At 33.0% G+C, this 72,089-nt stretch overlaps 4 protein-coding genes across 5 annotated transcripts; 3 read left to right on the top strand and 1 right to left on the bottom strand.

Moving 5' to 3' along the window:
- Nucleotides 1–29,591: 29,591 nt before the first annotated feature.
- On the bottom strand, nucleotides 29,592–46,394 carry LOC132745335 (transmembrane protein 241-like). 2 transcript variants are annotated; one of them, XM_060734228.1, is made up of 14 exons: nucleotides 46,262–46,394; nucleotides 43,676–43,807; nucleotides 41,350–41,396; nucleotides 40,959–41,042; nucleotides 39,731–39,812; nucleotides 39,086–39,163; nucleotides 38,284–38,410; nucleotides 37,625–37,673; nucleotides 36,723–36,758; nucleotides 35,916–35,950; nucleotides 34,876–34,945; nucleotides 34,439–34,535; nucleotides 32,754–32,818; nucleotides 29,592–32,120 (listed from the first exon to the last, which is right to left on the bottom strand). In XM_060734228.1, exons 2-14 carry the CDS (start codon nucleotides 43,742–43,744, stop codon nucleotides 31,958–31,960), a joined length of 1,002 nt encoding a protein of 333 aa, XP_060590211.1. In that variant the 5' UTR covers nucleotides 43,745–43,807; nucleotides 46,262–46,394; the 3' UTR covers nucleotides 29,592–31,957. The 2 variants fall into 2 exon arrangements, with proteins under 2 accessions (XP_060590211.1, XP_060590212.1); XM_060734229.1 differs by having other exon boundaries at nucleotides 46,213–46,365.
- On the top strand, nucleotides 41,500–43,326 carry LOC132745339 (uncharacterized). The gene is made up of 4 exons (XM_060734234.1): nucleotides 41,500–41,503; nucleotides 41,844–42,022; nucleotides 42,518–42,979; nucleotides 43,300–43,326. The coding sequence occupies exons 1-4, from the start codon at nucleotides 41,500–41,502 to the stop codon at nucleotides 43,324–43,326; spliced, it is 672 nt and encodes a 223-aa protein (XP_060590217.1).
- A 115-nt stretch (nucleotides 46,395–46,509) lies between the features above and the next one.
- Nucleotides 46,510–52,378, top strand: LOC132745336 (cytochrome b-c1 complex subunit Rieske, mitochondrial-like). The gene is made up of 4 exons (XM_060734230.1): nucleotides 46,510–46,743; nucleotides 49,133–49,273; nucleotides 50,638–50,940; nucleotides 52,191–52,378. Exons 1-4 carry the CDS (start codon nucleotides 46,566–46,568, stop codon nucleotides 52,349–52,351), a joined length of 783 nt encoding a protein of 260 aa, XP_060590213.1. The 5' UTR covers nucleotides 46,510–46,565; the 3' UTR covers nucleotides 52,352–52,378.
- Nucleotides 52,379–63,486: 11,108 nt separating this feature from the next.
- LOC132745340 (uncharacterized protein CXorf38-like) lies at nucleotides 63,487–72,081 on the top strand (the record flags this gene model as incomplete). The annotated part of the gene is made up of 4 exons (XM_060734235.1): nucleotides 63,487–64,118; nucleotides 65,615–65,773; nucleotides 70,998–71,216; nucleotides 72,033–72,081. Coding segments are annotated over exons 1-4 (991 nt in total), but the record flags the coding sequence as incomplete, so codon positions are not given.
- Nucleotides 72,082–72,089: the final 8 nt, after the last annotated feature.

Raw genomic sequence — 72,089 nt, 5'->3', positions numbered from 1 at the left:
TCCTGAATGTTGGAAAAATTTTGAACTTTCAGTTTCAGCACTCATACTTTTGTGGAAATGTATATAGCCATTATGTTGGCTACAAATATGCAATATGCTATTTTTAAAAGGTTAAGACTGAATAATTTCAGTGCCTTGAACATTGTATAAAAATGGTTAAGACTGAATAATTTCAGTGCCTTGAACATTGTATAAAAATGGTTTGTGTTAACATTGAAAAGTTTTAAGGGCTTTGAACTTAGAATGAAAAAAATAATTTGTGCAAACAAATTTGGAACTAAATATTATAACATTTGAAATTTTGGCTGCATGCGGGGGCATCCGTGGCATGATGACACATTTCTAGTTTAAGAATAACGTTATTATAATATGTGCCATTCTTGACATCTTGAACATGACCATGATGACTAAACACCATTTTACCAATATGCTAAATCATGATTGTGATGAGTGATTGATTTCCTGATTTAAAATGAGAAATGATTGTAGCAATTACCATTATAAGCCATGTAGCTTAGGGGTTGCTTTCAAGGGTTGAGGCATATAAACCATTTATCTCTCCGTGATCGTAAGAGACAGCTTCTAACTCCAGTAGGTGAGGTGGTTTTGACATCTAGTGTTGTTTTGAAGTTTTGAAGATTGATAATTATCATTTTCTGTTGTAGAACTGTACCACACTTACCCAAGCAAATGCTAACTGAAGTTTTTATGTGATGCCAAACTGATATTAGATTAAATACATCTTATTTCCACCCAATAAAATACGTCTTATATTTTCACAGAATAAAACTCCAATACTGACAATATTTTAACATTATATTATCATTTCTTTAAATCATTTATTTCATAATTTATTTATTACAAAACTTATCTAGTAACAACTCACATGACTTTAATCCCAAATTTAATGTTTTGTGTAACAATCTTTTCTCACTCTACTTCTAACAAACAAATACCATCTTTTATATATGCAAGATATGCAGTGCTCTTGTAATTCTTTAAAAATTCATTTTTATTATTATGATATGTAAAATAGAATATAATTGGGAATTTCTGAGATGGCCTGTCTTCTCCCACACTCAGAAAGAGTTCTCTCTGTTGATGCAACTTTTAGTCATTGACTTTGATGAATGCCTAGCACTGTGTCGACAGTTCCTCCAGACTTGTCTTTTGTTACTTTTTACTACCTCCTGATACAGTTGTTTGTATCTTTTCAACTATCCTCTTGTCCTTTATAAAGTCTGAAGTAAAATAATGTATACACATCAAGCCATATGTTTTGTGGGTCCACAACAATTTTATGGGCTCACAAAAATTTATGGGCAAGCTGTTTGATGTTGAAAATAGCTTGTAATTTTCAAGTTTATCAAGTACAACTGGTTCTAATTCCTCTTTAGTGTATAAAATGGCTAATGCAGCTTTTATCCAGTTAAAGAATTTTGAATTTGAAAATTGTGTCTGCACCGTTGGTGTTTCGTGCTTCCATTACTGATGTATAATTCATGGTCACATAATCTTGTTCTTAAAATCAAGTGTTGAGAGTGTCATTGTGAATTGTGTATGTTATCAAGCAGACTCTAGAAGCGTTGAGGCATTTATGTCAAATAATGCACATATTTATGCTTAAAATTTCTTACAGGTCTGTTATGTTGTCATCCTTTCACTGTCTTGCAAATACTTGAATGTAGCCCATTTTTCAAACATTTTACAAAATATCATGAAACTTGGAATACTTGCTTATCATGATAACATGCAGTTGTAAGACAAGGGACATAATTCTGAATGCTTTATTTTTTGGAGTTATGCGCCTTTTTAATGTAGAATTTTTTTTTCAAAATTGGCTTTGACTCTCATTTCCTTTATCAGATGAGTGTTAACAGAGCATGCAGTGCTCTTGAAATTCTTTAAAATAAATCAATTTCATTATTATGATTATTGATAAGTAATTTATTTTCAAATGTAAATTTATAATAGTAAAATAAAATAATTGAGAATTTCTGAGATGTCCACTAAAGAACTGTTAAAAACATGTTGAATGTAATCAAAACATCCTTTAAGGGATACTTAGAATAAGTCCTGTCTTCTCCAGCGCTCAGAAAGAATTCTCTCTATTGATGCAACTTTTAGTCATTTACTTTGATGAATGCCTAGCACTATGTCTACAGTTCCTCTAGACTTATCTTTTGTTACTACCTCCTGATACAGTTGTTTGTATCTTTTCAACTATTCTCTTGTCCTTTATAAAGTCTAAAGTAAAATAATGTATACACATCAAGCCATATGTTTTGTGGGTCCACAACAGTTTTATGGGCTCACAAAAATTTATGGTTTAGCTGTTTGATGTTGAAAATAGCTTGTAATTTTCAAGTTTATCAAGTACAACTGGTTCTAATTCCTCTTTAGTGTATAAAATGGCTAATGTAGCTTTTATCCAGTTAAAGAATTTTGAATTTGAAAATTGTGTCTGCACTGTTGGTGTTTCGTACTTCCATTACAGATGGTTAATTCATAGTCACATAATCTTCTTCTTAAAATCAAGTGTTGAGTGTCATTGTGAATTATGTATGTTATCAAGCAGACTCTAGAAGCATTGAGGCATATATGTCAAATAATTCACATATTTATGCTTAAAATTTCTTACAGGTCTGTGCTGTTGTCATCCTTTCACTGTCTTGCAAATACTTGAATGTAGCTCATTTTTCAAACATTTTACAATATATCATGAAACTTGTAATGCTTGCTTGTCATGATAACATGCAGTTGTAAGACAAGGGACATAATTCTGAATGCTATATTTTTGGAGTTATGCGCCTTTTTAACATAGAATTTTTTTTCAAAATTGGCTTTGACAGTCATTTCCCTAATCAGATGAGTGTTAACATAGCATGCAGTGCTCTTGTAATTCTTTAAAATAAATCAATTTCATTATTATTAAAAGTAATTTATTTTCAGATGTAAATTTATAATAGTAAAATAAAATAATTGAGAATTTCTGAGATGTCCACTAAAGAACTGTTAAAAACATGTTGAATGTAATTAAAACATCCTTTAAGGGATACTCAGAAGAAGTCCTGTCTTTTCCTGCACTCAGAAAGAGTTCTCTTTATTGATGCAACTTTTAGTCATTTACTTTGATGAATGCCTAGCACTGTGTCTACAGTTCCTCTAAACTTATCTTTTGTTACTTGTTACTACCTCCTGATACAGATATTTCTATCTTTTCAACTATCCTCTTGTCCTTTATAAAGTATGCAGAAAAATAATGTATACACATCAAGCCATATGTTTTGTGGTTTAGCTGTTTTATATTGAAAATAGCTTGAGATTAATTTTCAAGTTCATCGAGCACAATCTCAAATGTTTATAACCTCGAGGCCTGGTTCTAATTCCTCTTTAGTGTAAAAAATAGCTATTGTAGCTTTTATCCAGTTAAAGAATTTAGAATATGATAAATGTGTCTGCACTGTCGGTGTTTTGTGCTTCCATTACTGATGGTTAATTCATGGTCACATAATCTTGTTCTTAAAATCAAGTGTTGAGAGTGTCATTGTGAATTGTGTATGTTATCAAGCAGACTCTAGAAGCGTTGAGGCATTTATGTCAAATAATGCACATATTTATGCTTAAAATTTCTTACAGGTCTGTGCTGTTGTCATCCTTTCACTGTCCTGCAAATTCTTTATGTAGCCCATTTTTCAAACATTTTACAATATATCATGAAACTTGGAATACTTACTTATCATGATAAAATGCAGTTGTAAGACAAGGGACATAATTGTGAATGCTTTATTTTTTGGAGTTATGAGCTTTTTTTAATGTAGATTTTTTTTTTAAAAAATTGGCTTTGACCGTCATTTCCTTTATCAGATGAGTGTTAACAGAGCATGCAGTGCTCTTGAAATTCTTTAAACTAAATCAATTTCATTATTATGATCATTGATAAGTAATTTATTTTCAAATGTAAATTTATAATAGTAAAATAAAATAATTGAGAATTTCTGAGATGTCCACCAAAGAACTGTTTAAAACTTGTTAAGAGTAATCAAAACATCCTTTAAGGGATACTTAGAATAAGTCCCGTCTTCTCCAGCGCTCAGAAAGAATTCTCTCTATTGATGCAACTTTTAGTCATTTACAGTGATGAATGCCTAGCACTATGTCTACAGTTCCTCTAGACTTATCTTTTGTTACTACCTCCTGATACAGTTGTTTGTATCTTTTCAACTATTCTCTTGTCCTTTATAAAGTCTGAAGTAAAATAATGTATACACATCAAGCCATATGTTTTGTGGGTCCACAACAATTTTATGGGCTCACAAAAATTTATGGGCAAGCTGTTTGATGTTGAAAAAAGCTTGTAATTTTCAAGTTTATCAAGTACAACTGGTTCTAATTCCTCTTTAGTGTATAAAATAGCTAATGCAGCTTTTATCCAGTTAAAGAATTTTGAATTTGAAAATTGTGTCTGCACCGTTGGTGTTTCGTGCTTCCATTACTGATGTATAATTCATGGTCACATAATCTTGTTCTTAAAATCAAGTGTTGAGAGTGTCATTGTGAATTATGTATGTTATCAAGCAGACTCTAGAAGCGTTGAGGCATTTATGTCAAATAATGCACACATTTATGCTTAAAATTTCTTACAGGTCTGTGCTGTTGTCATCCTTTCACTGTCTTGCAAATACTTGAATGTAGCCCATTTTTCAAACATTTTACAAAATATCATGAAACTGAATACTTGCTTATCATGATAACATGCAGTTGTAAGACAAGGGACATAATTCTGAATGCTATATTTTTGGAGTTATGCGCCTTTTTGACATAGAATCTTTTTTCAAAATTGGCTTTGACAGTCATTTCCTTAATCAGATGAGTGTTAACAGAGCATGCAGTGCTCTTGTAATTCTTTAGAATAAATCAATTTCATTATTATTATAAGTAATTTATTTTCAGATGTAAATTTATAATAGTAAAATAAAATAATTGAGAATTTCTGAGATGTCCACCAAAGAACTGTTTAAAACTTGTTAAAAGTAATGAAAACATCCTTTAAGGGATACTTAGAATAAGTCCTGTCTTTTCCTGCACTCAGAAATAGTTCTCTCTCTTGATGTGACTTTTAATCATTTACTTTGATGAATGCCTAGCACTATGTCTACAGTTCCTCTAGACTTATCTTTTGTTACTTGTTACTACCTCCTGATACAGATATTTCTATCCTTTCAACTATCCTCTTGTCCTTTATAAAGTATGCAGAAAAATAATGTAAACACATTAAGCCATATGTTTTGTGGTTTAGCTGTTTTATATTGAAAATAGCTTGAGATTAATTCTCAAGTTCACCAAGTACAACTGGTTCTATTTCCTCTTTAGTGTATAAAATAGCTATTGTAGCTTTTATCCAGTTAAAGAATTTAGAATTTGAAAAATGAGTCGGCACAGTCGGTGTTTCGTGCTTCCATTATTGATGGTTAATTCATGGTCACATAATCTTGTTCTTAAAATCAAGTGTTGAGTGTCATTGGGAAATATGTATGTTATCAAGCAGACTCTAGAAGTGTTGAGGCATATATGTCAAATAATTCACACCAACAATTTTTACAGGTCTGCTGCTTTGTTGTCAGCTTTGTCACTGTCTTACAAAAAGTTTATTGTAGCCCACTTTTTAGCACACCTGTCACATGTGAGCTTTTGTGATCGCTTTTGTGTCTGTCATCCGTCCGTAAACTTTTGCTTTAAACGACATCTTTCCATAAACCACTAAGCCAAACTTCACTGGAATATCTTTTGGTGGTCACCTTTAAAAATTGTTCAAAGAATTTAATTCCATGCAGAACTCTGGTTGCCATGGCAACCAAAAGAAAAAACTTAAAATATCTTCTTTGAAAAAACCCAAAGAGCTGGAGCTAAGATATTTGGTATGAAAGATCTTCTAGTGAGTGTCTATCAAGTTTGTTCCTATCAAATCCTTTGGGTCAAAATTGGCCCCACCCCGCGGGGTCATTGATTTTCCTTATATGTATATATAGTAAAAACTTTTAAAAATCTTCTTTTAAAAAACCCAAAGAACATGAGCTTAGATATTAAGCATGAAACATCTTCAAATGAGTATATACAAAGTTTGTACAAATAAAAGCCCTAGAGTCAAAATAAGCCCCACCCCCAAGGGGTCATTGATTTTCCTAATATATACATGTATATAGTTAAAACTTAAAAACTCTTCTTGTGAAAATCCAAAAGAACTAGGGCTTGGATATTTGGCATAATACATCTTCTTGCGGATGGCTACCAAGTTTGTTCAAATGAAAGCCCTCAGGTCAAAATTGGCCTCTCCCAGGGGTCATTAATTTTCCTTATACGTATATAGTAAAAACTCTAAAAATCTCTTGTGAAAATCCAAAAGAGGTAGAGCTTAGATATTTGGCATGAAACATCTTCTAGTGAATGTGTACCATGTTTTTTTTTTAAATAAACCCCTAGGGTTAAAATTGGCCCGACCCCAGGAGGTCATTCATTTTCCTTATATGTACTGTAAATCCTGTATTTTTAGCAATGTTTTAATTTTCGCTATTCTTGGGTGAAAGGGGCTAAACATTTTGACCTATTTCTCAGGTGAGCAATCCAGGGCCCTCTGGGCCCTCTTGTTAAATATTTTACAAGTTATCGTGAAACTTGGAATACTTGCTTATCATAATAACATGCAGAAAACTGTTGTAAGACAAAGTGTATAATTCTGAATGCTAAATTTATAATAGTAAAATAGACACTTACTAGAAGATTTTTAGTGCCAAATATCTAAGCTCTAGCTTTTGGGTTTTTTAAAAGAAGATTTTTAAGTTTTTAAGTTCTGCATGGAATTAAATGCTTTGAACAATTTTTAAAGGTGATCACCAAAGGAACATTCCTGTGTTTGGCTGAATTTGGCTTAGCTGTTTATGAGGAGATGAAAGATTACGGATGGACGCTGGAAGAAAAGTGATCACAAAAAATCACCTTGTCACTTTGTGACAGGTGAGCTAAAAAAAAGGAAATAATAGCATCTTCCTCAATGGAATAAGCATAATCACAAAAGCCTATGGTTAATCTGGACAGTAGTTTTCATACTGAATATGTATGCTAGGACAATATGTAATAAAGAAATTAAATTGTCAATATAAAATATATCCTATGGGTACCTGTATATACAGCTGCATTTCGAAACTGTTGTCTTCCATCTAAAAGAATAAATTCTTTAAAAGTTTTTTTTTATTCAATAATAATTTGCATTTAAGTGAATCATTCACCACATTGCATCAAATTGTGCACACATTTCATTTCAGTCCAAAAACTTTAAATGGAAAACAAGTATTCAAATGTAAGTGAGAAGTACACACTTAAAGCTTTAAGCATTTTTTCTATAATCAAGCCAATTTTATCACACCTGTTGGTCAGCGGTCAATCTACATTAATTTAAAGGGAAAAGTTATAATAGTCATTCTCATTGTATTACAATCCAGTAAGTCTTAACAAACAACAGCAATTAATGATGGGCGTCATAGCGATATTTGTTTTGTCACATTTTGTTTCATGTAAACAAGGTGATGCTGATCATTGTTTGGGTTAAACCTGGCCACAGGGAAGTCCTATTGTTGTGGCTGATGGCCATGGAGTCAGCAACTGATTGCTATTTGCAGTAATTCATATAGGGAATGTCTCCGAGAAAACCAACATGACAAAGTGATTGGCAAATGACTGTTGGCTCAAGTTAGACTGTAGTGCAATTTTTTTACTACTCTATTGTTTGTATAAAAAACAAACAACCCTCTATATAACAATTATCTACCTCATCATCCTGATCTTCTACAGTGTCCACTTCTGCCTCCAAATCTTCTTCATCCTCACCAATGTTTTCCCGCCTCCTCTATAATAAGGTTAAATCAAGTAAAATTCCTAAAAATATATCCCCCTTATTTTCATACACAAATGACTTGACTGAAGCTTCTTAGTATTGTGATATTAAGATAATTATGATACAAAGAGCACAATATTGAATCATTAAGAATTTTCATATTACAAGTTCAATTTTAAAACTAAATCTTAACAAAAATGTAAGAGTATGTACTAGCATTATAAAAGTAAACATATTTAGTAACAAAATGCAAAAGCTTGTCCCAATATCACTGTTTCAAGGGTGTGCGATCGGGGTTGCCTAGGGGCTGGGCTGGCTGCTGCTACAATGTGTTGGGGCTGCGGCGGCCCTGACTGCATGTCACAACTTCTCCACTAATAACAGCAACACTGTATGGGAAACTAGACTTCCGGTAGAGCTATGCGGTACAGGTTGTTTAAGCTGTGGGAAATTTGCCGAGGTCTAAGTTGAGTTCCGACACAAAATATTAAGTGACCACCCCAAGCAGTCGGTCACGTAGTTTACTCTACTATTAGTATGTAGAGTGTGATAGGCTCAATAATTGAGAATTTTTGAGATGTCCATTACAACACTGTTATTGTTAGTGTAATGAAAACATCCTTTAAATAAATCAATTTCATTATTATGATAAGTAATTTATTTTCAAATGTAAATTTATAATAGTAAAATTTATGTGCATCTGTTGGCCGATAAGCAGGAAAAACTGTGTACTAGTATGGGGAGATCAATAAAAAAACAACTACAGTATATGAAGTTGAATAAAGGGCAAAATTTATTATGCCATTAGAACAAATATCTATTAAGCAAAAGATATCCCCATATCTGGCTGAAAAAATTCCGCCGGGCAAAATTTATTATGCCATTAGAACAAATATCTATTAAGCAAAAGATATCCCCATATCTGGCTGAAAAAATTCCGCCATTACAATAACAATATGAAATACAAAATAAAAGACAAATAGAAAAAACAATAAAAAGGTTTAAAATAATAGCCAAACAGAAACATGTGATACAATAAAATAACTAGGAGGTGGAAGGGGAGGTGGTGGATGAAAAATAAGTCAAAAAGCAGGAATAAGTTTAACAATATGAAACACGCAAGAACGTTCTGAAAATTTTCTTTGTTATGAAGAAGCTGCACGTTGTTTGGACGGTAATGATCACGTGTAAGCAGGACACTTTCTGATTGGCTATTAAACTACATAATAAATTAACAAAAGCAAAGTGGCGTTTAATTACCTAAATGATAACTTGCGTTTAAGAAATGAAATTAGCCACAATGACATAAAAGATTTTATCTGGCTATAAAATATATTTATGTGCATCTGTTGGCCGATAAGCAGGAAAAACTGTGTACTAGTATGGGGAGATCAATAAAAAAAACAACTACAGTATATGAAGTTGAAAAAAGGGCAAAATTTATTATGCCATTAGAACAAATATCTATTAAGCAAAAGATATCCCCATATCTGGCTGAAAAAATTCCGCCAAAAGACCAGATTATGACATAATCTGGGATGACCGCCAGATACACTAGAGAAGTTTGACATGGTTGGTTGAGTAGTGGCCATTACCCAGAATTCTGTGTGTAGTGTATCCCAGGGGATGATGGCGTGCTCCCTAGACATCCGAAATTGGCTGTCGTAGAATGACCAGACCATGCCTGGACGACGGTGTGCCAAATCCCTAACTATTTCCCCATATTTCATGAGTTGGGGAGTTTCGTGTGGGTAGTAGCCAGAGTATATGGCTACGAACCTTAAAAAGGCGGAAGTCCAGGAATCAATGGTATAAATTTTCTTAGAATTGTTTGAGGGCGCTAAACTGAGTTGATCCTTAGAGTTAATAGTTAGTGCGAAACTGGGTGTTTGGTAACCTGTTGTCTGAGGTAGGAGATGAGCAAAATCTATAAATTTGTTGTATTTGATTTTTTTGGCTATTGATTTGGAAACAGAATAAGAAATCGGTGTTGACACCGGCTCCGAAAACCTAAAGGTGTTTGTACCTGTCACCAGGCGTGAGTGATTGTTTAATATATCTGCCATTGGATCAATGTAATCGCTGTCGGAATCCGATGAATCAATTTCAACTGGGCTCTGGTTCGACACCGAGTCCATGTCACTCTCTGAACTGTCTTCCCCCTCCATGTGTGTTGTGCTTGGCCTGTGAAGGGGTGTAGACATAATTGCATTTCTTGACGATCCTTTCTTTTGAGCAGAAGATCGGTCTGCAGAAGATTGTTTAACACCAGCGTTATCAAGGCTTGATTTACCAAGATCTGTTTTTTGTGTTTTCCCCTTCTTTGTTTTCTTTGTTGATGTTGTTTGAGTTGTGCAGCAAGGCATAGCACAAGCACTTACTGTAGCGGAGCGCTTATGTCGCTTCATCTGAAAAACATGGATAAAGCATAAATGAAACCAATCATATGTTAAACAGAGTGTAAAAAATTAATTGTTCGACAAAAATTATCAAAACTTTGTCGACCCAAATTGAACATCCGAGCCTTGTCCTGTACTGAAGAAGAGAATTGCATTTATATGTATAACAACAAAGGCTTGAAAATGTTCAGTTCATCTGTGAAAGGACAGTGAAAACTAAATTGTAGAAAAACATCAGATATATATCTGGCCTTGGAAATCATCGTATTGAATACTGGAACAAAACATAATAAACATACATTGTAAATTCAAATCTGCATCAGAGCTATGTCTGGAAAAACAACAGAACTGAGTCTGGATAAATAATTAGATCCTAGAATGGAAAGAAAAAACCAAACAAACAAAGGACATCAGAACAAAGTTTGCAAAAAAAATCAAACATCAGAACTATGTCTGGAAAAATCATCAGAACTATGTCTGGAAAATCATCAGAACTATGTCTGGAAAAACATCAGAACTATGTCTGGAAAAAACATCAGAACTATGTCTGGAAAAACCATCAGAACTTTGTCTGGAAAAAAAAAATCAGAACTATGTCTGGAAAAAACATCAGAACTATGTCTGGAAAATCATCAGAACTCTGTCTGGAAAAAAAACATCAGAACTATGTCTGGAAAAAAAACATCAGAACTATGTCTGGAAAAAAAACATCAGAACTATGTCTGGAAAATCATCAGAACTATGTCTGGAAAAAAAACATCAGAACTATGTCTGGAAAAAAAACATCAGAACTATGTCTGGAAAAAACATCAGAACTCTGTCTGGAAAAAAAACATCAGAACTATTTCTGGAAAATCATCAGAACTCTGTCTGGAAAAAAAAACATCAGAACTCTGTCTGGAAAAAAAACATCAGAACTATGTCTGGAAAATCATCAGAACTCTGTCTGGAAAAAAAACATCAGAACTATGTCTGGAAAAAAAACATCAGAACTATGTCTGGAAAAAAAACATCAGAACTATGTCTGGAAAAAAAACATCAGAACTATGTCTGGAAAAAAAACATCAGAACTATGTCTGGAAAAAAAACATCAGAACTATGTCTGGAAAAAAACATCAGAACTATGTCTGGAAAATCATCAGAACTCTGTCTGGAAAAAAAACATCAGAACTATGTCTGGAAAAAAAACATCAAAGAACTCTGTCTGAAAAAAAAACATCAGAACTATGTCTGGAAAATCATCAGAACTCTGTCTGGAAAAAAAACATCAGAACTATGTCTGGAAAAAAAACATCAGAAACTCTGTCTGGAAAAAAAAACATCAGAACTCTGTCTGGAAAAAAAACATCAGAACTATGTCTGGAAAAAAAACATCAGAACTATGTCTGGAAAAACCATCAGAACTTTGTCTGGAAAAAAAAATCAGAACTATGTCTGGAAAAAACATCAGAACTATGTCTGGAAAATCATCAGAACTCTGTCTGGAAAAAACATCAGAACTATGTCTGGAGAAAACATCAGAACTATGTCTGGAAAAAAAACATCAGAACTCTGTCTGGAAAAAAAACATCAGAACTCTGTCTGGAAAAAAAACATCAGAACTATGTCTGGAAAAAACATCAGAACTATGTCTGGAAAAAAAACATCAGAACTCTGTCTGGAAAAAACATCAGAACTATGTCTGGAGAAAACATCAGAACTATGTCTGGAAAAAACATCAGAACTATGTCTGGAAAAACATCAGAACTATGTCTGGAAAAAAAACCATCAGAACTATGTCTGGAAAATCATCAGAACTACGTATGGAAAATCATCAGAACTAAAATAAATCAGTAAAACTAGTCTCGTAAATTGAAAACAAAAACAAAATCCGGCATTATGTCCGGATGAAGATAAGACATAGCAAAAATTTGCCGGAATTCTTTTGGTTCCGAAGTAAATATGTGGTTGGGAAGAAAAGAAAATATTGCGTGAAATACTGGTTTTCTAACTAATGGAATAGGCATTTACATAAAAAGTATAAGAAACTATGTGTGAATATTCTTACGCATGTATGACACCGGCATATTATTCTTAGATCATAAAGATCATAAAACCGCTTTTCAGCAATTTACATAAATTAGCTGTAACTAATCTTATAACCTGAATTGTTCTTTAAAGAAACAGAATCTATATAAAGCCTGTGCTAAACTAGGAAATATTTGACTGAGCAAAAAGACAATCTATATCATATACATATCTTTAATATCTGTTTAATGTTGTAAACTCCTGTTCATGACGGACACCACTGCAGCACGGATGTTGTGGTAAAGTTTTTTATGACCCACAGTAGACAGATGTACCCCATCTTCAACAAAGGCTTCCTGTTGTGCAGGACCTGACCAAAATCCTTTAAGACGCCAGAAAGTGGCACGGTTGTGTGGCAGCTGTTGTAACTTCGATGATAACAGTAAATTTGTGTCATCTACTCGTGAATTGAACCACTCGGTGTCAACTTTGTATCGGCCCTTACAAGCTGGTTGTCTATGGAGAATTTGCATGACTATCACAAATTGTACATGTTCCATGAAAAGCAACCTATCAACCAGATCCAATATGCTCATCGTTACAGAAATTGGATCTGTGTCCACTGAATACAGATCGTTTGTGCCTATAATTAACACTGCTATATCGGGGTTAAAATCCGTAACGTCTGATAAATTGTCCCGTAGAGTGTGTACATTTGCCCCCGAAAAGCCAGAATATTGAACAAGAGGGTTACTTGACAAATTCAAATTAAATTTGAAACTAGGATTATCCCTAATAAATCGCTTCAGCCGAGTCACAAATGAATGTCCGATAATCTGGATAGTTGACGCCATTTTGTGTCCAGAATTGTACGTAACCGAGCCGCAAAGCACCAAAATTAAGAACTTTATCACATCCGTGATGCAGTGATCTCAAGTTAATTTAAGACAGTAGTAACTGTTTAAACGTTTACCATATAAATCCAAATGGAAAACGGATGAAAAATAAGTCAAAAAGCAGGAATAAGTTTAACCCTTTACCACATATATACGCGAAACAACGCACTTTCGACCCCCCCCCCCCCTTTTTTAGGCCTCAAATAGTGAAAAAATGTCGTATTTGGGCCCCAAACATAAGTTTTCGTTTGAGAAATGTTGCTTAAAAAATTGAGCACTTTTTCGGCGCCGCCCCCCATCCAAAAGATACATCAGGGGGTTGCCAGAAGGGGGATGTACCCCCTTCTGTTAGGGGGGTTTGAAGGGGGACGGAGTCCCCCTCATCGCCAAGAAAATTTTGGACTTGTGAGAGGCTTAAAATGACCCCAGGTCGATCATAATGTAACGTTTAACCAACGCTGAAAAGCCTTTGACTCTATCTCAATCCCTTGAGTAGTTGCTGCACTTTGAAATAAATTTTGATGGAAAAAATCGAGGCAAAATAGTGATTTTTGGCAATTTTGAGATGTCCCCTCGTTGCCATGGTAACAGGAAATTTAAGACTGAGCATGTCGTTACAAAGGCAATGGTCCAGTCAACATGTGTGCCAAGTTTGATTAGTATTGGAGCATTTTTCATAGTTTCATAGCAGTTTGAACTTGTAACTGGAGGCTTTTCAATGAAAACGGCCATTTTTCACAATATGCTCATGGGGGAAAGGGTTAACAATATGAAACACGCAAGAACGTTCTGAAAATTTTCTTTGTTATGAAGAAGCTGCACGTTGATTGGACGGTAATGATCACGTGTAAGCAGGACACTTTCTGATTGGCTATTAAACTACATAATAAATTAACAGAAAAGCAAAGTGGCGTTTAATTACCGAAATGATAACTTGCGTTTAAGAAATGAAATTAGCCACAATGACATAAAAGATTTTATCTGGCTATAAAATATATAAAGTAATTGAGAATTTCTGAGATGTCCACTAAAGAACTGTTAAAAACATGTTGAATGTAATCAAAACATCCTTTAAGGGATACTTAGAATAAGTCCCGTCTTCTCCAGCGCTCAGAAAGAATTCTCTCTATTGTTGCAACTTTTAGTCATTTACTTTGATGAATGCCTAGCACTATGTCTACAGTTCCCTTAGACTTTTCTTTTGTTACTTTTTACTACCTCCTGATACAGATATTTCTATCCTTTCAACTATCCTCTTGTCCTTTATAAAGTTAAAATAATGTATACACATCAAGCCATATGTTTTGTGGGTCCACATCAATGTTATGGGCTGACAAAAAATTATGGTTTAGCTGTTTGATATTGAAAATAGCTTGAGATTAATTCTCAAGTTTACCAAGTACAACTGGTTCTAATTCCTCTTTAGTGTATAAAATAGCTAATGTAGCTTTTATCCAGTTAAAGAATTTTGAATTTGAAAATTGTGTCTGCACCGTCGGTGTTTCGTGCTTCCATTACTGATGTATAATTCATGGTCACATAATCTTATTCTTAAAATAAAGTGTTGAGAGTGTCATTGGGAAATATGTATGTTATCAGGCAGACTCTAGAAGCGTTGAGGCATTTATGCCAGTTAATGCACACAGTCATGCTGTCTGTAGATCATTGAAAGTCAGTGTGGATGGTATTACGTAGTCCTTCTTAATGTTATTGCACTGTTAATTTTTATGCAGCATTATGCAGGTGATGCATTAAATCTTAGTCTATGTCCAAAATGTGCATAGCGTTTTTCCTTATCCTTGCTTTCCAGTCCAGTATTTTTCTCATTATTGTGGTATGCAGATCTAGTAAAATATTGATAACAAATTACTAGTACTCCAGGGTAAACCATGTTTCTCGGATATTTCACAAACATTATGAAACAGTGTAGTAGAATCAAAACCATGTACAGTCATGGCGTGGTAGACTAGTTATCACAAGATTGCTGGCCATGTTTGTCTTTAAGCTTATATCTTTCAACAAATCCAAATAGTTAGTACTCCTAGTGCCTGAATGGGCGGATCACTGGTTTATATTACACGCACAAATGAACCCTAGAATATCTTCACAATACAGTGTAGACAAATCATCACTCAGAACACTTAGAATGATTCTGAATGTTTCATAACTATTTGTCTCTCTTCCACAGATGTAGGAACTACTTTCATTTGTATTTAATGTGAAGAATGTATCCTGCAGCTCTTTGTGTAGGAACTACTTTCATTTGTATTTAATGTGAAGAATGTACCCTGCAGATGTAGGAACTACTTTCATTTGTATTTAAAGTGAAGAATGTACACTGCAGATGTAGGAACTACTTTCATTTGTATTTAATGTGAAGAATGTACACTGCAGATGTAGGAACTACTTTCATTTGTATTTAATGTGAAGAATGTACACTGCAGATGTAGGAACTACTTTCATTTGTATTTAAAGTGAAGAATGTACCCTGCAGCTGTAGGAACTACTTTCATTTGTATTTAATGTGAAGAATGTACACTGCAGCTCTTTGTCAGATTAGATCTGGAATTCTTTTTCAAAATTTTTAACTTGATTGACAAAGTTGTTCCATCCATGAACATGGCACTAAAATATCCTTTGCACCAATCTGTGCAAGCTTTATCAGATCTGGTGAATGCTTCAGTGGCAAATCTTGCTATAACAATGATAATAATGATAATAATAATAATGATGATAACAATGATAATAATAACAAATAATTAATACTACAATAAGCTCTTAAACAGTGGTTATTACAATTAATACAAATTAATTGTCTTTATTAACAAGAAATCATGTTGGTTATTCGTGCAAAATTATTAGTAATGACTTGTTCTTTGTCTATTTGTTCTTTGTGTCGATTTATTCTTTGTTCTACTTGTTCTTTGTGTCTACTTGTTCTTTGTCCACTTGTTCTTTGTGTCTACTTGTTCTTTGTGTCTACTTGTTCTTTATCCACTTGTTCTATGTTTCTACTTGTTCTTTGTCCACTTGTTCTTTGTGTCTACTTGTTCTTTATTACTTGTTCTTTGTGCTAACTTGTTCTTTGTCTACTTGTTTTCTGTTGTTTACTAGCTGTATTGAGTTATTAATCCCATCTTTGAATGTTTATTTCACTAATGACATTTTTCTATCAAACACTCACTTAACGGTAGTAGTAATCAAGAGCTGTTTTTAACCAGGTTTTCAACGAAAACCGGGTTATTGTAATGCCGAAGTCGGCGGGCGGGCGGGCGTCAACTTTTGGTTTCCGCTCAATAACTTTAGTTTGCTTTGGCCTATTGACACCAAACTTGGTGTATGGATAGCTTATATCAAGAGGCAGCTTGGAATTGCTACCCAGGTGTCTGTGATTAATGTAAAGGTCACTGTTGCTAAAAATAGAAATTCTGTTTCCACTCATTAACATTAGTTTGCTAAGGCCTATCGACACCAAACTTGGTGTATCGGTAGCTAATATCAAGAGACAGCTTGGGATTGCTACACAGGTTTTTGTGATCAAGATCAAGCTGCTTAAAAAGAAATAAAGTTTCCGCTCAATAACTTCAGTTTGCTTTGGCCTATTGACACCAAACTTGGTGTATGGATAGCTTATATCAAGAGGCAGCTTGGGATTGCTACCCAGGTGTCTGTGATCAAGGTCAAGGTCACTGTTACTAAAAATAGAAATTCAGTTTCCGCTCAATAACTTGAGTTTGCTTTGGCCTTTTGACACCAAACTTGGTGTATGGATAGCTTATATTCAAGAGGCAGCATGGGATTGCTATCCAGGTGTCTGTGATCAAGGTCAAGGTCACTGTTACTAAAAATAGAAATTCAGTTTCCACTCAACAACTTGAGTTTGCTTTGGCCTATTGACACCTAACTTGGTGTATGGATAGCTTATATCAAGAGGCAGCTTGGGATTGCTACCCAGGTGTCTGTGATCAAGGTCAAGGTCACTGTTACTAAAAATAGAAATTCAGTTTCCGCTCTATAACTTGAGTTTGCTTTTGCCTATTGACACCTAACTTGGTGTATGGATAGCTTATATCAAGAGGCAGCTTGGGATTGCTACCCAGGTGTCTGTTATCAAGGCCAAGGTCACTGTTACTAAAAAAAGAAATTCAGTTTCTGCTCAATAACTCGAGTTTGCTTTGGCCTATTGACACCAAACTTGGTGTATGGATAGCTTATATCAAGAGGCAGCTTGGGATTGCTATCCAGGTATCTGTGATTAAGGTCAAGGTCACTGTTATTAAAAATAGAAATTAAGTTTCCGCTCAATAACTTGAGTTTGCTTTGGCCTTTTGACACCAAACTTGATGAATGGGTAGCTTATATCAAGAGGCAGCTTGGGATTGCTACCCAGGTGTCTGTGATCAAGGTTAATGTATTTAGTTTTCATGTTATAACTTGAGTTTGCTTTGACCTTTTGACAATAAACTTGCTGAGTGGCAGCTTTGGATTGCTACTTAGATATCTGGGAGCAAGTTCAAGGTCATTTGCTTACAATAGAATTTTCAGCTTCTACTCATTAACTTCAGTGTACTTTGACCTATTGATTGCTGTCACATCAAAATTTGGTCGTTGAAAACCTGGTTTTCGTCGCATTGCGGCGCTTCTTGTATATAAATTGTTTTACGGTATTATTTTTTGATGCGACTTTAATTAATATACCAAAATATACCATGGGGAAGTAGTACCTGATACAGCAGTAACCCCAAAAGGTATTCATATCATTTATCACCTTTAAAAAATGAATGAATTATAGGATGTCCAAAAAATTTGCTTACCATTTTCCAAATAGTAATGTTGCAAATACATAGTGTGATTTAGCTTTCGATACAGCCTTTCATCTGGATCATTCTCCTCCCCAATTCCTTTAATTTGACATCAATATGAACCGATTTATCCAAAGATAATACATTTAACTGTAGTATATAACTTTAAGGCCCTTTAATTTATTTATAATTTAATCTTTATTTTAAGAAAATAGATAACACCCAAAACACTAAGCATATATTGAAATACAACAAAAACTCAGGTTTACATTTACTGAATTTATTCCAATAGTTTGGTAATAGGATGGAATGATTTTGGCCGCAACATGTAAAAATTTTAGTCAGTGGAAGTGAAGCCTATCAGTAATTTCCATTAATTACTAGCGACATATAGACAATTTTTGCAAACCATGTAAAGCAACCAACAAATAGCAACCAGTATGTAGCAACCAGATAATAGAGACACTTTTTTAAACCAGTGTATAGCAACCAACAAATAGCAACCAGTAAGTAGCAACCAATATTTTAGCAACCAGATAGTGTGTTATTCTAGCTATTTAGAGGGTACGCGGGTGACTGCACACTATTAGTACGGACAGAACACCCTACCTCTGTATTTTACAGCGAGTTTAGCAAGTAAGCACTCTAATTTTTTACTCTAGTAAACGCTACATAGTTAGACCTTGTTTCTATGTGCTGGTTTGGTGCAGTAATCAACCTCCAACTACATAGAGTACAAGAAACTTGTAGTTTGTTTACCAGAACTGATAGGCTGACCTCCAAAAGACTAAAATTTCCTAGAATTTACGCCACAAAATGTTGAGATATTTAGAAATTCTCCAAATTCTAGCAGTTTCATGATAAAGTACCATTTTTTAAGTGAACTTTAATTGTTTGAAGGTATACCATATTACCCATATCAGACAAATGGACCCCATCGGTCATAAAGAGTTCTGACATATGCCATGGTATATTTGGGGATATAACAGAAGTATTTTCTAAAAGTCTCAAGAATAGATGAGCAGCACGATTAAATCTTTTTCTTTTTATGTTGAGTAGTTTGGGTGATTCTGAAAGGTTGTTCCGCCATTGTAGTCGTGGTAGGATGTCACACCAGATGATGTCAAGAAGAGTATCTCTTACATATTTGGTGTCTTTGTTTATGACTGATATAAGTTTGGTAATTTTAGTATTGTGGATGTTGTTACCTCCAAGGTGTATGATGAGGATTCTGGGTGGTGGATTATGAAGCATTTGTAGCTGGATGGTTTGAAGAAGGCATTCCCATTTCATGCCAGACTTGCCGCACCACCACACATTCTTGTCAGTCAAAGTGAAATTATCTGTGATAGCATAATTGTGTGCTCGTTTAACTATTGAGTCCCCCATGAACCATATATCTGTAATGATACAAAGAAGTATGTAAGTCATTCTATTCGCTGGATATTGTAAGGTTTGAAATGGCATCAAAAGAGTAGTTTTTTGTTTTGTTGTTGTTTTGATGCAGATTGGTTTATGATCTGATGTATTTTAAGTAGCTGCTGGATGACCACCTGCCCTTTTTTTTTTATCTCAGATTTGTTGATGCCCATGTTGGCTAAGTCTGTTGCACGACCTATGCGAAAAGAGTGTGATTTATAATTTGTTGTTGCTATCCCAATGCACTGAAGAGTTTTTGATAGGATTGCTGAAAATTGGTATCTGGTAAGAGGGGTTCTATCTAAGTGACAGAATAGGCATCCATCAAATCTTGGTCTCAAAATAATGTAATTCTGTAAGGCTTGTAAGCAGCAAATTTGTTTATTTGTGGAAGCCTTTATTTTTAGAATTGTTGGTTGGCCACACTGATTGGTTTTTGATTTCCTCAATGTAATAACTAGAGTGTCTCCCATAAAGCTAATATCTTTATAATGAAGAGGTTGGTTTGAGTTTGATGTGCTTATTATTACTTCACTCACTCTAAATAACCCATAGTAAGAGAGTGTATATGCCGCCCTCAAAAGATTTTCTTTATATCTGTCTGTACATATGGAAGTTAACTTTTCACATATTTTCATTAGCAATGGTGCACAAATTGGCTTTCTGTTGGACCGTTTACAACCCTCAAGCAACTTTTTGACCAAGAAATCTTCAGTAGGGTCTTTTATGCCTTTTATTTTATGATAAAAGCTGATACCAGAGCAATAAGTTGATATGGTTGAAGAGTAATAACTTTTGCTGTAACAGTGAGATATGAATAAAGTAAGTTGGTTAACTGAAGCTGGCCAATTGGCGTTTATGTTGTACTGTTTTTAAAATTTGTTAAATGTGTTTATTGCATTTGTGTACGCCAGTCATGTGTTTTCAGCAATACTGGATTTTAGAAGTTGTCTTGCTCCTGCTCGAAGATCTGCCAAAGATGGCTCGGGACTATTTCTGCATTTTTGTTTGCTTGTGGTGCTAGCCTCCAAAATTTCTCCATCTGAAACCGGGATAAGGCATCTGTTATCTTATTTTGAATGCCTGGGATATGTTCAGCTTTTGCAACAATGTTAAATTTGAGACATTGTAAAGTAAGGGCTCTTACTAATACCATTAAGTCATCACATTTGCTAGACATTGTATTGATTGCTTGTACAACTGATTGATTATCTGATCTAAAAAGTATTTTTTTGTTACGAAAGCTACTGCCCCAAAGATAAATATAATATTGGAAAGAACTCTAGTAGGGTGATATTGTTAATAAAATTTGATTGGGACCATGATAGGGGGCCACTTGCCCTGAGTCCATTTACCTTTAAAAAACAGTCCAAAACCTATGCTTGCTGCACTATCTGAACATAATTTTACTATCATTTTAACAGAATCTAGCTCAAGGCCTAGAAACACGATATTAGTGGTGGGACCCTCAGTTTTGTCTTGTGCTATAGGGACACCAAGGTCAGTCATTAATGTATCAAATTTGTTCATCAGTTCTTTGCAGTCATTGGTAAGTTTTTTACCGCCAAAAAGGAAATCATCCAAGTAATGTATAAGCTTGCCTTTTGTAGATTTGCCTCGGACATACCATTCAAGAAATGTAGAAAAAGTTTCAAATATTTTTGGACTGATGGAGCATCCGAATGGTAAACATTTGTCAAAGTAGAATTTGTCGTTAAAATGAAAGCCTAACTGATCGAAATCTTTTGGATTTACTGGCATAAGTCTAAAGGCTGATTTGATATCTGATTTACCAAGCATACAGCCGTGACCTAGTTCTTGGATTATTGCTATAGCTTCGTCAAAACTAGTATATTGTAGATGGCATAATTCTGGATCAATAAAGTCATTCACTGAATTGTTTTGTGGGTATGATAAATGATGGATCAATCTAAAATCATTGCTATTTTTTGTGTCGCCTCTACGGAGTAGTGGCGACATATAGGGATCACTTCTCCGTCTGTCTGTCTGTCCGTCACAACACTTGTCCGGACTACTCCTCATAAACTACTGTCGCAATTTCATCCAAACTTTACAGGAATGATCAGTACCAAATGTGTGCATATTGTCAGCATTTTCCGGTTCAATGAATTTTGACAGAGTTATGGCCCTTTAATAATTTTTAGCTCGACTTTTTTTTTTTTGAAAAAAAAAGTAGAGGTATTGTTATAGTCAGGTCGGCGTTGCCGTTGCCGTCTCCGTTGCCGTTGCCGTCCGAAAACTTGTACCTGGATCATAACTTTTTTATTTCTTGGTGTATTGTCTTCATACTTGGCCACAACAACCCTTGGGACAAGACCTTTCAGTAGACCACACTAACCTTGACCTTCATCCATAAATGACCTTGACCTTCAAGGTTAAAAGTCCAATTTTTGCTTGTTCATGCTGTTATTGGCTGTTACTTTGTTATTTTTTGAATGGATTGTCTTCAAACTTGAACATAATAATCTTCAAGGATATCCCTTAAGAATAACCAGTCAGACCTTGACATTCACTCATCAATGACCTTGACTTTGAAGGTCAAATTATTGAAATTTTCATTTTTTTGGCTATTATTGGCTGTAACTTTGTTATTTTTGAATGGATTGTCTTCAAACTTGAACATAATAATCTTCAAAGATAACTGTTAAAATATACCGAAAGACCTTGACCTTCACTCATTAATGACATTGCCTTTGAAGGTCAAATTATTGAAATTTTCATTGTTTTGGCAGTAACTGACTGTAACTTTGCTATTTTTGAAGGGATAAACTTCATATTATAACAGAACATTCTTAAGGACCAGACCTTGTTGTTTATCAAACCCAAATTTGCTTGGGCTCTTTAATGACCTTGACCTTGAAGGTTATATTACTGAATTTTCTCAGATTGTGCATTTATCGGTGTGTGTGTATGTATAGTATATGTATTATATATAAATATATATATAAATGTGTGTGTGTATATATATACATATATGCAGGTATATATATATATATATATATATAAATATATATATATATATATATGCATGTATATATATATATATATATATATACATATATAGATATATATATATATATATCAAATATATATATATATATCAAATATATATATATATATATATATACATATATATATATATATATACATATATATACATGTATATAATTGCGTCATGTTTTTCTATTTTTTAGAAATTGCGTCATTTTTTCTATTTTTAGAAATTGCGTCATTGTTGCTATTTTTAGAAATTTCGTCATTTTTGTTCTATTTTTAGAAATTTCGTCATTTTTGTTCTATTTTTAGAAATTGCGTCATTGTTTCTATTTTTAGAAATTGCGTCATTGTTTCTATTTTTAGAAATTGGGTCATGTTTTTCTATTTTTAGAAATTGCGTCATTTTTTTTCTATTTTTAGAAATTGCGTCATGTTTTTCTATTTTTAGAAATTGTGTCATTTTTTTCTATTTTTAGAAATTGCATCATGTTTTTCTATTTTTAGAAATTGCGTCATTGTTGCTATTTTTATAATTTGCGTAATTTTTTTTTCTATTTTTAGAAATTGCGTCATTGTTGCTATTTTTAGAAATTGCGTCATTTTTTTCTATTTTTAGAAATTTCGTCATTTTTGTTCTATTTTTAGAAATTGCGTCATTGTTTCTATTTTTAGAAATTGCGTCATTGTTTCTATTTTTAGAAATTGCGTCATGTTTTTCTATTTTTAGAAATTGCGTCATGTTTTTCTATTTTTAGAAATTGCGTCATTTTTTTCTATTTTTAGAAATTGCGTCATGTTTTTCTATTTTTAGAAATTGCGTCATGTTTTTCTATTTTTAGAAATTGCGTCATTTTTTTCTATTTTTAGAAATTGCTTCTTTTTTTTTCTATTTTTTAGAAATTGCGTCATGTTTTTCTATTTTTTAGAAATTGCGTCATTTTTTCTATTTTTAGAAATTGCGTCATGTTTTTCTATTTTTAGAAATTGCGTCATTGTTGCTATTTTTAGAATTTTCGTCATTTTTTCCTGTTTTTAGAAATTGCGTCATTTTTTCTACTTTTAGAAATTGTGTCATTGTTGCTATTTTAAGAAATTGCGTCATTTTTGTTCTATTTTAAGAAATTGCGTCATTTTTGTTCTATTTTTAGAAATTGCGTCATTTTTTCTATTTTTAGAAATTGCGTCATTGTTGCTATTTTTAGTAATTGCGTCATTTTTTTCTATTTTTAGAAATTGCGTCATTTTTTCTATTTTTAGAAATTGCGTCATTGTTGCTATTTTTAGTAATTGCGTCATTTTTTTCTATTTTTAGAAATTGCGTCATTTTTTCTATTTTTAGAAATTGCGTCATTGTTGCTATTTTTAGAAATTGCGTCATTGTTGCTATTTTTAGAAATTGCGTACTGTTGCTATTTTTAGAAATATGCTTAATGTTTCTATTCATATATATACAAAATATATAAACAAAACTAATGTGACAAGACAGACCAACTAAATTTATAAAAAGGAAACATCAATATATGTTCAAACCTTTCTATGTTTGCGTTTAGAAAAAGTAAAAAGTCGAGCGTTGCCCCCGCCCGGCGGTGGCTCTTGTTATTTTTAAAGTTTGTCCGGACTACTTCTCTTAAACCACTAATGCAATTTCATTGAAACATTACAGGATTGATCTGTAGCTCAAGTCCTTGCGCATATTGCACGGGTTTTCCGGTTGAATGATTTTTGGCATAGTTATGGCCCTTTGATAAAAAGGTGTTTTTTTCTGTATGTGGCCAGATACACAAAAGCTTGTCCGGACTACTCCTCATAAACTACTGGTGCAATTTCATCCAAACTTTACAGGAATGATCAGTACCAAGTCTAGTTGTGCATATTGTCAGCATTTTCCAGTTCAATAATTTTTGTCAGAGTTATGGCCCTTTAATAATATTTATTTTCAAAGTATGTCCGGACTACTTCTCTTATACCACTAATGCAATTTCAATGAAACTTTACAGGATTGATCTGTAGCTCAAGTCCTTGTGCATATTGCACGGGTTTTCCGGTTGAATGATTTTTGGCATAGTTATGGCCCTTTGATAAAAAGGTGTTTTTTTCTGTTTGTTGTCAGATACACAAAAGCTTGTCCGGACTACTCCTCATAAACTACTGGTGCAATTTTATCCAAACTGTACAGGAATGATCAGTACCAAGTCTAGTTGTGCACTGTCTGTCTGTCTGTCCGTCTGTCACAAAACTTGTCCCAATATGAAATTGGCCATCATGAGGGGACACATGTGATCGCTGATCGCTCTTGTCTTTTCTACTAAACCAAGGGGTGATATGCGTAAAGTTTTATCTCTTTTTCAATTTTTTGCTTAACAATGTCAGGTTTTAGCAATGCAGACTAAAGGTTTTTAGACATGATGAAATATCTTTCACCTGTATATTCCAGGGAGAAACCAAATTTGAAACCATTTAAAATGAATTTTGCCAGTTTTAAAGGATATCCGTCTAATGCTCTTTCTAAAATATTTACTTTAATTGGTGATTTTCCTAAAACTGATATGTTGCAAAAAATCTGCTTGTTTTGTTTTCATTAAGGTTCATTGTTCCAATAGGGTCTGCCACGAAAAGTGCCCCTTTGCCCACGAAAGCTGCTTTGTGTGTGATTAGGTTTTGGCTTTGTTGTTTCAGCCCCTAAATGCTGACACTGAGTTTTGTTATGCATATTTGAATTGCATATGCTGCATATGTGGGAAAATTTACATAATGTCCATTTGCAATCTCCTGCATTGAAGTCATTGCATGCAAACTGTTTCTTTTTAACTTGATATCCAAAATTAGATTGATACTGATTTTTATTGTGGGTGTATAGAGTAATCTGATCATGGCTGGGGATAGACATTACTCTTGACCATAGTTCATGGTGAATTGATCCCCAGTTACCTTTAAGTTCAGGCCAGCCCTGACGATGTCTAAATTGTTCGTCATACATCCGCCAAGAGTGTGGGAACTTTTAAGACGCATCACGTATTATTGTCATGTATTTTATCAAAGGATGGACTTCCTCAGGGTGAGCTGATATATATATCGACATGTACTATATCAAAAATGCATGTCTATTTTTCGATGTTCTTTACATATAGATTTGATGCCTTTTGGCGAGTTTCAAGCATACCTTGATCATTAACAAAAAGGGACGCTCCATAATGCATGTCAGACAGCTCTATAGACCCTTTTAATAATATGCTTAAATTAATGAACTGACCTTTTATAATTATGCTCCCTGAAAAATTTCCGTGGCGGCGCCTTGTCTGTCCGTTGTCTTGTCCAGAGCATAACTTGAAAACCCTTTGAGATAATTTGTGGTAGAGGGCATTGAGGGGGAGTGCAGTGTCAAAGAACCATAACTCTTTTTTGTCCGGTTTTTGAATTATCTCCCCTTATAGAAAAATCTTGTCCGGGGCATAACTCTAAAACCATAAGAGATATCAACATGAAACTTTGTAGGTAAATAGAGCTCTATGGGTAGATGTGCAGTGCATAAGAACAATAACTCTCTTTGTCCTAATTTTGGAGTTATTGCCCTTTGTTAATTTTAACACTCTGAACTTTGTCCGGAACATAACTCTAAAACTATAAGAGATATCAAGATGAAACATTGCAGGTAGATAGATCTCATTGAGTAGAGGTGCAGTGCAAAAGAACCATAACTCTGTTAAGCCTCATTTTTTAATTATCTCCCCTTTTAGAAAAATCTTGTCCAAGACGTAGCTGTAAAACTTTAAGAGATATCAACATGAAACTTAGGTATATATATCTTAATGTGTCGATGTGCAGTGCACAAGAATCATAACTCTGCCTTGCCTAATTATGGAGTTATTGCCCTTTGTTTATTTTTACTTTTTGAAGTTGTCGGGGACATAAGTTGGAAATCATAAAAGATATCATCAAGAAACTTTGTATGTTGATAGATCAGATTAGAAGTGCAGTGCAAAGAACAGTAACTCTGGCTTGCCTAATTTTGGAATTATTGCACTTTGAACTTACCAGGGACATAACTCTGAAACTACAAGAGGTGTACTTTCCTGTGTCCAAAACCTATTCGGGGAGCATCACCCAGCTCAAACCGGGCTCTTGTTTTTTCTTTCAAATTTTGGGGGATATGGCTTGCCAACTCATCCCCACCACACCTAATGATTTCTCTTTCATTAAAATTCATTGAAAAATTTATTTTACCAAAAATATTGTCAAAATGATTTATTTGATTTTCTTGCCTACCTGATGGCTCCTGATGGTCACCATCTCCACCAAGCAATACTGGTTCGACTGGAATCTCTCTCTTTCCTGTTCTGGAGGATTCTCATTTAGATCTACAGCTTGTATTTTCCTTTTCCTCCCTTTACCTCTTCCAGGCATTATTAGTACAAAGATGAATTAAGATTCTTTTTATGATTAAAATGTGCTGCTGTTCTCTTGAGAGTTTGCAGGAAAAGGAAGCTGATAGGGAATTGCATCTTGGGTAATAATGCCAGACAGATACAAGGTCGAAGTTCAAAATTACCTCCCTTGATATTTGAATTATGCCAGTACAAGTAACTTCCCTTGAATATGTAATGACAGTACAAGTTACTTCCCTTGAGTGTATTTATATACAATAACAAAATATAGGCATTCTAAAATAAACAGCAAATATTGTTAAATGCAATATTTGGATTTATTTTTATCCATTCCACTAAGTACATTCCCACAATGCAATTCTTTATAGTCGTCATTCTCATCCATGACATCACTTATTATTCACTGTTAAAGACATATCTATTTATTTGCTGCATGTACTACACATAGCTTTTCTTTTTTCAATGCAATCTTTGATCCATGGAAACTTTCAAAGTTATTATTTGTTGAAGACACATTTTTTGGGCACCATTTTACAGTTTCTGTAGGACAACTACAGGTTAAACCCATACTTGTTCATTTTATTTGCCTTTTGTCCTTTTACTGTCATTTCTTATTTTCAAGCACTTTTTAAGAATGGGGCTCAAATTCAAGCACTTTAAATTTAAGACTTTTCAAACCCTATACAATTAATGTTTAAAATTATGAGTATCTGGTTTAATGTTGCAACAGTTTTCACTCAGGTGAGCGATAAAAGTCCATCATGGCCTCCTTGTTATTGTAGGCTACTCAGTTTCATATCTAGATGTTAAAACCCTATAAAAGTAGACTGACAGTTTCAAATTGAAAGTATGGCAAGTTCATTGTACAAATTTAGAGGTGTATGGATAACCTGAACTTTTACCCCTAGCATCTCAAACTGAACTACACATTTAGAAAGATGATTTCAAGATGTCTTATAAATGTAAAGTTATTATCTTTGACATGAGATGTTAAATAAAATGTATATATTTTTGCATTCATTGTTCTCTAATTACTCCTATAACGCTTTGAGTTTTCAATCTTTTGTGACTAACATTAGTCAGAAATATGATCTTTAGGGTATTACGACCCTAATGGGCACTATAAGGAACTAAAAAATTTACATCATAGGTCAGATATATACCTTAAAGTACACCTGTATGCAAAATTTGAACAAAGTTTACCGTACGGAAATTAAGTTATGGCCACTTTTCTGAACTCAAGCTAGAATGTTATGAGGGCCCTTTTTCAGAAATGAGGAACCTTTAAATAATTTCCATTAACATTCTAATGAAAAATGTTTTCCCATTATTTTTTGCTAAGAAACAAATTCAGCTAACAATCCACATAAGCAAAATTATGGTTTCTACTTAAAATTTATGAAATCTGTATAAAAATGTTACCCTACCCCACCCATTTTTACGTGTCTGACCATTTTCCTACTTAGGGAGCCTAATTTAAAAAATCCTTAAAATTTACCCAAATGAGTGCCTGTTTTCAAAGTTTCCCTAAATTTTTAAAAAAGTATATTGATTGATCTTGTAAAGTATGAAATACTTTTACCGTGTAGTTTTGATTTTATTACACTTTAAAAATATCGGGTACCATATTTAATATCAGGTACCATATTTATTACTAGATTTAGCATAATTTAGCCAATAAATACCTATATAAATAAAAAAAATCAAAATTAAACACTTTTTTCTTTCCAAATGGGACATGAGAGATACATAAATAATGTTAAAAAAAAGAAAGAAAGAAAACAAGTGTGACTGTCACAAGGATGCTACATACCAAATTTGAAGTAAATCTGCCCAGCAGTTTCAGAGAAGAAGACGATTGTTGACGCATGACGACGGACGCCGGAGTATCCCCCTTTGATACTTATAGCTCACCCTGAGCCTTCGGCTCTGGTGAGCTAAAAAAAGTTGACCTTTCTAGGGATTGAACCCACGGCCCTCATTTTCAATGTAGTTAACAGTAGTTCTAGCCTATTTGAATACTCTTCAAAGCGGAGGTAATGCATTAGGATGGTAATACCTTAAATCAACAAGGCATTCCACCAGTTTTTACCTGTTTTATTGTTGTTATATCCCATATTTTACACCAAATTTCATACCAAAGTGATTATTTGGCATTAAAAGTCACAACAACACTATGAAGGTCATGTGATGACTTTTCAGTTTAACTGATGAAGAACTCTGGTAGCTGTTCTAGCATAATTTGAGGCAGAAGCAAGCACTCCAATAGAACCACCGGCCTTTGAGCTAGCTGGATAACTTCCTCACATGACAATTCAGGCAGGAGGTGACAGAGGTCAAGTCTGCACACAGAGGTGACAGAGGTCAAGTCTGCACACAGAGGTCACAGAGGTCAAGTCTGCACACAGAGGTGACAGAGGTCAAGTCTGCACACAGAGGTGACAGAGGTCAAGCCTGCACACAGAGGTGACAGAGGTCAAGTCTGCACACAGAGGTGACAGATGTCAAGTCTGCACACAGAGGTGAAAGAGGTCAAGTCAAGTCTGCACACAGAGGTGACAGAGGTCAAGTCTACACTTTGAGGGTAGAATTTGTCCAGAAATAAATGGTGTTGGTAACAATTTGTTAGAATATCTCTAAGGAATACTTGTATTTATTCTGTTAATTTCCAGATTTCATTGAAATCATCACATGTATTTATGTACTTGTTACCTTGGTGAAATAAAACAATTATTATACATGAAGACTAAGTTCATTAAAAACTATACAGAAAAGTCTGGGAAGTTTTAAAGTTTATTAAATCTCAATCAGTAAATATCATAACAGAGTGATAGTAAAGATAAAATATGAAAGCACTATTGTTATAAAAGTGGCACAAAAATGAAGCCTTCACTCTGTAAAGTGACCCTCTTATCAAACTTAGTGAAATAATTTAGCCATTATTATTAGCACAAAACTATGAGATATGATATGTTGCGGTGATCTGTTAAATAATAATATGACATGTATGAGCCGCGTCACGACAAAACCAACACAATGGGTTTGCGACCAGCATGGATCCAGACCAGCCTGCGCAGTCTGATCAGGATCCATGCTGTTGGCTTACAAACTATAACAAGTAGAGAAACTGATAGCGAACAGCATGGATCCTGATCAGACTGCGCGAATGCGCAGGCCGTTCTGGATCCATGCTGGTCGCAAACCCATTATGTTGGTTTTGTCGTGAAGCGGCTCATATATCATTCAAAAACATATCTTTATAATTATCATGATGAAAGAGAGTATTTGGATTATTTTAGAGATGAAAAACAACAGCAACAAAAAATGAGGAGCAGTTAATAGAAATCAACACCCCCACCAAAACTAGCTACAGAAAAGTAGTATATTGAATACTGGAGACCCTGAATATGTACCCATACGAAATATTTTTCTTTTTTCCATCTTCAGTAAAGGTGATGTTTTAAGAAAAATCAAGACTATCAATGTAAAAATCGCCGCCACACATTGTTCTATAAAATGTGTCATTTTACAAATAAATACACAAATACAAAAGCCTTAGAGGCATAGTTTCTATAATCTTCCATCAAATAACAATAAATAAATATGTACATAAATTATGTACAACAATAACATTTTCTTTGTAGCATTTAGAGAAAATGCATATGTAAATTTAATACACAAATGCATATTTAAAAATTTCAGTTGGTCAAACTATTCAATGACTTAGAAATCTGTAGAAATCTGTTCAAATCTGTCAATATTAGTTAAATAATGTTTTACATACTATATACATGTATGTGAATTATAAAACAATACAATATCAACAACACAATACGGATTTCAGGTGGCAAAAAAAATATAATGGCATACTGTAATTTATGCAAGGCTTATAGATGCTAAAATCCTTTTTAGGAAGAAATTTCCTATGCATGTGAAAAATTAAAAGGTTGTCCCTGTTAAATCAAAATATAATGTGAAGCATGGTATAAATATTTAAATATTATTAAGTAACATTAAAGCTGCAAGCACTCCTCCAGACGAGCCAAAATTTTTCAAGAAAATCAATATTTAGAAAAATGTACACAAATTTTAAGAAAGGTAAAACATCCAAGATCCAAGTTATATATTACATGTTATGTGCAGTTTTAGACTGATTTTGTAGTATTTTATCACCATATTTTTACTTTGTTACTAACGCAGTAAGGGCTGTTTTTGCATATGTTGACCACTTTTTGGTATCTTTTCTTGGATTGTAAGTGCTGATTGCAATATGTAAATTGGTTTATTTGTTCACCTCACAATATTTTACTTTTAAACAAACTTCCAAAATTTTCATGAAAATTAACATGAATTGGCGTGCTGCTACTACACAGATTGTGCAATTTGACTATTTTATTAGAATACACCAATTTCATCGCCTATTGAAACATGTACATGCATTAAAGTGCCGAAGTTTGTAAGAGTGCTTTAATACTGATGAAAACAAGTTTTATCAAATTAATTCATAATTATGCTATGCAAGTAGTACATTTTTTGAATGCAGAAACAGGCTTATCCTTATAAAAGAATAAGTAATTAAAGGGTTGTTTGTTCAATCCTTTAGCAAGACAAAATTTCTCCATGCAGGTGACAGGCAATAAAAAGCTTTGTGTCAATAATAAAAGTCATTGAAGTATTCTGTAAATCAGGGATGACTGTCTAAAATAACCACTAAGATAAAATATTTAAAAAAAAAAAAAATAACAAAAGGGATTGGTTAACAGGTTAAAGTAAATATTACACTTATCTCTAAGACTTCATAACATTTCACACATTTTTTGCTGAAATTCTTAAACTCTGTTGCGCTGTAAAAATCTTCTCTTTAGAGTAGTTAGGACATGTATATAATACTATAGAACAATTCTATTCTCAAATATGATATTTCAATTATTGCTTGTTTAACAATGGAGTTAGAGATTGTCATTGAGATATATTAATATAATATATAACCTATAAACACAGCCTTATTGTTGATCTATCTAAAATAATAATTCCTCTCAGATCTTAATATTTAAACCAATCAGAACGTTGAATTTAACACTTGTTTCAAATGTCATACGACTAGACGTTACCAATAAAATACTCTCTACTCTTGGAGGAAAGAAGATCACTGGACTGTCACTTTAATATAATCTCTTGTCAAAGAATTTTGTTGTGTTAAATGTTGTGGATTGGATGAACTTGACACAGAAGCTGTGGCCAAAACAGGTGACTCCTCAACATTGGTTGAATCTTCACAAACTATGGCTGCTAAATGGTTAACACATATCCTGAAATCATAATTTGCCAGGTATGTACATGTAGGAAAACAAATAAAATCTATAAATAATTTTAAGTATACTAAGTTATTTCGACCGGAGAAAATTTCAATACATGTAGTAGTACAAGACTATAATAATTAAAAGAAGTTGTATACAATTGAAGCCCTAGTAGTGGTGTGTGTTTTTACCCAGGGATCATAAGTTTGAGAACTACCAAGGTGACGAACATGTTTCCTCATATGACCCCAATACTGGTAAGCTTCCCAACAAGAACTCCTTTAGTGGTTCAAAAAGCATAAAGTTATCATATTCCAGCGCATGTAAATAATTTAATACATATATATTTGAACTAAATAAAAATCGGTTTTAATCTCTCCTTATAGTTTTACTATTTCTTTTCATCCTCTACTGCTTATTTTGTTAGCTTTTATTGTGGAGGAAAAAAAGCACCAGATAACCCTTCCTCTCATAATAATCATTGGCTAGCACCCTCAACAAACATGCTTGAAAGTAACACCAACAAAATATAAAACAACAGGTGTTAAAGGGCAACTTTGAAGTCAATGGCACTTAGCCAAGTGGACACCAGAGTCAAGAACTTAATATATTCATACAGATGATGAAATTTATAAATAACAATACCATAATAAATGTGAGCCTGCGAATGTTGACTTGAAGAAAATTAATGAGGTCACGGATGCCACCAACTGAAATGAAAAAAGTTCATTATTCTTATTTCTAGTACATTTAAAGTTGAAGACTGAATACTGCGAATTCACTTATATACATGGGTATGAAATTTCGTGGTTTTATCAAATCAGGCATTTTCGTGGGCTCTTAAATTTGTGGATTTTCAATTTCTTGTAAAAAAATCAAATAAATAACCTAATGCAAAGTAATCTTACACTTAATTGCCGCGCATTTTACTGAACACATGTACATATCTTTCCGTATCACACATCACTTGTCAGTAAATTTAATCCTTGCGTCTGGGCATTCATTACACAAAAATTGGCAGAAAAGTGCCGAAATGATTTTAATGTACAAAATAGAGACATGGCAAGAAGTATTTGTCCGGATAAAATTTCATCGGATCTTAAATTCGTGGATTGACCTACCCACGAAAACCACAAAAATTCGTGTCCCACAAATAATAATGATTTTACAGTACTGCTTAAGACATTGTTAGAGGGGTTTTCCTTTCATTATCCGTCATGAACAGACTAGATCAAATGGAGTCTGCAATTTTTATGTATTTTTGTTGTTTTTATTACTTCCAAGGGATCTCCCCTTATCCAAAATTTTAATTACATGTTTAATTTAATGGTTTTCTACATCATTAACATATGCTTTAACCATAAACTATTATCCATCCCGTTTGCTATTGAAATATTAAAATAATAAGCAGTATATTAAACACAATTTTTTTATACACATTTCCATTGCAAGAACAAAACTCGGCTTGTAAACATACCATTTGAAATTTCAAGGAACTAACTTTTTCTTACATTCATTATTTTGACAATCCCTTGTCATTGTCAAAGACTTTGTAAGCCAGATCTGTGCACATTGCAAAGGCTCTATACTTTTAGCTGTTTGATTATCATCATGCTGAATCATCTCCAACTCACAATGCACAGTTCCAAACAGTTTCAAAGCAGTACAAGTCCATTACATAAATTCACCATACATGTACTTGTGAAATAAACAAATCAGCCTACAAGTTGAATAACCTGCTTAATTTGTATATTGGAGAAGTTTAGCTTTGAATTTTGAACAGTTCATTCAAAGTTTAAGGGATTTCAATATCAATTATTTAAAAAATGGGTCAAAGACAGAAAAGGCCGGGCTGCATTTGTATACCAAATATCATGAGGATGTGATGTTACATAAAATGTTTACCATTGACCGTTAATGTCGAAAATTTAACTAAGTCGGTAAACAGGAAGTGGATGACAGACACATCTGAAATTGAATTCCACGGTATGGGACCACTAGTTAATGCTGTACTCCAAATATCAAAAGGCTGTGATAAGTAGTTGCTGAGAAAACTGTTACGAAAATTTCCTACCATTGACCATTAATGCCGAAAAATTTAACTAAGTCGATAAAGAGGAAGTGGATGAGCGACAGACCTGAAATCGAATCCCACGGTATTGAACCAAATGTCAATGCTGAATGCTAAATATCAAGAGGCTGTGATAAGTAGTTGCTGAGAAAACTGTTACTGCAGAAGTGCAGGCTGGCTGGCCTGACTTGATAGTGGTGGCAAAGACTAAACATTTCTGGTTACAACAGGTTCAGGGTTATAATATACAAGTACTTACTTTACATATTCCTGTTATTTTTGCCATTTCTCCCTTATCTATATTACTTTCCACGAGTTTTATATTACTGAGGGCGAGAAAAACACCAAACACACCACTGAAACAAATGCAATATACATGTATACAGAAATATACAGAAATAATATATGGTTTACAAATGAACATTAAAGAACATTTACTATAAAAACTTTTCGCTTTAACATGTAGTATTTCAGAATATTTTATCATCAAGCTTCAGCATTTTAGAAAAAAAACTTTTAGGCAATATAACCAAAGGCTTCAATCATAATAGCAATATTCGACACAGCAAAAACTATAGCTATTATGGTAATTTGTTCCAGCCACTTAAGCCGAGAACTCTTATCATTTTATGCAAATAACTTCAGCCATAATAGGTCCTTCATTAGTGTGCAACTATAACAGAACATATTACATACCTCATGATACAACCAACATAAAATTTGGAGAAGTATAAATATGGATATCTCCCAGCTTGTACAGCATCCCCTGAAATAAAATATATCAAGACCTGAAGAGTATTTATCTACTTACCATACACACTCTAAAAAAAAACTTTCTGCTAAAAGTACCTATCAAAATGATTGCAGCTTGATAAATTCACGAATTCGAAAACCTAGCTAAATGCCGTTTTTCGGTACTTTCTGTACATAGCTCTGGGGAATTCACCTAATTGGAGTGTAATAACGAACTCTATGTTTTTGGCCTTTTTTTTAATTAAAGTGAAATTAAACAGTTAATTCTCTGTAAGAAAATAATTAAATATCATTGTATGAATAATTCTATACAAAAAATAAAGTAAATACACAAGTTTACGCAGAAAATATCTTTATTTATTATGGAAGATGCCACTACGAATGTTTTAATTTTATTGATTTTTATTATATAAACCTTTTTTTGTTTTGGAAAAATTTGCAATAGATATTAAAGGAATATTGATAATTTTCAAACACATCAGTTTTTTTCACCTTAAACTGTAAAATAATGATAGAAAAATAGAAATATCATGTAATTGTGTTATGTACTTTATTTGGTGTAATTCCCCGGAGTTAAATACGTAACGTACCGGAAAACGGTGTTTAGCTAGGTTTTCGAAAAGGTCAATCAATGATAAAAGACTTGTAAATAGGATAACTGTTTGTCTGTTTGGTTTAAGGGGCACAAACACATTTAGGTCATATGATGCCGAAACAGGCAAGATGATTTTGGCAAACTTTGGGTAATACAAACTTCAAACCAACACCAGGGTTAGAATAACAACTTTAACTAGTTATTTATATCAATACACCACTCATTTGTAAAAATAGTCCAGTTAATTCAAGGTATTTGTCTCAATTTTCAAATCAGTTCTTGTGTTGCTTGTAACATAACATAGTCTCATCTTTATTTCTTAAACTTTTTATTAACACCTAATCTTGCACGCTATAATTTTAATTATAATAATAAATCAAGCACATACCTAGAAAATAGCTGGAAGGAGCTAAAACTATCACACTGAAAAAGAAAACAAATACACACGATTTACCCAGTGGTATTTATAAGCAATAATGTCATTTCTATGTGTATTAAGCCAACAGTTTAGGTGGGTTTAAATGTAAATGCATGGCGACTTTTCAGCTGTCGAAAGGAGGACAATCTCATTTTCCTTCTAGTGCATTATTTCAGTCATAAGAACTAAGCATTCTGTAAGATAGCTGGATAGGTTCCTCACATGACAGAATTTATTATAGTTCCTAGCAGGACTGAACTCAGTGATCAACAATAAACAGCAAGGTTGCGCAGTCTTTTCATTGGTTAATTGTGATATTTACATTGTTTAATATACATAGCTGCTGTCAATCTATAAAGAAATCTCATTTTGCTGTTTAAAATATTTTTTACCAGTCATATGGCTGCATATAAACGTTTGTTGTTTTTTGTTGTTGTTTTCTTTTGGGTTTTACGCCACATCGACACAGTATAGGTCATATCGCGACGTTCCAGCTTTACTGGTGGAGAAAGACCTCATGTGCCCTTCCGTGCATTATTTCAGGCACAAACGGGCCCCTGAGTAGAACCACTGACGTTCCGTAAGGTAGCTAGATAGCTTCCTCACAAGAAAGAATCCAAAGTCTCTGCTGGGATTCGAACCAACAGCAGTGAGGGGCAAGTGGTTTGAAGTCAACTACCTTAACCACTCGGCCACGGACGCCCCAAAACGTTTGTTGTAAAATAAAAAACGATATAGAGATTTATGGTAGAAAAATAATATATCACATTAACTCACCTGTATAAATAGTTACAATACATCTTTTCATGAGCACTGAAATATAAGAAATAAAGCTTTAATAGATTTTGTATACGCTTAACTGCTACATAAATTTCTTTCCATATAAGATCCTGTAACTTTTCACACTAACCCACAACCACCACAACAACCCTCACTCCTTAGATTCATTTAATAGCAAACAAATTGGTACTTAAAATAGTAGTATATTTAGTTTACTTTTTATTCTGGTTTACAAAGGAGGGAGAGGTGACTTGAATATATAATATTAATACACCTGTTACTATATATAGTAACAAAATCGCCTATGATTTCAACTGATTATGAGTGTCATGTGACCTGTTATCAGTTTGTGGCCCGGTCCGAGAACTAGTTATCAGCCCGCTGAACATGTACACGTGCACAAACTCAAACAATGATGTCATGTTTTACGTCATCAAGTAGTTAACTATAAAAGTGAAAGTAGGTTTTAAGCACGAATCGCTTGATTTTATTATGAGAGCTTAAGCGTATTACGTACAAACACAGTTTTATTAGATCTACTATTGAAATTTAAAGAAATAATAAGACAAATTCATTCCGAAAAAAATGAAACTTGCTTCTATATTTTACAGTAGTGTACTTTGAACACACAAAGTTAAACACTTTGAAGAAGCTACTGTACTGTACAGTAGAAATGCAGACAGGAATTTCAACGAAAGAAACCTCAAAGTATTTTTTTTAGAAAAATGCTACTATTAGATCTACCAAGTGTATTAAAGACATTAATACACGTCATAGTTGTGCTAGAATGTGATAATCGGCCCTGAAATGAATAATGCCCTCGGGCCATTATTCATTTTGCGGGCCGATTATCACCTTCCGGCCCTACTCTGCCGTGTATTAATCTCTTATTATCATACCTTAATTTTAATCTTCCTCGAGAAATCTTTGAATAAACACCATATCCACCTGTAAATATATTACATGTTTGACATATCTATACTTAACTTTAACATTACAAAATTGATATAATCAATTAAAAAAAAAATAAATGTTTGGTAAATTCATTTCTTTCATATTCATATAAACAAAACATTAGGAATTGGTAAATTTATATTGCCCACTTGGCCATGCCACCACTTTTTTCATCACAACGTGGAGCTAATTATGTCACTAAACATTGTATAATACATTTATGTCAGCTAGCATGTTAACACTATGAAAATGAAAACTATAACAAGAGAGCTATTGTAGCATTCTACTGTATAAATCTTACAGGGGTTCCTAATAAGCTGCTTACAGATATTTTCTTCTCTATTACTATTCACAAAGATCATCAATGAACAAAGTATAGTAAATACTTTAGTATATATATTGAAGAATAACCAATTACTTGAAAAAAGATGTTATTCCAAAGCTTTTCTATTCTTAGGTTAGTTACAAAAAATAAAAAAAAATACCTTGCAACTTTCCAAATGAGTAATTAATACTTAAAATAATGGCCAAATTTGCATCACCTATTAATAAAGTAGATGTATGTTCTACCTTAAGAGTAAAATATTACGTGTATCATTTTTACCTGTTGTTAAAATATGAACACAGGTCCAGAAATAGCCATCCATGTGGTAGTCTGGGTCAGTGGCCCCTATTAAAATTGATGATACAACCAGTATCATCAACATTGTGTAACTGTAGATACTTGTCAACTGAAATAGTAGCATTAAACCTACATAAACAAAACAGCAGTCTGAGTTCAAGGGGACCTTTTTTCCTTCTTTAATTTTAATGCTTTTCATTCACACAAGGACAGTTATGAACCACGTGGCAATTTTTAAGCATATCTTATGAACAATGACCCTGGATGCTTCTACATATAGGCAAATTAAAAAAATAAATCTTAAGTACATGTATATAAATACAGTTTTAAAAGAAGGGGAAACCTATATATAATCTTCTTTTGATATTTTTAAATGGGTGACGTCACCTTAATACTAGAATTGTGACAAGTAAAGACAGTTATCAGTTCAAGACTTTAAACAATTCATTTTCATAATTAGCTTACTTTATATCAATATTGTCTCAAACAAATACTAAATTATCTGTCTTGTGAAGGTTTATAATGTAAAAAGTATTTTAGAAAAAGTAAAGAGTACCATTAACTATGTCAAACAATTTAAGTAATAACATTAATATTCAATTAATTTAGCCAAAATGTTGTAATTTAAACATAAAGTATGTCATAGCCACACAAAACTTGATAAAAGTGTTAAGAGATTACTTATTAAATTCACAAAGGGGGAATAAATCTGTGAAAATCTAAAATAGAGTTATGGGTCTTGGTACATGACCAACAATCAAAACCTTAAAGATGTGTCATTTACCTGTCTATATACGGCAAGCTGAGCTGTACATAGTATCACCGTAACTAGGTTGTGTAGAGACAGGAACACTGGAATGGACTGAAATGATAAAATATTGACGCTTCACGATATAATAATTGACATCATTTTATTTATGTAAGTAATTCTATCTCTCTTACCAACAATTTTAGTTTGTAACAGAAAGATGGTAATGCATCAGAAATAAACATCCAATCTTGGCTGGGATTGGAAATCGTAACCACAAGCTTACAAAGTAACAATGTTCCAGACCACTGGATCAAAGAATCAATTCCCTGACACAATGATCAGATGTTCAATTATAATTGGTTTAAACATACTTATTTTAGCTCGATTGCGAAACAAGTTCTTGCAACTTATATTAATCACTTTCGAATTCGTTCCTGGAACCAACCAGTACTAGTGTCATATGAAGAAACATGGTTGTGACCCAATTTTAGTTATGATAGTTATGAAGAATGATAGTTATGAAGATAGGAGTGCACTCAACTGAGAACAAATATTATGTTGTTGCAACAAATCCAAGTGAGAACAAATATTATATTGTAATGTAATCTTTACCAACAACATGCAATGAATATACAGTACATGTATTAAACAAAGGCGACTATTTTTATTATAACTTACCAAGGCAGCTAAAGCTTTGGACCCAGAATAAATTGAGCTCACAAAGAACATCATCCCTGGTAACCAGTTGGCAATGTCATATCTGAAAGGTGAAAAAGATCTAGTGAGATTTAAAAAAAAGATTAACCTTAATGTTAATGTACAACAATGATTCTAACGTAAGCAACGTAATGACGTCATCCTAAGTATACATCAACTCATTCATCAGAATGACGTCATTTCAAACATACAAGAATGATTAAACAAACTCTGACGTAGTCACAATACAATCCAGTATGAGACATAAGTTGTTATTGTTGAAAACTTGATAAAATAACTTTTTTTTATTATTTTTCTTGTTTTATAATTTCTATATCTTAGCAACAGTAGGGTGCGAAATCGAACAGCGTTTTACGAAAATCGGCACAGTAAGTGATCTTCCTTATTTTATCTTGTTAGAATCCAAATAATATCAGTCTGAGTGGTGTTTATCGGCTATTTAACACTGATTTTGTCATTTTGATGCGAAAAAATTAACCACTCAGGCCTATGGCCTTCGTGGTCAATTCCTACGCATCAAAAGTCCTAACCGGTGTTAAATAGCCGATAAACACCGATCAAACCAATATTATTTCTTAAATATACATTGAGTATAATCTTTATTGCATTTAGATACTCATATCTTGTCATAGTATGCCACGAGAGTCATGGTAATTCTTATAAAAATTTTTTCAAAAATTGTGTAATCTTAAAGGAACTCAACTTCAATTTATTGACATGACAGAGCTCTGCTGGAATTTTTTTTTTTTTTAGATTTGATCATTTGTGTACCATTTGATGTAAGTCTGAACTAATAACTTATGAGCAAAATTTCATAATTATCATTAAATTTTGCTAACTTTTTTCTAGAATTGTCATTTTTATTGTGCAATATGACCAAGAAATGAAAAAGTAATGACAGCAACAATTTTGACACAAATAAGGCTAAAAAACACAATAAAAATTTGATTAGCTCAGCATATATTTCCTTACACCTTTAGCAAATTTTTCTATTTTATGCACATCTACTGATACTTGTAAGAATTTCAAATTTTATGTATTGAGGCTTTTGGATCCTGGATGTGCATTTGCTGTCAGATACATATGTGTTTGCTTGTATAAACTACATGTATAATTTCTATCACATACAATAAAGATTAAGGAATTTATTACATACAGGAATAACAATTAATCTTTTATTTAGCCTTACCTGTCTGTATTGTCAAGAAGTGTTGGTAGATGCCTTGTTGATACCAACAAACTCAACATTAGGAATCCTACCAGAGTCTGCCATCTGAAATAAGTTAAAGGCCCATATCATATTTGTTTTACATAACCATATCTGCAATGATTTTTAAGGATATACAAAAACTTAAATTTAATACAATATCAGGTTTTTTGCTTGATATACAGCATGTTATTTGATTAGCTTCTCTCAAAACTTGTTTCTACAATGGCATTGGTTATTCAGAAAGATAATAACCACATTGTTCTCATATTTTTCAATCTGTGAAGGCTGGCTTGGCTCTATACTGGCAAAGGCTAATCACTTTTGGTTCCAAAACGATAAAGAATAAATGAATGTATTAAAGTTGACATACCCTTGAAAGATGGTTGGAAATTGGAACTTCAACACAGACAATACATACTGAAATCATAATAAGCATTGCATGATTTTAACACATTTTAATAAAATCGAAAGAAAGCCTTAAAGTTTAGCTGCTCAGGAAAAGGTACATGTACCATAAATAATGAGTAATTATTGACTTCCAAGATAAATATACATTATCCATGCAGATTTTTATGTTGAAAAACTAAAAACTTCAGTAAAAATAGAATCCTTAAGCTTGATATCATAACAGCAATACCATTAAATTTTATCTTCATAAGATATTATGTTGTCCTCTCTCAAAGATATTAAGCCTAAAAGATACCAAGTCCTTTTCTCCCAAAGTTAATATTTTCTTCTGAAGGTAACAAATTATTTCCTTTCAAAGATGATGTAAAGTCTAAAGATATGAAGTCCAAAGATATCAAGTCTTTTTCTTCCAAAGATGTCTTCTTCTACAGGTATCAAATTATTTTCTTTTCAAAGATACAGAGTCCAAGACAATAAGTCCAAAGGTATTAAGTCAAAAGGTATCAAGTCCAAAGGTAATAAGTTCAAAAGTATCAAGTTCAAAGGTAATAAGTCCAAAGGTATCAAGTTCAAAGGTAATAAGTCCAAATATATCAAGTTCAAAGGTATCAAGTCCAAAGGGATCAAGTTCAAAGGTAATAAGTACAAAGGTATCGCGTTCAAAGGTAATAAGTCCTAAGGTATCAAGTTCAATGGTAATAAGTTCCAAGGTAATAAGTCCAAAGGTATCAAGTCCGAAGGTTTAAAGTCCAAAGGTATAAAGTCCAAAGGTATCAAGTCCAAAGGAATCAAGTCCAAAGGTAATAAGTCCAAAGGTATCAAGTCCAGAGGTATCAAGTCCAAAGGTAATAAGTCCAAAGGTATCAAGTCCAAAGGTAATAAGTCCAAAGGTATCAAGTCCAGAGGTAATAAGTCCAAAGGTATCAAGTTCAAAGGTAATAAGTCCAAATATATCAAGTTCAAAGGTATCAAGTCCAAAGGGATCAAGTTCAAAGGTAATAAGTACAAAGGTATCGCGTTCAAAGGTAATAAGTCCTAAGGTATCAAGTTCAATGGTAATAAGTTCCAAGGTAATAAGTCCAAAGGTATCAAGTCCGAAGGTTTAAAGTCCAAAGGTATAAAGTCCAAAGGTATCAAGTCCAAAGGAATCAAGTCCAAAGGTAATAAGTCCAAAGGTATCAAGTCCAGAGGTATCAAGTCCAAAGGTAACAAGTCCAAAGGTATCAAGTCCAAAGGTAATAAGTCCAAAGGTATCAAGTCCAAAGGTATCAAGTCCAAAGGTTTCAAGTCCAAAGGTATCAAGTCCAAAGGTTTCAAGTCCTAAGACATCAAGTCCAAAGGTATCAAGTCCAAAGGTATCAAGTCCAAAGGTTTCAAGTCCAAAGGTATCAAGTCCAAAGGTTTCAAGTCAAAAGACATCAAGTCCAAAGATATCAAGTCCAAAGGTTTCAAGTCCTAAGACATCAAGTCCAAAGGTTTCAAGTCCAAAGGTATCAAGTCCAAAGATATCAAGTCCAAAGGTATCAAGTCCAAAGGTTTCAAGTCCAAAGACATCAAGTCCAAAGGTATCAAGTAGGGGTGTGGATCGTCGGGTAAGTGACGATCCGATCCGAACCGCGATTCAGCACTTACGATTCACAAATCGAACCACAAATCTTTTGTTATCAAGACACCCATAAAAACATGTACATTAGTTCTAAAACATGTTTCATAAAAAAACTAAACATTAAACATGTATGCAAATATAAAATAGGTTTATCTTTTTATTCTTTGGGTGAGTATTTTTGTTTTCTTTTCTTGAAAACAATTACTTCCTAGCTCAGCATTATGGTACATGGTCTTTAACCGGCAAATTGTATTTAGGTAAACTTGTCATAATTTATACTCAAATCGTATTTTTCTCTACTTTTAGAGTGTGGGAAACAGTGAATGTATATAAACAAATAAGATCGCGATCCACGATCTCTGGGCTTACGGATATTCAAACTCAAATTTTTACTTTGATTCGTGGTTATCCGAGTACTCGGATACTCGCCCCAGCCCTAGTATCAAGTCCAAAGGTATCAAGTCCAAAGATATCAAGTCCAAAGGTATCAAGTCCAAAGACATCAAGTCCAAAGATATCAAGTCCAAAGGTATCAAGTCCAAAGGTTTCAAGTCCAAAGGTATCAAGTCCAATGGTATCAAGTTATTTACTTACAAATATGTCAAACTATTATATACAGGATTGACTGTATTGTGAAAAACTAAAAATCTCAAACAAACATGTATTGTAAAACTATACATACCTTGTTGACAAAATGAGTTGCAACAAATAATGCACAGTGGATACTTGCTTGTTGTAGTGAACTTCTCATGATTCCTTCATTATACTGAATTGAAATACATTAATCCATATTCATCAAGTTTCAGTTCATCACCTGGAATACACAGCAGTTAACTGGTATACTATATACATCATACCTCATCATTGTTAAGATTATCCTTGAAATAGTAATCTGCAGTTTTACCAGTTGAACTATCTAGCCACTTCTAAAACTATTCTTTTGAAGAATCTCTAAATCTTAAGTGTTTTGAGCTTTGGATAAACCATTTTCTTTTAGTATGATGTTTTTTCAGCAGTAAAGGACACAGGGCAATGCAATTTCTCCAGGGAGGGAACTGAAAATGTCTAATGGTCAGTAGTTGCTTGAATTTGTTTGAAAGCATCCATGGGACTGGAAATTTCAAGTTTGTCTTGTGACACTCTGGTTTGACAGGTTTGAGCTAGACAGACTAAGGAATCACAACTTGATTTTGCAGAATAGTTTGCAGTATTATCAAGCATTTACTTCTGTAACTAGAATCCTACACTCTACATATTTAAGCATTGAAACACTCGATATGTTCTATCGCACTTGTATTTATTTTTGACCCAATGGGCAAAATGTAGACTACACTGGGTGGTCTATAAGAACTCCAGTGTATGATGACAAGATACATGATTGTACTGATACTATCCTCAAAATAGGGGTTTTACAAAATTAATGTCTTGTAGAATGTTCTTTTTATAAGAGGTTTCACTATACAACCTTTTATTTTGCCTAGGAAGGCCACCGGCCCATAATACATATGCAATACCAGTAATATACATGTACAATGTTCTAGACTTGGAAGTAAAAACTTTTTACATAGTAAAACAGCATAATTCATTGTTATATTGTGTAATTAATCAACATTATATTTAACAATTGTTATTTGGCAGACATTTAGCATAGAAAACATCCAAGGTTTTATATGACATATTACCTAATTCTATATCTCTTGCCTAAAGTATACTTTTTGCCCTAGCAAAATACAAATAATTCATCTTCTGCAACTCTTAGATAAAAGAGATACATAATATACAATCTCTAGGTATACAAATTTAACAAGAATGACATAGTCACAAAATACGCCCGTCTGGCATCACAAAAGGTTGAGATGGAGATGGGGGGTTAAGAAGTGTGGCAAGGAAGTTGGTCCCTCAACATATTTTCGCCTGAAATTTTACCTCTATGTGTGACCTATGTTGCAGGGACCTGAATTTTATGTGTGACACTCAGCCTCACCATGATGAAAATTTGTGCCCAGTTACATTAAAATCCCTCAATGCATTTTAAAGTTTTGCTGCTGGCAAGCATTTTTCAAAGAGGTCAAAGTGACCTTGACCTTTGAGGCTTTGACTTACAGACCTGGTTCATGCAGGGGGCATCACGTTTCTTGGTGGTGAACAATTCTGTAAAGTAACCTTTATATTCCTCCATGAATGTAGGAGATACACTCTGGACAATATCTGGATATTTAATAATCTTTTGCGGCCTTGACCTTGCAAATAATAACCTAAATTACACCATGTCACACCTGTAGTCATGATATTTACCATTTGTATTACAATCCATCAATAAATGATGTCTAAATGGTCCCTATACTGTGGCTATATATACACAACTTCATATCTTTATCTGAACTTTGACCTCTATGTGTAACCTTGACCTTTGTTGCAGGGACCTGAATTTAGAATGCAACACTCTGCCTCACAATGGTGAACATTTGTGCCAAGTGATATCGAAACCAGAATCTCTCCATGCATGTAGAGAATTAAGCTCCGGACAAGCATTTTTTAATGACCTTTAAATGTGACCTTGACTTTTGACCTAGAGACCTAGTGCATTTGCCTGACACAGCTTCTCATAGTGGTGAACATTTTTGAAGTTTAATTGAAATCCCTCCATAGGTGTAGGAGATAAGCCCAACAAATTGTGCGCTTTAGGTCTTTTTTTTATATTATATATGTCCGTCGCCCTTTTAAAAGACTGGCTTCTATTATATATCAGATTGTAAAACTGGTTGGCCTTGCAATCCAAATATTGAGACTAGTAGGAGATACATATGTTTGCTCCGAACAAAAGTGGACGGCGCCCACCCGACTGGAGCATTCCCATAATGCGACCCATTTTTCAAATGGACAAATAAAAACAGTTTCTAGTATTTCGCATGCCCATGTTTGTCTTTCAACGTCTGGCATGTAGGTCTGAGCATCAGATAACAAATTAACATTTTCTTGAATATCTTTGATTCTGACTTAGTTGCAAGCCAATTTACATTAATCTAGTAACACATTCATATGAAACATATAAACAGGTCTATCTAGTAATTTCTCAGTAAGATATACCAGTTTGTACTCTAGACTTTGGAAAAAATGCTATTTTAAGATTTTGACAAATAGCAAGACAATCCGAATTCTGTTACAGTTTTAGTTATTTTTTTTTATTTAAAAAATGCCGATCATTTATAAATGTCTTACACATTAAAAGAAATCCTAAAGTGTCTTTTAAATTTAATAATTTAAGTACCTCTGATTATGAGACGCTGAACTTATGAAATTGGTCAAATCGGCGAAATGACGTAGCTGTTCTGAAATTTGGTTCGAATAGTTCTGTGAACGAAACGCCTCTAACGACCCAAAAAATGTGCCGCCAATTATTTTATATATAACATTTATTGATCTTATTTATACAAAAGTATAAATAGAGCACCAGAAACATATCTCTACTTTAAATTATTCCTCAAACAGCATATTACATAAATGACATTTTTTACGACATTTGCCGCAAGTAATTGACCTTCTTCCGTCGTAGGACGTTTGTGAAAAATAAAATGATTTCAATACCGAAATCAGCGGGTGTTACCGCAGTTTCACAGATTGTAAATTGTACTAAGACTTCAGCAGCACCCGTTATTTTAAAGAAACACTTATATAAACGTAATGTATTCCTTCCTACGAAGAAACATACTTTACCAAGTTCTGGCATCGCTGCTTTTGTTGAAATAGGAGGTAAATTCTGGGAATTTCTTATTATTTCAATGTCTTATTGCAAAACCGTTATTTAATAAGTAATTTGCCTTGCAAAGGAAGCCTTTTTTGAAAATTTATAAGACAATTTTATTTTTAATGAGTTTAATAGAACTTCAAGGTAAATGTATCGTATAAGTACCTAATCTCACACCCACCCTATTCTCAAACCTTTCATTCATGAGCTGTTTATTTTTTACTAGAAGTCCCTATGTTGTCATCAATTTGTGTGCATAAAATTTAAGTGTCTGTCAGATAATTCTGCTGCTGTAAAATGAAAACAATGCATAGGAAAGGATATTGACATGTAATAGTGGCAGTTTTAAATGAGATTCGTTCGGACATATAGCGATCACAATTTGGCCGTAATAAGGAACATGTACTCTGTGGGTTTGTTGTTGGGATTCAAGTAACAACTAAGTTAATTTAAATAAACAACAATCTTTTAATCAAGTCCCAATTGTTTTTATAATATCATATAATGAAAGTTTATTAAATAAGTTTCAAGTAAATTTAAATCTTATTTATGATTAGTACAGCTTTATGAATAAATTGATAGATACAGTCGATTTAAATTAACACTTAAAAGTGTTTACTGTAAGACCGAAGTCTTTATTTAAAGTCAAGGCTTGAGCCTTGTTGTACTGACCTAGACGGTACAGCACCGAACTAACAATCAATGACAAGTTTCGGTTATTTATTTGCTTCCAGACAATAAACAAAGAATTGATTGGTTATTCATAAAGATAATCTAAAAATCGATTCGTTTATTATAATGATAAGAGCCAATCAAATCACTTCTTATATAATGCACTTGGCAAGGTAATCAAAATGGATGCCTCCATGAAATAAAGCGTTGTGGAAAGTAAACAAATTATATTTTTTTTGAAAGTTAATGAAAAATCGATCTGTTACAGACATTACATATTTTATTACTTAGTGTAATTTCATACAAATTGCTAATATGACTTATGAAATTAGGCAAAGCCTATGAACGAGGAAATCAGTAAAAAATCCTTTCATTTTTCCGTTTTAAAGGTGTCATTCGGTATTATATGTACCTGCTTACGTTTTCACTCGGAACACTTGACGATTTCAGTGTCTATTCTAGGAGGGGGGATTCACCCATATTTTTGAGAATTCCCCCCTATTTTTTCAAAGGCAGGGGGAAAATTTTACATAGAGAAAGAAGGAAAAAAATCAACAAATGTAATAAATTCTCACTTTTCGATAAAAATCCCCCATTTTTCAAATCCTGTGATTTTTATTAATCCGAAAAGTTGAGATTTGTTCCGTTATCGGAATACACCACCTTTTATCATTGAGTTACATGGCGGCGCCTAACTAGAACTGACACTGAAAATTTCATTGATACGTATAGAATTCTGTATATTTTTTAATTGTTTTTTTATTTGATTTTCTAAATATACACGTGTAGTCTATAGCCGGGCAAGCCAAGCCAAGGACTTTTACCTTTGAAAGTCCTGTAGATTCACCATTAACTAATTTTGAAAGTGAAAATAAGAAACAAAAAAAATCTTAAAGCAGGTACTTCAATGTCAAGTGATAGTCATATGACAATCACTTCATTGACTTAACTAAACAGTAGAATTTTAGAGATTCTTTTAGGTTCTTTATTTTAAAAGGCCATGTCAGTTTTACAGAAGAGGGTCATGCTTTTCCAGGATTGAAATAGAGCTGTTTTAAATGTTGAAATTCAGTTAAATTTTACAGAAATGTTAAAAAGTGATTAAAGTGTACATATATGTAAAGAATTTTTATAAAGATATATTTTTATTTACACTAAAAGACCTCCTGAATGCTTAGAGGTTTGAGAGCTGGTTTGTCCACTACACTACAATCTGTGATTTGAACATAACCAGGTCTAGTACATAGGTGTTTGGCCCATTGATTGGTCACTACCCCCCGGCCCCACCCACCCCTCACCCACTCTACAACCCTCCTACCTCTCAAATCCATGTAAACTGCAGTATTTTTCATTTGAAACATAATAATCAGATACATAATTACAATTTTTGAACCGTTTTTCCGAAATGTCAAATTCCAAATCGTAATGAAACTTATGGTTCTGATGTTCTGCACAGTGCTCTATCCTTTGGTAGTCAACTTCAAAAATTGTTCAAAGAATTTAATTCCAAGCAGAACTCTGGTTGCCATGGCAACTGAAAGAAAAAACTTAAAATATCTTTCTTTTGTTTATATCCCCAGATTAGCTGGGAGAACCCAAAATATTTTCAAATCCGGAGTAAGTTTACTTAGAAGAAAGTATAAATTTTTGCTATATTGCTAACAGGTCCATGCCAAGTGAGGTTCTCCCACACAGTATATATTTTTGCTATATTGCTAACAGGTCCATGCCAAGTGAGGTTCTCACACACTGACGTCAAATTTCCAGACTATGACGTGTACAGAAAGAAGGGAAATATTGACAAACATGATGTCAACAGAAGTGAAACACCCTCTCGTACCTTCTCATATGTAATGGCTGGAGGTACAATTTTCTTAATATTTTTGTTATCTTCGCAAATGAACCAAGGCTTATGTCATTATTGCATATTATTTGAAAAAGTGATTTTAGTGCTGTAAGTTAATTTATACCTATTTTTTTAGGACATTCAATTTGAAATTCTTTTATATTAACTATGTTAAATATATGCATAAAGTATTTGTAGAGGTTAAAGGATTATAAGTAATAACCTGTTTAAATTTGTAAATTGATTATGAACAAATGTACACAATACTTTAGTGTGTATAATTATAAATTAATGATATATTAAAAAAAGAATTGACTACATGTGTAGCTCATCAGCATATTTCCTAAGTTCTACATCTGTACATGAAGTTGTATGCGCATAAACGAAATTTAGGTGAAAAAAGTTTGCTTTGTATTACTATTAGTACATTAGTGTGATACATTCTTTCATGCATTGAATGTGCAGTAAATATTAAATTTGCATAAACTTTTTTCCCCCAAGTTCCAAATACAGTAGACAGATTGAGAAACAGCTACATGTAGGCCTCAGTTTTTACATATAATAAGTATGTATTGTGAACTTAAAACTAAGAAGAAGCTTCCTTTTCCTTTTCAAAATATAAAGAGAAAATAGGAAGTAATCAGAAGTAATCTTGATTATCTGTGTAATAAACAGTTATGTAATTCAATCAGTAACCTGGGAAAAATTAGAGTAATCCAATGTAATTGTAATAAAAAAAAAGGAGTAATTGTAATTTAATCAGTTACAGACGAAAGTAATTTGCCCCAAGTTTGTATTCAAATGGGAGTTCTTTCATGTGAATGAGGATTTATGAACTTTGGTAGTAGAACTACAAAATGCCAGCCTTACCTTGCAACTTTTTCTGAAAACAAATGTCATTGCAAAGCATAATTCACATTGAATTTCATAAACATTATTTGAAAAAAAATCTAATGAAAGGTTGTTTGCATAATGAAAGGATATTACTTTTATTGATGTTTCATGCTTTATAAGATATTATATTATGTACCTTATGTAACAAAGTGTGAGTCAGTGCTGTTCATGAATTGTTTAATACTCATGGAAGATTTGTCATATAATAGGTTAACTCTCTTGTTAGTAATGATTATTATGAAGGATTATTGGCAGCAAATTTTGCTGTAGCTGTTTATTTTGTGGGCCATGGGGGTTTCATGGAGTACTAAGAGAGTATTTTTACCATTCTGTTTATTAATGCATTTTGGTTTTGGAAACTGCATCAAAGCTAAGTGTCTACTTTATTTTGATAACAAAGATGTAAATGTTACAGTGGATTGAAATTGATAAATTGTTTTTACAACCAAAATAAAGTTTGAATATTTTAATTATTTGTACATTATAGCTGGAGCGCTGGGAGGCATCTATATGGGAAAAACTATAGTGGAGAGGGTGGTAACTAGTTTAGCAACTACCAAGGATGTTTTAGCCTTGTCCAAGGTAGAAATAAATTTATCTGAAATACCGGAAGGTAAAAATATGGTATTTAAGTGGCGTGGAAAGCCATTGTTTGTAAGACATCGTACATCGGAAGAAATTGAGACAGAACAAAATGTAAATCTGGCAGAACTGAGGGACCCCCAGCATGATAGTGACCGGGTACAAGATCCTAAATGGCTGGTCTGTCTTGGAATATGCACTCATTTAGGTAAGGAATTCATGTTAAATATTTGTTGTATATTTATATAAGTTAATAAGAGGAGTCTCAGTAGCCAAGTGGTGAAGGTCACTGACTAAATCACGTACCCCCTCACTTCTGTGGAGGGACTTCGGATTCTTTCATGTACATGTAAGGAAGCTATCTAGCTATCTTACAGAAGGTCTGTGGTTTTACTCAGTTTTAAATTTAAAAAAAAGGCATTCAAACAAACAAATTTATAATATAGTAACTTCTGATACAAATATTTTCTTTTTATTGAGTTGTATTTTTCAGTGAACATACCCTGGGTCATTAGGGAAAGAAATAATTCGGAGGATATCTTTGAGTTGCACATTTGCAGGATAACTATTTAGGAATTTTAGCTAAACTTCATTTTAATAAGGTTGTTCAAATTTATTTGCAATGACACCTGTAAGGGAGCTATAGTGAAATCTTGGAGCAGCCCTCTGAAAATTATCAATCAACTGGGTAAAAAAGATGTATAGCATACTGCTACATATATAACCCTTTGGTTTTGGAAATAATACCCATTTTAACAACTTTCCATGAAATAAAGTAAAATACAATGTATATGTGTCTATCAGAGTCATTTTGTTGTAATCTTATTGTCCTGTTAGAAACTGTTGAATTTGAACATATGGCAGTTTGAATGCCATCTTACTTGTTAATTATTTAATTAACTAAAATGATGGTCAGGGGCAGCAAAATCTGATTTTGACTTACTTGCCTGTTATTTTCTGAAGCATTTCTAAAGCTGTCCATAGGATATTAATATAGTAAATTCTTGAAAATTTCTACTTGTCCATAAGGCTGTGGGACAACCTGGGCAATATGGACAATTGATTTTGTGGTTCCTGATATTTTATCATATTCTACACTGTAGTTTTTTTTCTCTCATTAAACAAAGACTAAGCTCTTGAATGTGTTTTTGTATTGAAAAATTAGTTTGTTGAAATTAAACATTTCAAGTGTGGTAGACTTTATGCAAGAAATGATTTCTGACATGACATTTGTATTATCCGTTGCTCGATGCCTGCCCATGAACCGATACCCTTAGGACAGAAATCTGACTGTGCACTATACTGTTGTACCATTTGTAGCTCTATTACTCTGTTCTTTAATAGTGAAATCCCTTTTTAAACTTCAGATAAACTATTTGAAACTCAAAGCAGGGATTAATAATGACACAATTTCATCAGATTTAGGGATATACAAACAGAATTTTTCTTACATTTCAGGGTGTGTGCCAGTAGCTGATGCAGGTGACTTCGGCGGTTACTATTGTCCATGCCACGGATCCCACTACGACGCTGCAGGAAGAATCAGGAAAGGCCCCGCACCTCTGAACTTGGAAGTTCCATTCTATCAGTTTGAAGATCAACTACTTATTGTTGGTTAAAAGTGATAAATTTTAGGCCTTAGGAAATAAATTGAAGAAAAAGAAAACATATGAAAAATATTTATTAATATGGAATTTTATATCATTTTTTTATTGACAGGCATTGGAATATAATTTAATGTTTTCTCTCATTTAATGTTGTTTTTTTTTGTGCAGAATGGAAGAACAGACAAAGTGTTTTGTGATGATATTGACTCCTTTTAAAAGAAGTATTTTGTGTGAATGATGTTGAATAGAAAATGTTATTTAAAATGCCTGATTGTTTGTTTGTTCTTACCCACAAACCCATGTGTTATAAATTTTATATACTGGTATATATATTATATATAATAACTCTAGACTCAATACGTTTTTAGAAAGTTATTATATTCTTCGTGAAGTGCAAGCTGTCTTTAGGAAAAAGGTATATCACACTGATTATATTTTTTCTCTGAAAACCCTGATTTATATCTGTCTAAAGGTAAAAGGTTATATTGCTAATTCATTGATTATAGAAAGGATCTTGATAGCATCAATAGAACTGCACTTTGGCAGAAACAAATAAGCAAAAGTTTTGATAGTAAATGTATAAGGATTATTTATAACATGTATTTACAAGCTAAATCTTGTGTTAAAATTAATTATTTTAGTCATATGTCACAATTTTTTACCAGTCATACAGGTGTTCTTCAACGTGAAAATTGATCTCCCATATTGTTTTAGCTCACCTGTCACAAAGTGACATCGTGAGCCTTTGTGGGCGTCCGGCCATTGTCGGTCCGTAAACTTTTACTTTAAACATCTCCTCATAAACCTCTAAGCCAATTTCATCCAGACTTCACAGGAAAGTTCCTTTGGGGGTCACTTTTAAAAATCGTTCAATGACTTTAATTCTATGCAGAAGTCTGAGAAAAAACTGAAAATGTCTTTTTAGCTCGACTATACAAAGTATATGGAGAGCTGTCCTACTCGCCCCGGCGTCGGCGTCCGCGTCCAGATTTCAGATTAAAGTTTTGGTGCAGTAAAATATTTTTCACTATAACTTTGTCATTTCTTAAGGTATCAACTTCAAACTTCAAATATATGTTCCTTATCATCAACCACATCTTATGTGACAAGGTTCATAACTCTAGCACCAATATTTTCAGATTTATCTCCCCTTGAACTTAGAATTTTCCTTAAAAAATAATATTTTTTACTGTTACTTCTTTATTTCTTAAGGGATCACCCTCATACTTCAAATATATGTACCTTATCATCATCCCCATCTTATGTGACAAGGTTCGTAACTCTAGCACAAATAATTTCAGATTTATCTCCCCTTGAACTTAAAATTTTCCTTAAAAAAATATTATTTTTTACTGTAACTTAAAATTTTCCTTAAAAAAATATTATTTTTTACTGTAAGTTACAGTAAAAAATAATATTTTTTTAAGGAAAATTTTAAGTTCAAGGGGAGATAAATCTGAAATTATTTGTGCTAGAGTTACAGTAACTTATTTATTTCTAAAGGGATCAACTTCATACTTCAAATATATGTACCTTATCATCATCCATATCTTATGTGACAAGGTTCATAACTCTAGCACCAATATTGCAAGAATTATCTCCCCATAAACTTAGATTTTTTTACTAGAAAAATGTTATTTTTTACTATAACTTTTTTAGTTTTAAAGGTATCTACTTCAAACTTCAAATACTTATTCCTTATCATCAATTACATTTTATGTGACAATGTTCATAACTCTTGAAGCAATTGTCACAGATTTATCTCTCTTTGAACTTAGGATTTTCTTTAAGAAATATTATAACTTCTTTACATTTAAAGGTATCTACTTCAAACTTCAAATATATATTTCTTATCATAACACACATGTTGTGTGACAGGGTTCATAACTCTAGCGTGACTATTTCTAGAATTATTTCCCTTGATCTTGGAATTTATGTTAACAAATGTTATTTTTTTACTATAACTTAATACATATTAATACATAATTGATTTTTCTTTCATAGTTTTGTCCTCCTTACTGCGTCCAGTATTTTATTAGTCGAGCTAGGCTGTCTCCTGTGACAGCTCTTGTTTTTAAAGAACCCAAAAAGCTAGAGCTAGATAATTATTTGGCATGAAACATCTTCTTGTGAGTGTCTACCAATTTTCAAATAAAAGCCCAGGGGTTCAAATTGGCCCAGTCCCAGAAAGGTCATTGATTTTCCTAATATGTTGAAAGTAAAAACTTTGAAAAAATTCTTTTGATCTAATTTAATTCCACGCAGAACTCTGGTTGCCATGGCAACCAAAAGAGAAAAGTTAAAAATTCTTAATATAATCCAACATAGGAAAATCCATTAACACATTGTAATTGGTTCTTATTATATGTCCATTTTTCATGACGAGATAAGTAGACACCTTTTCTAAATTTTAGACTTTTCTATATTAACAGATAATTTCCAATCATTACAATATTTTGACAAAATATTTAATTGTTGTTGTAACCCATTTACAGTATCAGCAGTCAAAGCAATATGATCAGCAAATAGTAAAAGTAAAATTATTACAGTATGTGGTGACAGCTGTATTCCAGCAATACCACTGGTTGCTATAGCATCGTACAGTTCATTTATAAATAGAGAAAAAAGCATCTGGCTTAGATGACAGCCCTGACGTAACCCAAGAGGACACTCAAAAAATTCACTATGTTTAGAATCCATTCTGACACGAGCTTTGACAGAATTATAGATACCTTTTATTGCCCTTAAAAGATTACCTTTAATGCCCCGATGATGTAAAACTAAATCAACTTTGATCTGTCGATGCTGTCAAAGGCTTTTTTAAAATCAATAAAAGCCACATACAACTTTCTACGTTTTTGACATAAAAACTTATTTGCAATAGAATAGAGTTTAAAACCATTATCTATAGTAGAATACCCAGAACGAAATCCTGCTTGTGCCTCTGTTAATCTGTCATATACACTTGTAAAAAATTTAATTCGTTTGTTTAAAATACTAATATATATTTTACTACAAATTTCTAACAAAGCTATTCCCCTGTAATTATCAGAGTTATGAGTTGGCCCTTTTTATACGCCCGTTTGAAAAACGGGACGTATTATGGGAACGCCCCTGGCGGGCGGGCGGGCGGCGCCCAATTTTGTCCGGAGCATATCTCCTACATGTATGGAGGGATTTTAATGAAACTTCATAGAAATGTTCACCACTATGAGGAGCAGTGTCGCGCACATGAACCAGGTCTCTAGGTCAAAGGTCAAGGTCACACTTAGAGCTCATTGAAAAATGCTTGTCCGGAGCAAAACTTCCACATGTGTAGAGGGATTTCAATATTACTTGGCACAAATGTTCACCATTGTGAGGCGGAGTGTCGCGCGCAAGATTCAGGTCCTTGCGGCCAAGGTCAAGGTCACACATAGAGGTCAAAGTTCAGATAAAAATATGAAGATGTGTATATGGACCATTTAGTCATCATTTATTGAGGGATTGTAACACAAATGGTCATTATCAAGACTATGGCTGTGATACATATAATTTAGGTCAATATATACACGGTCAAGGTCACTAAAGATGATGAAATATCCAGATTTTGTAAATAGAATTTAATCAAAGGGCGACAACAAAGTTATTACTTTGTTCATAAATGACTTACACAATTACTCCCCTTGATCTACTTTCACTTTCAATTCTAAAAATAGAATTTAATCAAAGGGCATAAAATAATCCTCTTTCTTGGACTTGAGTATGTTCTAAAGAATGTAACATTTATTTACACATGTTTCATTCATTGTTCAAGATTCTTAACTGTGATAACTATGGTGTTCTGTAGACTTGGTATTTGTTCATAAAGATCATACAGTAATTACCTTATCAAATGTAAATACTTTCTCATAGAAATTTAATTATATTTTAATTTTCAAGTAAATATCAGTTCAGCTCTCCTACATGTATGGAGGGATTTTCATGAAACTTCATAGAAATGTTCACCACTATGAGGAGCAGTGTCGCGCACATGTACCAGGTCTCTAGGTCAAAGGTCAAGGTCACACTTGGAGCTCATTGAAAAATGCTTGTCCGGAGCAAAACTTCCACATGTATAGAGGGATTTCAATATTACTTAGCACAAATGTTCACCATTGTGAGGCGGAGTGTCACGCGCAAGATTCAGGTCCTTGCAGTCAAGGTCACACATAGAGGTCAAAGTTTAGATAAAAATATGAAGATGTGTATAGGGACGATTTAATCATCATTTATTGAGGGATTGTAACACAAATGGTCATTATCATGACTACGGCTGTGACACATGTACTTTAGGTCAATATATGCAAGGTCACTAAAGATGGTGAAATATCCAGATTTTGTCTGGAGCATATCTCCTACATGTATGGAAGAATTTTTATAATACTTTATGGAAATGTTCACCACCATGATATGTATTGCTCCATGCATGATCCAGGTCTCCAGGTCAAAGGTCAAGGTCACACTTAGAGCTCATTGAAAAACGCTTGTCCGGAGCAAAACTTCTACATTCATAGGGGGATTTCAATATAACTTGGCACAAATGTTCACCATTGTGAGGCTGAGTGTCGCATGAAAATTCAGATCCCTGCGACCAAAGTCAATGTTACACATAGAGGTCAAAGTTCAGATAAAAATTTGAAGATGTGTATAGGGACCATTTAGTCATCATTTATTGATGGATTGTAGCACAAATGGTAACTATCATGACTACAGGTGTGACACATTTAATTTAGGTTAATATTTGCAAGGTCAAGGTCACTGGAGATGATTAAATATCCAGATGTTGTCCGGAGCATATTTTCTACATGTAGGAGGAATTTTAATGTTACTTTATAGAATTGTTCACCACCATGAGACTTAGTGCCCTGCACATGAACCAAGTCTTTAGGTCAAAGGTGAAGGTCACAGTTAGAGCTCATAGAAAAACGCTTGTCTGGAGCAAAACTTCTACATGCATAGAGGGATTTCAATATAATTTGGCACAAATGTTCATCATTGTAAATAGAATTTAATCAAACTGTTTCAGCTCAGTTATAGTATTTTTAATCTCGTCATCTGTAATTTCACCATTAAACAATATGTTTTCTACTTCATTTTCTGCTCCACTGTAACAGTTGTTGTATAAAACATCATTTTCACTATAGCTAATTGATTCATCATTTACAGCATTACTTTAATAAACAGTATTTGTATCAGATTGAAAAACTGATTTGAATGATCATACCATTGATTTGAAGATATTTGAGGCCTTGTTTGTGTTGTTGTTTTCTTCAAAAATTGCTTTTGGTTATCAACAGAAGCCATAATTGAATGAAGGGTACATCTATCAAAATTTGACTTCTTTACCTTACACAACTTATTAAAATTCCTTTCACAATCAACATATTGATTCAAATCACTGAGACTTACAGTCATGATCAAACCATTTACATTTATATCATGTGTTTCTTATTATTATTTTCCTTTTGAATTCAGAACAAGTAGCCAGTATTAGTTGCTAAAAACATTAATATCATCATCTATATTGTTAGATCTGTCACCAATCATTTCATGAAAGGGCTTATGATACTTACTTCAAGATTGCCTTTGTAAATTTGTTCATCACCTAAACTATCAAATCTATAGCATACAGTACCTTCATTAACATTAATTACATTATCATGATTAGGTTTAACTTGATTTGTTTCCAATTTTAAAGAACATAACACAGGCATGTGTTTGCAAATAGGCATGTCATCAACCACAAATATACATAAACACATTTTACAAGAAATAAAATATCTATCACACTACACCCAGATGAGTCGATATATGTAAATTCACCTTTTCCTGCATCTTATTTACTATAGATACACCATATGTTTTACAGAATTAAAGTAGTTCTCGTCCTCCTTTATTAACACACTTACCACAAGAGGATATTATTGTTGTTATAGTTTCATTTAAAATATACTCCCTAAACATTGGAACATTGTTATCAGATAGAACAAAATCATCTAAGTCTGAAGTCCGTGCATTAAAATCTCCACATATGAACAATTCAGATGAGATGAGATTATCATTACTAAAAAGTTCGTTTTCAAGACATTGAAAGCCTGTCTCTAGCTCATTGTCGTAAAAAGGAGAACCAGTTGGTGGCATGTAAACACAGGCATACAAAATATTTGATGCAAATCCAAATAATTCTTTGTCAATATTTAGCATAACACCAAATTTAAAGCTGTTACAAATTTGTTTAATAAGCCTGGTCAGATAGTCTTTTATCATGACAATAACACCTGCCATATTTCGGCCACCCTTATTTGAATTTTTTGCAGGACAAATGAATTTGGCAAAATTAGGAAAATACTATCAGCTTTATAACGATCAGTTTCCCAAGTTTCTGTTAATCCAATCACATCAAACTGGTTTATATAATAAATGAATAAATCATTCTCTACTTTACTGCTTAAACCCTCAATATTCTATTCTAAAATGTTATATCTTGTATGGCACCTTGACCTGAACCCTATAGTGAACTTGTTTGAGACTGGCTTAGTACGATAGTGTCTGTGCTTACGTCATGTCTATTTTCAATATCTGAATAGTGTTGAGACATTGAACGATTGACTCTCTTAAAAAACTCTCGTCTGCACACCATTCTGTATCCCTGAGCTATCATTCTCGTTTGTTCTTGGTATGATATGTAAACGACCACCTTTAAAATACCCCTTTGACCTTTTGCTTTTAGACTTTTAAGTGTGTTTTGCTGCCTTATTGTCAAATCATTTGCACCACGAATACCAATATTTCGTAGTGACTCACGGCCTTTTAATACGTTCAGTTTAGTGTTGAAGTCAGTCAGTTTAACAAGCACCATTCGTGAAAGTTCATTATCTTGTCTACCCATTCTTTTTGCAAAAATGATATCTTTATCATCAATATTTATATCAGGACAGGCAACATCAAGAACTGACTTCCTAATCAAAGATTTCAAGGTGTCATCAGTTTCATTGTATTGTTCAATAAGACCAAATATTCTGATTAAATTCTTGTTGTAAATAACTTATCAATCTGATCTGCTAGTTGATCACACATGTCACAATGTTTTTCAAATTTCATGTCCAGTGCATCTATATCATCTACAACAATGTCATGTGAGTATTCAAAATTGTACATTTTATTGTCTAGTTCATTCACTTTTTCAGTTGTTATTTTTTGACAATCCTCAACAGTATCTAATCTTTCTCGTATTGATGATAGTTCATTTTTGCACTCACAATTTCCGACTTGACTGACAGAATTTCATGTTTTACTTCATAAATTTCTTTTGAGGTTTTAATGTTAGAAGCTGCAATGGCATCGAGAATAGATTGAGTCTCTGCAGATGGTCCTGGATTAAGTTCAACATCCGATGATAGGATAAGTAACCGTTCAGTTAAAAATATGTACAAACTTGTACTTGTGGTTTCATCATAAGTTGGTAGAGTGTTGATACTTGTTCCTGTTTTTTAAAGCATATTGCTTTGATGGGCCTGGAGCAAACGTCATGATTAATAGTAATGTTTTCATATATATTCTGTCTGTATAATAATGTACATGCTAGGAGCACTATTCCTGATGACACTGACAGAGCGCACAATACAACATATATTTGCTGATTTTGTATTTGTACAATTCACATATGATGTTGTAGGTAAAATTTTACATGTTAATGGTCACAACAAAACCATCCTATACACATTCGATATAATGAAATATCTATACCCATGGTTTTTGATGCTATTTATTTCAAGTATTATTTGAAACAAAACTACAGTTAGCTCTTCAATTGTTCACCCCAGCTTGATAGAAACAGTTATGAACAATTATATGCTAGTAGTTGAATGGTCAACAATCTAAACTGTGCCTAAAGGTATAAATATCACTTCTTTGTTAGTGTTTAAGTCCAAGCTTTTCAAATAATTTCCAATAAATGTATGTTGAACAAAGAAACAGTCAATTGGTTATCAATATTTTGTCTATAACCCTTTAATGAAAACCTATTTCATAAATTTAATGTTACCATCTTCTGCAGAGTTTTGTCAAGAATCTATCAGTATAAATCGCATATAAATCCAAGCAAAATAATTCACAATAAATCCAGTTTTTTTTTCAAAACATACAAAATACAACTTCTCACACCTTTTACACACCTTTTAAATTATAAAAAACTTCAAAAATCTTCTTTAAAAATCCAAAGAGATAGAGGTTAGTTACTCAGCATGTGAAGTCTTCTTATAGGTGTCTACCAAGTTTGTTCAGATAAAAGCCCTTGGGTCAAAGTTGGCCCATCCCCGGGCCCCCGGGGTTGATTGATTTTTCTTATAATTGTACACATCTTTTAGCAATAACAACCAGTAATGTTTGTACACATGCACTTTATTCAGATACAAATATGAACTTGGTGGTATCAGTTTTAGATTTATATTTTATAACTGCTTTTGTTTGTAGATAACAATATTACTTGTTCCTTGTCATGGAGAGTTTTATATTCAGGTGAGTAATTCCAGGGTCATCATGGCCCTTTTGTCTTAATTTTTAAATGATTTAAACTTTTTATGCCCCGGAGGGAGGAATAATTTAATCGCACCGTCTGTCCGCCCGTCTGTGCGTCCTCACATAATTCGTGCCAGACTGTAACTTTGTCATACATTGAGAGATTTTGAAATAACTAAGCACAAATGTCTACCACATCAAGACGATGTGTCGCGTCCAAGAACCACGTCCCTACCTCAAAGGTCAAGGTCACACTATCATTTTGAAGTTTCACATTATCGCAATTAGAGTAAATAGGTACACACATTCGTGTCCGGACTGTAACTTTGTCATGCATTGAATTATTTAAAATAACTTGGCATAAATGTCAACCACATTAAGATGATGTGTCGCGTTCAAGAATTACGTCTCTACCTCAAAGTTCAGGGTCACGTTTCACATTATCGCAATTAGAGGAAATAGGTACACACATTCGTTCCGGACTGTAACTTTGTCATGCATTGAATGTTTTTAAAACAACTAGGCATAAATGTCTACCACATCAAGACGATGTGTCGCATCCAATTACGTCCCTACCTCAATGGTCAAGGTCACACTATCATTTTGAAGTTTCACATGATCGCAATTAGAGAAGATAGGTATACACATTCGTGTCCGGGCTGTAAATTTGTCATGCATTGAATGATTTTAAAATAACGAGGCATAAATGTCAACCACATTAAGATAATGTGTCACGTTTAAGAATTACGTATCTACCTCAAAGGTCAATGTCACACTATTATTTTGGAGTTTCATATCATCATAGTTAGAATTAATAGGTACACACAATCGTTTCCGGGCTGTAACTTTGTCATGCATGGAAGGATTGTAAAATAACTTGGCATAAATGTCTACAGCACGCGTCGAATAATCACCTCCCTACCTCAAAGGTCAAGGTCACACTTCCATTTTGAAGTTCATTTCATCAAAGTAAGAGTTTTTAGGTACACACATTTGTGTCCGGGCTGTAACTTTGTCATGCGTCGAAGGATTTTAAAATAACTAGGCATAAATGTCTATCACATCAAGACGATGTGTCGCGACAAAGACCCATATGTCCCTACCTTTAAGGTCAAGGTCACGCTTATAGTTTGGAGGTACTTATTCTCTTGAGAAGAGTTTGAAGATAAACATACATGTCCGGACTGTAACTTTGTCATGCATGAAAAGATTTTAAAATAACTTAGCACAAATCTACCACATCATGACAATGTGTCGTGGCTAAGGTTCATGTCCGTCTGTCCGTGTTTCTCTACTTACACAACAATCATGTCCAGACTGTAACTTTGTCATGCATTGAGGGATTATGAAATAATTTGGCACAAATGTCTATCTCATAACTACATTTTGTCGCGTCCAGGAACCACGTCCCTTCTTCAAAGGTCAAGGTCACACTTATATTTTGAAGGTTCATGCTATCACAATTAGAAATTACAGGTACAATAATACAAAAAACAATATTCAGCAAATAGTTACTTTCATTCTCTTTTCTTTTCATAATACCTGCATGCTTAAGAAACCTTTTCGGGTGCATTCGTCACTTGTGTGACAGCTCTTGTTCTTTCACAACATTTTAATGGTCTGGATCTATTTACAATACCCTGAGTGATTCTGATGTTTAAGTTGTATGTACTTATATATGCTGTCGAAACAGTAATATTTGCTGGAGCTGCAAACAGCACTAAATTCACTGTCAAATCGTTGTCATTTTATTTTATGGCATTTACAGTCAGGTTAATCTTTATTAGACCAAAAATGTGTTGTAACTCCCGTGGACGAGTGTTTGTAAATTACAGAGATTCACTAGATTTATCAAATTAATAATGTTGCCACTTCTCTTCCATTGTTTAAGAAAATTTTAAAAATAGACTTAAAGACCAATTCATTCAAAATTGGCAAAGTGAAATCTCAGAATCGATTAAATGTCTGAATAATAGAATTTACAAAAGTGAATCCTATATCACCATCTGTAGTAATATTGTATCATAAATTGCCTGTTGTGTCTGGTAGATTTTGTAATATACCAAGATAATTAGTGTGTAACATGTGCAATACTAGCTCACTTGGAGATAAATTTATCATAACTTGAAATAGCAAATAACGGAAATTTAAGGACCGAGAATGCGATTGACTATCAAACTCCCACGCAGTAATCTCGCCCTACAAGATTAGATCGTTCATTTTATCCGGTTTAACGCCCAAACATGGCCGGTTCTCAAGATCGGAAAGATTTTTGATATCAGGTATTAATATTGAAACACTATTTTCGTAAAGATAACATATTATCATTCATATGTTGTGAAATTCTTTTACAATGTTTTAAAAACATTCTTTTAGAACTACATGTATTAAGTATATGTTTTGATTTTATGAGCTATTTTGACATTCTTTTATTTGTTGTTTTAACAGTTTATAGACTTTAATCAGTTTCAATTATGATTGTTTCTACTTTGAATTTAACATGATGAGAAGAGAAATGATATTATTGTTTTTATTCATTTAAGTGAAAGAGAAGGGGAAACGAATTATATATATATACATGATTGGAAGTAAAATGTTATTGTTTTTCTTCATTTAAGTGCAAGTAAACGGGAAAACGAAATTGACCTTCAGATAAAGATAAAAACGTCATAAAACAATGAGTCATCAAAGTGAAATAGAGAAAACGAAGTATAGAAATTGGGTGAAAGGAGGATTAGCTTTGAAATATTTTAGGGAAGGTATAAAAGGGTTTGCAGATAAAATTGTTAAACAGGAACATCAGAGAATTCTAAGTGTCGCAGGACATACAACTGGTCTCCCGTGCAACCAGTGTTGTATCAAAACATTACGACCAATACACAGATGCATTAAAGATCAATCCAGCGGCAGACCTTTTTGCCCCTTGGTTCAAACCCATTGCAGTTGTATGGACTTAAAAGCAAAACCATGTCCGAATAAAATATGCGATATTGTTTTGGAAGAAGTATTGAACAATCACGCATCGACACCGCCTCAACCCAACTGGAGAAATACAGATATACAGAAATGGGTTGTTTCACCTTGGGAAATAGCCAAATGCTTTATACAAGCGCCGGGATATTCATCAAAAACTGGCATAGCTGATGTTGACTTATCAGGGTTATTACATATCTTCATCTACAACTTTAGTTTTCACGAGCACTTTTCATGCAGCGTTACTTCAACAGATCGATTGAAAAAGGTATTTATGTTAATCAGTTTGAAATTGAAAACACACATTATTTAATTTTAGACATTATTCAGAAATCTTCTTACTGATAAGAAAACACAAAAATTTATATCTTTATTTTCTTTGTGTGTCATATATCTTAGAATTGCTAAATGTGATCGTTTTGGCATGGAAGTTCACTGCAACTACATGTATTATGCATTTATTGTGCAATTATAAAAATAATTAACATTGGTAAATTATGTGACTTATTCAACAGGTTATAATTTTAGATTTGATGTAGAACAAGAATAAACTTCTGCTATGATAGATCTTTACTTCTATCATTATTTTTAAGTAGTTTTTTCACTGTAATACATGTATATTTATGTATTGTCCAGGTCAAGCAAATATAACTGGCAAGACGAACTTGTTTGGTATGAGATAAAACACAACATTTAGGTTGAATGAAATAAGGCATTTATTAAATGCCATAAATGACAAATGTTACATAATAACATGGCGTGTACATATTTGTATCGAAATAACCAAACTGGGAGGAAAAAATGCCATAAATGACAAATGTTACATAATGACAAACATGGCATGTACATATTAATTTTGTATCGAAATAACCAAACTGGGAGATAAAACCCGCAAGATTATGATATACATTGTAATCTAATGATTAACCACAAAATCAAAATAAACTTTCAAATAGACAACAATCTTAGCAAAAGTCATAATAGATGACAAAGATTAACCAAAAACCACCTAAACAAATATAATAATATGGATTGCTGATCAAAAACAATTGACCAAAAAATAGTTTTCAAATCGTGGTCGACTCGCCCAGGAAAAACCATAGTTTGGAAACCTGTGCGGCCTTTTATCTTGTGTCAAGTACCACTTGATGCAGGGCTACATCCTTGAAAAATATTTAACACATTCTATACATGAATAAGTGTATTCATAAGTATTTATGACAACCAATAAAATTTTTGAAAGAGGTAATATAACATCGACTAGTTTTATCAATCTTTGCATGAACAATATACATTTATATTTATGGTGTACATCATAAATAGTTGCATAAGTATTTTGAGATGAAAAATAAGAGAAACGACTGTATTGGTATTTATATCAACAACAAAATTTGAAAGAGGATGGAATTGGAGGAGGTGAATTTTAGAAATAAAGAATGGCGAGAATCATTCCTCGCCAAAATTATTTCTTTGTGATAGATCTTATGTAATCATTGGTTAATTAACATCACATGATTTAGGTCTTGATATCGATTGGCTAAGACGTACTTAGCTAAAACCCGACGCATAACGGGTAATATTCTGTACAGTAATGAGAATAGGGACCAATGACATAAATAATTTTATGTGAGCATAAAATCTTATTTATGTATTGTCCAGGTCAAGCAAATATAACCGGCAAGACGAACTTGTTTGGTATGAGATAAAACACAACACTTAGGTTGAATGAAATAGGGCATTAATTAAATCTTATTTATTTTGCAGGCTTTGCAAATACGAAATGATATATTCCATTCGCCAAATATGGAGATTGATGACACCGAGTTTAACACATGCATAGATAACATTCTTGACATTCTTGGAGATGATAAGGAACTGAAATCATTAGACGACGTTAAACAAGCTGTTTCTAACTTGAAAGAGGTAAATCATATCTTGTTTATCAGCAATTTGTATGCTGATTGCTGTATTGCCCACCGTTTTAAGGAAAAAATAAGGTTATCGGACTTCAAATAAATTACGTTAAATATGTGTTTATGTTTTGGATAATTTTACTAACTACAGACCTTACATAAATTATTCATTTCTAACAGCTATCTCCGTTTTTCAAATAGGTTAATCCTTTTGTGAATTCACTTCAAATAAGTACATACTATGGAGCAGAATTGTAGTATTTGATAATGTATAAAATGAATTTTTCGTGTATGCAATTCCTTTTTCATTTTCTTCAATTATTACTATATCCGCTGATTTTTAACCAGGTTTTCCGAAGGAAAAAACTGGTTATTAGATTGAGGTATGTCGGCGGGCGGACGGGCGGGCGGGCGTAAACAATTTCTTCTGTGCGCAACTCCTTCTACATTTCTCAACGGATTTTGACCAAACTTTCACAGAAGCTTTGTCATCAAGTGCCCTGGCGCATATTGTCGGGGTTTTGGGATTGGATAATATTTGACCTAATTATGGCCCTTTGTTTTTTTCCTTATATAGAATATATAGTGAACAATTTCTTCTGTGCGCAACTCCTCCTACATTTCTCAACGGATTCTGACCAAATTTTCACAGAAGCTTTGTCATGAAGTGCCCTGGGGCATGTTGTCTGGGTTTTGCGATTGAATAATATTTGACCTAATTATGGCCCTTTGTTTTTTTTCCTTATAAAGAATATATAGTGAACAATTTCTTCTGTGCCCAACTCCTCCTACATTTCTCCACGGATTTTGACCAAACTTTCACAGAACCTTTGTCATCAAGTGCCCTGGCGCATATTGTCGGGGGTTTTGGGATTGGATAATATTTGACCTAATTATGGCCCTTTGTTTTTTTTTCCTTATATAGAATATATAGTGAACATTTTCTTCTGTGCTGAACTCCCTCTACATTTCTCAACGGATTTTGACCAAACTTTCACAGAAACTTTGTCATCAAGTGCCCTGGTGCATGTTGTCAGGGTTTTGTGATTGGATAATATTTGACCTAATTATGGCCCTTTGTTTTTTTTCCATATACAGAATATATAGTGAACAATTTCTATCGTGCGCAACTTCTCCTACATTTCTCAACGGATTTTGACCAAACTTTCACAGAAGCTTTGTTATCAAGTGCCCTGGCGCATATTGTTGGGGTTTTGTGATTGGATAATATTTGACCTAATTATGGCGCTTTGTTTTTTTTCCTTATACAGAATTATCAATATATAGTGTACACATTCTTCTGTGCTGAACTCATCCTACATTTCTCAACGTATTTTGTTCAAACTTTCACAGAAGCTTTGTCATCAAGTGCCCTGGCACATATTGTCGGGGTTTTGTGATTGGATAATTTTTGACCTAATTATGGCCCTTTGTTTTTTTTCCTTATACAGAATATATAGTGAACACTTCTTCAGTGGCAATTCCTTTTACATTATTCATGTTTTACATTGCACATAGTTACATTGTTTGTTGCTTGTATTTGTATTTCAAATACAACATATTTATCTACAATGGTGATAATTGAAAACCTGGTTTCATGGCATTGCCATGTTTCTTGTTCGAATTGCATTCATATCAATACACAGCTATCCGTGGTACTTTTATATTGCTACTCTGCAAATATATGAGGACTCGATCAGAGAGGATCAGAGTGTCACTCAATATTGAATTTATTCAATCAAAGTGATAAAGTACAAGGCTGTCGATATTTTAAAACAATGAACAGAGGGTCGGATACCTTGTAATAATTAAAACTACATTCTAGGGATTTAATTAGTCTGACCTTGATGTTGAAGAAACCTTTTATTTTTGAAATTATTTTCGACATTAAATCATTGGTTGGTGTGTCAACTGCGAAGAGTTGTACTTGTTCCGGACGTGGCTATGCGTAGTAACTTTTACTCGTTCATCGTATCGACCTCGATATTTCACAAAACTTGCCGAAGATTTTGTTCGTGGCTTTGTATGCATTTTTTTAGAATTACTAATATGGCATTTGCGTTAATCTAGGAATTGAAACAACAACAACAAAAAAGCTTTTGCATAAACATGTTGCATTTTAATGTTAGGTTTCCAGCTCAAAGGTCGAGGTTACCATTATACGTCAAAAGTCATGGATATGAATAGATGGTTGTTTTTTTCATAAATTAATTATGGATGGGTTTTGAAACAGTTATGCATAAACATGCTGCCTTTAGAACAATAGAGGCAGTGACAGTAACATGTTTTAAACTGAGAATTATAGACACATGTGTCCTTCAGTAAGTAAAAAAAAAAATCTAATATATGCTCTTCCCTATAAAAAGCAAAAACCCAACTGATGCGTTTTCAAAGTTCGTCAGTGTATTAGTCAATAAAATGTCACGGTCACTGTGGCCGTCCCTCATCATGAATAACTTGACAAATCATAATTCTTCAATTCTCTGATTTCATGAGGTTATTACTCACTACCTGTTTGTTGATATTGATTTTTAGAACAGTAAGTCAATAGTCAAGATCAGTATTAACTACACCACCAGAAGATATAGTTGCTGTACGGATTTTGACGACATTATGTCTATCATTGCTTATATAACAGTCAAGGACACTGTAAAATAGTGAAGTTTGCCCAAACCTGTTGGTACAAATGTTACATATTCTGGTTTTGATTGATGTATTTGTATAATTTATAACATCAGACATACTAAATCAAACACTTTAATCTTCAAATTTTTCAAGTGTTTGAAAAATAGTCTTTATATTTTCTTATAAAAATTTACAATTGGAAATCCAAATATGTATAAATCATAATAAGTTTGAAAAACTATTAGTTAAGAATAAACACACGTGCTAAGAACAAAGTTTCAAGTTTCAAGTTTATTTCAAAGTACATTTGGACAATATGTCCATGCATACACAGTACATATAACAAAGCATACAATACAATCAAATGGTCAATGTCACACTTTATAAAACATATATCATTAAGTTACACAGTATTTTAGCAATCAGAAAACGTAAACTATAGATAGAATATACTATCAACATGTCTCAATTCATATACTTGTAAATAAATACTAAGGAAAGATACCATCCTATTAATAAGGAAGTAAATCACAAAACAAAACGAAAATAAGTGTATGTAAGATACAGTTATACAGCGTTTGGGACAAACTTTTGATTAACTATAAAGTATATTTGGTCTTTTCCAAAAGTGTTTTTTTATATATTTTTTCGTAATTCATTATATAGAGAACATTTCTAAAATAAAGTGAAATTCATCTTCCAAAATAAAACAATTTTTTACATTTCCTATCATCAAAAGGTTAGCACTAGGTTTATTCCACCTGCCGGTTTCAATCTCGAGTCTATGTGAAGAAACTCTTAGCCGGGACAGAGCAATTCTAAATTTTTCAATATTAATACAGTTTAAATACTTTTGAAATTTAAAATCTGCAAATATTACATATGTACGAGCTCTAGTTGAGTTATTTATTTCTGAAAACCAATTTTGGATAAAAACATCATTTACTCTTTGTTTTACTAAACTAATAAATACATCTACATTGCCTACGCCTTGAGATAACCATGCATCATTAAAACCAAGCGACTGTAATAAATCTTTAACACTTCTAACCCATGTTTTTTTGTTAGGTCTTACCTGTAACTCTCTGTACAATAAATCATAAACTATTTTAACATATTTTATATCTTCAAGCTGTATAATTTTAAGCCAATATTTTATTACACTTACAATTCTCTGCATTTCAAATTTGTTCTACCTAATTCACCATAAATAAAATTGTTCTGAGTTTGTAGTCTTGACGCCTAACATTTTTTTACAAAAAATTTAAATGCACTTTTTCTAATTTATCAACAATCATATATACCGCTTATCTCTGAAGCATAAATTCAAAATTGGTGAGATCAATTTATCAAAAAGGTCTAGTTAATGTTTCACAGTTATACATGGGAATTAATCAAATTCTAGTTGTAATTTTATATAATGCCTTCAAAGCCTGACCAGATAATGTTTCAAAAGAAGTATTAAAAGATCCACCAGTTGTAAAGACTACTCCTAAATAAGTAAATTTTTCGGCAATTTCTAAATTTTCTCCTTTATATACGAATGAAATGTTATGTCTTAATCTGCCTTTTTCTGAAAATCATTATTTTAGTTTTCTTAATATTTACAGTTAATCTCCACTTATCACAATAATTCTCCAAATAACAATAAACCTTTATGTAAGCCTTCTTCTGTTTCAGATAGAATAACGATATCATCTGCGCATATAAATGTAAAACAATTTTAAGAAACCTAAATCAACTCCTTCAAATTTTCATAATAGAATATTCTTCTATATCATTAAGATACATGGCGAAAAAAAAGATGATAAAGACTCTCCTTGGGGGCGCCTAACACACATGAAAATTCTTCACTCAAACATTTTTGATATTTTATTCTGGGATCCTACACTTTCGTACATTGATTTAATAACGTCTAACATTTTACCTCTTACACCATATTTAATTAATTTAAACCATATAATATCTGTAACTAAATAGTCAAAAAGCCTGAGTAAAATCAACAAACGCAGCATATAGTTTCTTATTGTTATTCAACATATATGTAATAAGGCCGTGCAAAACAAAAATGTTATCTATGGTTCCCATTTGTTGTCTAAAACCGGACTGAGCTTCAATGTAGACGTGATATTTTTCTGCCCAAGTATTTAATCTATCATTTAAATTTTGTAAAAAATAATTTACCTAAAAGAACTTAGTAAAGTAATTCCTCTATAGTTACTTGGGTCATTAATGTCACCCTTTTTATGAAGCGGTACTATAAGCCTTCGGTCCATTGTTCCGGGAAAGTAACCTTAATCAAATATTTTATTAAAAAGATTATTTAGAGTATTTACAAAATGAGTTGAACAGGAACCGTATTTAAAAAAATTCATTTAATAAGTAGTCGGAACCTGCTGATTTCCCAGAGTTTAAGTTTTTACATGCTTTTATTTTTCCAGGTTACTAAAATGGTATATTTAACTCAGAAAACATAATATTTAATTCACCATCCAAGTACCTATTATTAAAATATAAAACATCTTCATCTGGTTGATAAAAAAACTGAATCAGGATCATTTATAGCTTTAAAATAACGTTGAAAACAAATGAATATCTATTTAACACAGTTGAAGAACAAGGGTTTCATTATAACCACACATAGCGAGTCTGAAGTATGTAGAGCTTCAATAGCATCAATCATTCAGCATACTGATGAGCTGACAGACAATATTGAAAAGATAACGGAATCTGTCAGAGCAAATGTTTTGGAATATTCGAGGAATGACTGCGAAGTTTTGAAGCAAAGGGTCGAAAGACTTGAAACAAATGTTGCATCAATGCAACAGGTATTTTTGATTTGTTTTTTTTAAATGTAACAGCTGTAACACCTAAATGTTATTGTTGATGAAATCAATAACGCACATGCCTGTTAGTCTTGCTGGCGCATAAACTGTGGCAGAGAAACATAGCGACTAAGTTAATTTTTGAAGTAATTGTGTTTAGCCTTATTTCTTTTATATTAGCCTCTCTTATTAAATGCTTCCAGCACAACAAAGTAATAAGGGCAGTATACTGGATTCAGAATATCCATATATCTAGCCGTAGGGTTTTGATAGTCCAGGATATAATAAAAAACCCATTGGAGGTTTCAGATTGAAATTTCACAGATGAATATATATTATCGAAGTTCTTTCATCAGTATTAGAATGACCAACTTACCCAATTTCACAGATATAAATTAAATGTAGTGCCAGAGAACTAAAAATCCCGTTTGCACAATAACGGTAAAACCTATTTCCATGAGCTTAGTTGCCAGTTTTAACTAATAGTATCCGAATGAATCTTCTCAAACTTCCTTCTCATTCTATTCAATTATTTATATACTGTTTATGTTCTCTTAGCTAAGATCTTTTGAACTATAATTAGTTTCACTATGATTTTATTTCAGCTATAGGGCTATATATCTTTGATTTGTTTTCATTCAAAATCTGGTACAAATAAAATTTATTGTTTCAAACAATGTTACAAATCCTGTCATAATATAACTGCATAGTACAAATATATGGATTGAAATTAAGTTTACCTATTGTTTTATAACATGATTATTACAATGTATGTGAATGTTGTAAATTCATATAAATATATTACTGGTATATTTTTAGCGTCTGTCGAATCTAGAAAGGAAAAAAGAAGAAATGGATGCCATACGTTGTAAGCAA

The sequence above is a fragment of the Ruditapes philippinarum genome, unplaced genomic scaffold, assembly GCF_026571515.1.
Source record: "Ruditapes philippinarum isolate M1 unplaced genomic scaffold, ASM2657151v2 ctg2173_1_1_1_1, whole genome shotgun sequence".
Lineage (NCBI taxonomy): Eukaryota > Metazoa > Mollusca > Bivalvia > Venerida > Veneridae > Ruditapes > Ruditapes philippinarum.
The sequence above is the reverse complement of the archived record's forward strand: the minus strand, read 5'-3'. Positions and strand labels throughout refer to the sequence as shown.

Excerpts from the sequence above, each read along its gene's own strand:
- LOC132745339 (XM_060734234.1), top strand. Across the intron at positions 42,023-42,517 it reads CAAAGGGATCAAGTTCAAAG|GTATCAAGTCCAAAGGAATC; the intron begins GTAATAAGTACA and ends TAAAGTCCAAAG. Across the intron at positions 42,980-43,299 it reads GTAGGGGTGTGGATCGTCGG|AGTGTGGGAAACAGTGAATG; the intron begins GTAAGTGACGAT and ends CTCTACTTTTAG.
- LOC132745335 (XM_060734228.1), bottom strand. The coding sequence starts at position 43,744 with ATGAGAAGTTCACTACAACAAGCAAGTATCCACTGTGCATTATTTGTT. Across the intron at positions 34,946-35,915 it reads TCCTTCCAGCTATTTTCTAG|GGGATGCTGTACAAGCTGGG; the intron begins GTATGTGCTTGA and ends ATTTTATTTCAG. Across the intron at positions 32,819-34,438 it reads AAATAACAGGAATATGTAAA|TTGGTGGCATCCGTGACCTC; the intron begins GTAAGTACTTGT and ends TTTTCATTTCAG.
- LOC132745336 (XM_060734230.1), top strand. The coding sequence starts at position 46,566 with ATGATTTCAATACCGAAATCAGCGGGTGTTACCGCAGTTTCACAGATT. Across the intron at positions 49,274-50,637 it reads CTCATATGTAATGGCTGGAG|CTGGAGCGCTGGGAGGCATC; the intron begins GTACAATTTTCT and ends TGTACATTATAG. Across the intron at positions 50,941-52,190 it reads TGGAATATGCACTCATTTAG|GGTGTGTGCCAGTAGCTGAT; the intron begins GTAAGGAATTCA and ends CTTACATTTCAG.